Source organism: Ictidomys tridecemlineatus, chromosome 14, assembly GCF_052094955.1.
Source record: "Ictidomys tridecemlineatus isolate mIctTri1 chromosome 14, mIctTri1.hap1, whole genome shotgun sequence".
Lineage (NCBI taxonomy): Eukaryota > Metazoa > Chordata > Mammalia > Rodentia > Sciuridae > Ictidomys > Ictidomys tridecemlineatus.
The window spans coordinates 54,849,314-54,921,402 of NC_135490.1; the positions used below are offsets into that span (position 1 = coordinate 54,849,314).

Consider the following 72,089-nt stretch of genomic DNA (forward strand, 5'->3'; position numbering starts at 1 on the left):
ATGTAGAAATGCAGCTGAATTTATTGCCTCCAACTCTTCCCTTTATCATAGGAATAAAGGAGGAAAAGTAGGTGTTGGCACAGGAGTTGAGGTGAGAAGTTAAATGTCTCTTCTGGAATTATGTCTTTTCTCTGTGCAACAGCAGCTGAAGATGTCTGCTGGATGAGAGGGAGGAGGAAACGGTTGTCTTGGGGAGAGTGGGAGGCTTAGAAATAAGGCTATGTGGGAAGGGAAGAGCGGGTCGTCATGTGTCATCAGTTATTGGTGACCATACATCTACAAATGCTTATGTGTTCAGTCATGGAATTTTCTCCAGCAGCATGCATTTGCCTGTGTTCAGAGGTGAACCTGCAAGGCAGCTGATGGCATCCAGAAGAACCATGGCCGGACTTCCATGATCCAAAGTCACTGGGAACAGGGAGCTTAGGAAATTGGTAAAAGCATGGGAATTGCTGTGCTTTGGACTCTTAGCAAAATAGGAAGCACAGGGAAGAAAAGAGACTTGCACAATGAGGAGAGGTCAAAGAACTGCACATTCTCATAAATTTAAAAAAAAGAGAGAGAGATAAAAAGAAAATTACTTGTGGGAATAATTGGAAGAATTTTGTCTTCATTTGCTTCCTGTTGCTAATAGAACAAAGGTTTTTTGTGGCCCTCTGTTCTGGTCCAGTGTTGAGGGCTTGCAGTAGGTGATGGCCCTCTTGCTGGCAGAGTTCCAAGGTAGCATAGGGTGTCACATGCCAAGAGATACCGAGTGTACCCGTGTGTGTAGCCCTGGTCTCTCTTGTTCTCATGTGACCACTGGGATTCTATCTGGGCCGTTCCATCCCAAAGACTTCATTTTAGTTTAATCATCTCCCAAAGACTGTACCTCCAAGCACTAGAGCTAAATTAAATTTCCATACCCTTAATTCCTTATGATAAAAATTAAACTTCCACCTGAGTTTTTGGAGGGGACAAATCATATACAACCCAAACTATATCTGAATGAAAGAAGATAGGACAAATGTGGTTATCTGAATTTCATTATCAAGAAATGGAGGGGAATGAGCAAGGTCTAAGAGATAATGCATGAGAACTGAAGACTAGCAGAGAAGAGGAAAGGGAGACACAGGAGACAAGGAGATAAGGAATGGAGACATCAGGGAACTGGAAGAGTCAACTAAATGACCATTTAAATAACCCAAGATGTTAATCTTTTCCTCATGCTCTTCCTCCCTGTTCTGTACTTAGTTGCTCTCTTTATATCAAAGAAGACATTTGGCATTTGTTTTTTAAGGATTGGCTAGCTTGGCTTAGCATAATCTGTTCTAATGGCATCCATTTCCCTGCAAATTCTATGATTTTGTCATTTTTTAGTGCTGTGTAATACTCCATTGTGTATAGATGCCACATTTTTTTTATCTATTCATCTATTGAAGGGCATCTAGGTTGGTTCCACAGTCTAGCTATTGTGAATTGTGCCGCTATGATCATTGATGTGGCAGTATCCCTATAGTACACCCTTTTAAGATCCTCAGGGAAGACCAGTGGGGGAGAGAAAGGGAGAGAGAAGGGAAAGCATATGGAAATGGTAGGAGATTCTCAATGTAACACAAAATTACATATAAGAGGTTGTGAGGGGAAAGGGGTGGGGGACAAGGGAGAGAATTGAACAACAGCAGATGAGGTAGAGAGGAAAGATGGGAGGGGAGGGGAGGGGGGATAGTAGGGGATAGAAAAGGTAGCAGAATCCAACAGTCACTAATATAGCATTATGTAAAAATTTGTGAATGTGTAACTGATGTGATTCTGCAATTTGTATTTGGGGTAAAAATGGAAGTTCATAACTCACTTGAATCAAATGTATGAAAGATAATATGTCATGAGCTTTGTAATGTTTTGAACAACCAATAAAAAAAGAAAAAAAATCTAAATAAAAAAATCCGTTGTATTTTTGCACACTAACATTGAAAAAATGAAATTATAAAAAAATAAATAAATAACCCAAGATAACTAAAAAATAAAGAGATTATAATAACAAGAAGATGCAGGAGATGACTCAGACAAACAATGAAAATTTAAAAACAAATGAAGCAAATAGGGATTTTACAGAAGAAAAAAGAAATGTCTTTCTCAGCATGAAATATAGAAATTATACATATATCTAAGATCTATGACTCAACACTTTCAGGCAGAATATGGTCTGCTTCAGATGGGAGAGAATATTCAAATGGCCTAGACTCTGGTCTTTGCAAATGGCTACAATGACCAGGTACTCAGAATTTAAGACTGAAACTTAGGATGTGACAAGTATATATTTACTTATACAATGTTGCAACAAAGTATTGGAAGTTAGGCTTGACAAAGGAAGTAAGGGGCATATGGTCATCATAACTAGAGTATAACTTGTAGGTCAGTGTGACAATAAGTGGAATATAGGAACAGGATCCCTGAAACATCTGTCTCTTTGCTTTAACTTTTTCCTCTGTGGCAGGATTATTCCATTACCCAGCCACAGCTAGAATAGCTTCAAATAAAAACAAGAAACTTAATAAAGAATTCTTTCTGTATCCGAGCTATACTTTTCAGTTAAACTTTCTAGCAAATGAGGAACATGCATTTGCAAATAATAGTTTACCCATTTCAGTTGCTGTTTCCTTTCATAGGCCAACACTTTTTGCTGCTTACTCTCTGCTGGACACTGAATTATATCCCAAGGATCGATGATGAACAAGCCATGATTCCTGATCCCATAATGCTCACAGTAAAAGAAAGACAAGTAGCAAAAAACAAAACAAAACAAAACAAAAAAACCCCAACCGCGATGTAGTGCAATAATTCCACAGCAGAGTTTTCAACAGTGTTTTAAAAGCACCAGAAAGAAAATGATTTGTTTTGCCTTAAATTATGATTAAGTGTAGTAATAGCTACCATTTATTAGGCCTCCTACCTTCTGCCAGGTGCTGTCTGTACATTTCAGTTGTAGTCATGGCCTCGTTTCATCTTCACAACAGTACGGGTACGTATTTTCATTATTATCAGCACAAGAGTAAATTGAATAGTGTGGACAGTAAATAAGTTACCCAGAGGAAGGTACAGGAAGAGAATGTGAACCCAAGACTGTTTGACCAAAATGACCCGATGAGTTACTATTTTCATGTCTCAAATGTATGATGTTTTATCTTGACTTTATTTGTGAATCCTAAACTAGATTTCATATTCAAAATGGAACGATTACCACTATGTTTCTGAGTCCTTTAGAAACTATGTGAGAATCCACAGTTTCGTTGCTGTTCCTCTAACATGCTTCTAAATCACAATGCTGGTTCTGAAGCCTTTCTTTCCTGAGGCTATGGCAGACATTGCTAATCAATCATGGTGGTAGTTTCCAAAGAGCCCAATGCACCTGGATGCTCTTCCAGCTGGTACTCCAGGTAGGCATGATTGATCGATCACTATCAACAGGAGCACACAACATATTTTCCTTTTCTGTTTTAAAAGATAAAATTCTTTGGTGAATACAAACTTAGAAGCCATATGCAACCTTAAAGGGTCATAAGGTAGAGAAGGCCTGTGATAAATATCTAGATGATGATGCAATGCATAGTAGGTGCTTTTGGGCTTAGTGGACTGTTTATAAATATGTGTTGAGTACTTTTTAAAGAGATAGCTTTTCCTTTCCTTTTTTAAAAATCTTTTTTTGTGGGGTTCTTTTTTCTTTCATTTTTTTTTTTTTTTTTGGAACTGGGGGTTGAACCCGGGCTTTGCGAATGCAAGGCAAACGCTTTGCCACTGATCTACATCCCAGCCCTCCTTTCCTTTTTTTTTTATATAATCTCTTACATCTGTGTTCATAGGCTATGGTTGTCAGTAGCCTCTCTACTTCTCTGTTGGGCATATGAAGACTTCAGCATGCCTTGCTCAGGATGAAGCCGGGGAAGCATTCTGAACAAGCCGCCACACAGGCTCCAAGGTGCCTGCTTCTGAACACTGAGGGATGGCTGAGAGCTGGCTGAGGGTGATGATGTTGGTCAGCTGGAGGGCTTTCACCAGGCCCATAATCTGTCACCCCCTGATGCCTGTCTTCCTCTGCAAAGTGACAGATGATACATGGAGCCATGGTAGTAATGTCAACCTGGGTGTGTTCTAGAATCCCATGCCTGCTGTTCTTATGACAAGCACTTCTTCTATGTACAATTTATTTCTCTCTGTAAAGCTCTGTCTAGACATAACCTTAGTTTCCAGGGATATTCCTTATCTTTGATGTACTCTTTCAAGTTTGAGAAATGAGGCAAAGAGAGGCAACAGGTCTTTCCGAATTAGGATCTCTTTGGAATTCTATGGTCCATTCTGAATACACACCCCTTTTGCAGGGATGGTAGGACCATACCCCACCCTGCCTATGTGAGTTTCTTTCATTACACAAGTTGTTCTTGAAAATGAAATTTCTCTACCCTCTCCCCAACTAAAGGGATTGTATTCTACCCACGTGTAAACTACATTCTACTTCTAGATATATAAAATGATATCTTCCTATAGACCTCTGCTCTCGTTGTCCCCCTTATCTGGCTTTTCCCCCCTTCATCAGAACATTTATTAACTTCTGACTTATTGCATATGGAGCAATGACTTTATCCATTTCACTACAGTAATCTTGGAACCTTGTACCTCCTTATACATATTTGTCCAAGTATGAATAAATGACTGATAGAAAAATAATGCTTCAAAACAAACAAAAAAAAACTTGTCTGGATAGAATAGTAAGGGGAGTCAATCTAGAGTCAGAGTCAGAGTCTAATGATTTGAGTCTTTGTCCTTCTGTACATGCCAGTTTAATGTATGTGTGTGCATGTGTGTGGTGGGGGGGGAGGAGAGGGAGGGAAGGAGGGAGAAGGATAAAGAGACAGAAGGTCTTTCTGAGACTCTGATTCACATTTTAAGCAGGGATCAAAATCTTTACTCTGCCTATTACAGGATTTCCATGAGGAGCATATAATATGAAAATGCCTTTAAAAATCAAAATCGTAAAATACTATACAAATATCAATTATCACACACCATAACATCTCTGTAAACTCAAGGGATAGAAAGGCTGTGTTTCCATGGGCCATGGTGTGGTGAGTCGTTCCTGCGGACTGTGGTCGCCATTACATGATGGCGCTGGCTCCGTTGTGGTCTGTGAAGGACAACTCCATATCAAAGAGAGTTGGCGTGTTCCCAGCTCCTTATCAGAGAAAGTTGGCGTGTCATTTTCTAGCACCCTGTGAGAAGGGTACACGTGGCAGCTTTGCATTGGGGTTCAAGGTGCTTTATTAAGGCTGGGAGGGGCATCCAATTATTATTCCGGGTAGTAAAAGAATCATTAGAAGAATATCAAGGGCCTGAATAAACTGCTGAAAGAAGATTCCTGAGTCACGTCTTCCTTGCGGGCAAGGGGGTCGTGACAAGTGGTGCCGAGACCCGGGAGAAAAGAAACAAAGAAACACCCAGGAACCAGAACTTTCAGCAGTCAGGGAGGCGCGCCGGTAAGTCCCAGGTAAGGTGGGACCCGCTGTTAAAAAGCGGAGGCTCCTCTATACATAAAGAGGGAGCATTAAAAGGTACCTGCTCCTCTGTAAAAAGAGAGGGCGTTACATCTCATAGCAATTGCACTCTGTATTTTCGTTTTTGTTTTCTGTGTATGTTTGTTTTGTTTTGTGTACTTTCACTTTCGATTTCTGTGTTTTCTTGTGTTGCGTTATGGGTGCTGTGACTTCAAGTCCACTCCTTCTAGCCCTCGATGGCCTTTTACGTTCCAAGGGACTGGAGGTGAAACGCAGTACCTTAGAGAAATTTTTACAGAGGGTAGATACAGCTGCACCGTGGTTTGCATTTTCAGGCAGCCTCACTACACCCAGCTGGGATAAATTAGGCAAAGACCTTGACTTTGCTCGTGAGCAGGGCATGCTAGAGGGCGGGGTGATACCCCTCTGGAAGATGGTCCGTAGTTGTCTTACGGATGGCCGATGCCAAGAAGCGCTTGTTAAAGGGCAGGAGGTTTTAGAACAATTGCATGAGGAAAAATCAGAAACAACAGAGAGCGAAGTGTCTCAGGAAGAGGGGAGTTTGCGGGGCGTGGAGAACGGGAGGAGACTGTATCCAGATCTCAGTGTGCTGCGCACGCCCCCATGCGAAAGTGGGTCAGAGGCAGAAGACGCTGAGGAGGAGGAGATAAGAACGCTGTCTCGGCAGCTAGGGAGTTTAGGTACAGGGAACAGAGATAAGCAAGGGCTCAAGAACGGGTGGCCTCCCGATCCGCCTCCGTATGGCGGGGGTGTTTCAGGACGAAGTTTCCACGCCCAAACAAAGAGGGCTGCCGCTGCTTTCCTCTGTTCCTCAGGGCTGGCATATCATTGCTATTGACATTAAAGACTGTTTCTTTTCTATTCCTTTGCATCCTAAGGACTCACAGCGTTTTGCCTTCACCCTTCCCTCGTGTAATCACGAGGAACCAGATCAAAGGTTTGAGTGGGTTGTTTTACCACAGGGAATGTCTAACAGTCCTACGATTTGCCAGATGTATGTAGGGAAGGCACTCGCACCTCTCAGACAACAATATCCTTCCATCAAGATTATTCATTATATGGATGATGTATTATTGGCAGCCAAATTACAACAGTCAGTTTATGAGGCCTATAAAGACCTGGTAAAGTTGTTAGCTCAGTATGGATTACATATTGCACCTGAAAAGGTTCAAACAGGGGATTCTATTCAGTATTTGGGAGCGACGATTGGATATAACATATTAAAACCACAAAAAGTTACTATAAGAACTCAAGATCTCCAAACTTTAAATGATTTTCAAAAACTGTTGGGAGATATTAATTGGATAAGAGGTTATTTACATATTCCTAATATCGTGCTCCAGCCTTTGTATGCTATTCTTAAGGGTGATCCAGATCTTACTTCCCCTCGTACCCTCACTAAAGAGGCCAGAGCGGCCCTTATAAAAGTAGAAGAAGCTATACAACATGCTACTCTATGCAGGCTCCAGAGTGATAAACCTTTCCAGTTATGTGTGCTTGCCACTATGCGGCAGCCTACTGGAGTACTGTGGCAAGATGGGCCTTTACTATGGATCCACCCACATGTATCCCCAGGAAAATCTTTAGAATACTATCCTGATGCTGTTGCAGCGTTAGCACTTAGAGGGATTCAACAGAGCATTCAATTTTTTGGACAAGCACCTTCTTCTCTTATCATACCCTATTCTAAAGTTCAACTTAATGTTTTGTGTGCTACTCTGGACAACTGGGCCATTCTATGTTGCTCGTTTCAAGGGGATATTGATAATCATTACCCTTCTCATCCATTACTCCATTTTGTTAAAGAGCATCCTATCATTTTCCCTAAAGTAACTTCACCCACTCCAATTCCGGGGGCTGTTAACATTTTTACTGATGGCTCTAAGTCTGGAATGGGAGCTTATGTGATTAATGACTCTCCCCCTGTCCAGCATCAATTTGCTCCTGGAAATCCACAATGGGTAGAACTACAAATTGTCATTGAAGTTTTTAAACAGTGTTCTTTTCCTTTCAATCTCATTTCGGACTCCATCTATGTGGTGCAGGCGCTCAAAATTCTGGAGGCTGTAGGAGCTATTAGTGACACCCATGCTGTGTCTGCTTACTTTAATCAGCTTCAACAGCTTATCCGTAGCCGTACTGCCCCTTTCTATCCAATGCACATTCGGGCTCACACCTCTCTTCCTGGCCCGTTATCACAGGGTAATGCCTGTGCTGACTCAGCAACTAGAAGCCAGTTGGTATGCTTGGCCTCCTCCTTAGAAGAAGCTAAATTGTTTCACCACAACTTTCATGTCAATGCTATGACGCTGCGTAGACGTTTTTCCATCTCCAGAGCAGATGCTCGTCAGAGAGTATTACAATGTCCCCATTGTGTCACATTTCTTCATCCTCCTACTTATGGTGTAAACCCACGAGGATTGAAGCCATTGGTCGTCTGGCAAATGGACGTAACTCACGTGCCTGACTTTGGTAACCTCAAATATGTACATGTTTCTATTGACACATACTCTGGAATTATTCATGCTTCTGCTTTATCGGGAGAAAAGGCACGTAATGTTATTACTCATTGCTTAGAGGCATGGGCAGCATGGGGTGCACCTGCATCCCTTAAGACTGATAATGGACCTGCTTATACTGGCAGACAGTTTACATCTTTTTGTTCTACCATGGGAGTACAACTTGCTCATGGGTTGCCTTACAATCCTCAAGGGCAAGGCATTGTTAAACGTGCCCACCGCACCTTAAAAGAAACCTTAGAAAAACAAAAAGGGGGAATAGGAGTTGACCACACTCCTAAAGAACGCCTGTCCTTAGCTCTTTTTACCATTAATTTTTTGAATTTGGATATTCATGGCCGCTCTGCGGCCGATAGACATGTGTCCCCTCAGCCCTCTGTGACTGGCTATGTTAAGTGGAAGGATGTTCTTACGGGCCAATGGAACGGCCCTGACCCCGTGCTGACATGGGCGCGAGGATCTGTATGTGTTTTTCCCCAGGATCGCACGGAGCCGCTGTGGATCCCTGAACGCCTGACAAGAAGAGTCTCGAGATCTACTAACCAGCAGCAGGAGGTGCCACAACAGTCCCATGATGAGGAGCTTCATTCTGATGAGTGCTCTGGCTCTGATGCTGGTGCCAACGGTACAGATGGCACCAATGCAGTGGTGGGCAGTGGCACGGGCATGGCCAATGCCAATGCCAGTTCATAGTAATTCTAGTGTCCTCCCCACTCTTTTTTCTACCTCATGTGAGATGTCTGCTCCTTGTACCTCTCCTAGAGGGGACATGGAAAATATTTTTAATCAATCTCAAGTTAATCTCACAGGAGTTTTTTGTTTCAGTCTTGGGAACACTAATTGTATTAGCCTTAAGACCAAAAATTTGACTAACTGGGAGGACCCATTGCGGTCCAGTCGAGTCTCAGGGAGTATTCTCAGTGCTGTATTGAGCCAAGTAGTTTCAGGGAAGCAATCAGGCTCAGGGACCCCCGCAACTAGCTCTGTTTTAAACATAACTACTTTAGCTATTATCTCCGAGGTATTAATCCCAATGCCTCCTTCTTCTAATAGTACTTGCTATGCCACTCATTTCAAGGCCTCTCCTTACTGTACCCCTAATTTTGGTTTTCCCCCGACATTTACGCCTTGTCAGGATCATTCTTGGGAGAAACATCAAGTTGCTAAAGGTTTCTCCTTTCCCCCCCTCTGAAGAGATATGTTTATAACTTTAACAACAATGCCAACTCCTCTACAGGAACAGGTTGGTCCTGGTTTCAATGGCTCATTTCCAATGAGAAGGGGGCTTCAGCCGATATTTCCGCATTGGCTCAATTACTAGGAGCCAAAAGTTGGCTGGCTAATGTTTCTGGCACTACTAAGGAGAGTGAACGAGGTAATAGGCTTACATCTGTTTCGTTCAACTCTCTGTTACATTATGCCACATTGCCTCCTGCAATGGTCTGTATCCAATCCCCGTTCCTGTTCCTTTTAGCTAATCACACCTCGTCGGGGATGCTGGATTGTTCTCATACTACCTGTTTCTTATCTGAGTGTTGGAATGGTTCTTGGACTGTAGCAGTAATTATGAAAATTCCAACTTTTGTCCCAATACCAGTCACTGCGGATCCAGATAAATTTCCTATTGTAGAGCTACTTAGAGTCCGCAGAGATTTTGGAATCACAGCAGCTATAGTGACAGCCGTGGCGGCATCTGCTGCTGCAGCAGTTACGGCCGGAGTAGCCATGGCCAGTCAAGTACAAACTGCTGCCACCATTAATCAAGTTGTTCAACAAACGTCCACTATACTTGAATCACAAAATGCGATTAATCAACATATTTTGTCAGGGATTTTAGCTACCAACCAGAGAATAGATTTTCTTCAAGCTCAGGTAGAAGAATTGGCTGACCTAGTACTTTTAGGCTGCATTGACCAACGTGCACATTTATGTATAACCTCTGTCAGATTTAATGATTCCAGGAATGCTTCCCACATCATTGGTGGATATCTGGCCGGGAATTGGTCCATGGAAGCGGAAGACATGATCCAGTCTCAACTAACCCAGATAGCTGTCTTGAATAGTACCCGTGTCGATCCCGTGACTCTGGGTCAATTCACCAATTGGATATCTTCTGCTTTTTCCTTTTTTAAAGAGTGGGTGGGAGTAGGCATTTTTGGTGCACTCTGTTGTTTTGGTATGTTCCTCTGTTTGTGGTTTCTCTGTCGCCTTAAGGCTCGTAGTGCTCAAGATAAGGCTATGATCATACAAGCTCTTGCTGCTTTAGAAACTGGCAACTCGCCACAGGTTTGGCTTGCGCATCTTAAGCACTAAACTTTTGACATGGTCATTGCACCCCAAGTTATTATAACATTGCACTGGGATTGGCATGTCTTTCCTCGTTATTCTCTTAGTGTCAGAAAGCCCTTGCACTCTGCCGGTCTTGCTACCATTGCACGCAGATGGGTTTCTACACTAGTGCCTTTGACATGGTCGTTGCACCCCAAGTTATTATAACATTGCACTGGGTACGACATGTCCTTCTTTTGTCTTTCTCTTAGTGCTGGAAAGCCCTTGCACTCTGCGGGTCTTGTTGCCATTGCACGCAGAAGGGTTTCCACACTGGTCTTTATCTATCACTTTAAAGTCCGTGCCTTTCTTTCAGGGTGCTGCCAACTTGTTTGTAGTTGTACCTCTGCATGGCCACAGTTCAACCTCAGCTATTCCCTCTTACTCACCATCGTCACGATACAGGATGCGAGGCAAGGCACTGCACTTGAGTGATCCATTGAGAAGAGGGACCTCAAGGGGAGCATGTCCTATTGCATGCGGGTTTGACGTGTCTCCGCCCCGCCCCACGAAAAAAGGCGTCGGCTGATATGGTGTCAGGTCTGGGGAAGGCGCCCCCTGGGGCTGGCCCATACTATGCAGCCACTTTTGCACAGTGGGATAGGACCTCTACTCTCGCCTGTATTGTCTTAGTGAAACAAAAAGGGGGAGCTGTGGTGAGCCGTTCCTGCGGACTGTGGTCGCCATTACATGATGGCGCTGGCTCCGTTGTGGTCTGTGAAGGACAACTCCATATCAAAGAGAGTTGGCGTGTTCCCAGCTCCTTATCAGAGAAAGTTGGCGTGTCATTTTCTAGCACCCTGTGAGAAGGGTACACGTGGCAGCTTTGCATTGGGGTTCAAGGTGCTTTATTAAGGCTGGGAGGGGCATCCAATTATTATTCCGGGTAGTAAAAGAATCATTAGAAGAATATCAAGGGCCTGAATAAACTGCTGAAAGAAGATTCCTGAGTCGCGTCTTCCTTGCGGGCAAGGGGGTCGTGACACCATGGGTGTGCAGAACTTACAGGAGGATGATATTGAGGTCCTGGTTGCTGTGTGGTCCCTCAGAAATGTCTTTTCTCTAGTTTCTTTTAGCTTCCCTCCCTTCCTCTCTCCTTTATTTTCTCCTTCTTCTTTTCTTTCTTTTTTCCATTCCCACTATTATACATTGATTTTTTTCAAACAAACATTGCATAACTAAAAATAAGGAGTTTATCTGTGCTATGTCTATTATAAACTTAAATTATTAATGTGACTTGGGGATTTGTTTATTTTTAAAGTTCATTGAAGGGGCATGAAATTGATCCATTACTAAGTCATTCCATTTCTAGTCAAAACGTGAGTTTAAAGTAACTTCAAGGAATCACCATGGCTTTAGGTAGAGCCATAGTTGTCTTATGCCACAGAAGTGGTGGGAGAACTGGTTCATGCCTAGATTCAATGTGTCTCTAGCCCACACTGGTGGGAGTAATTCATAACTCTCCATTGTCCTAAAGATACAGGATCAATGTATTATATTCTTATTGTTCTAATTAGTTCTAAATGACATAGAATGCACTTTGATACATTACACATAAATGGAGTATAATTTCTCATTCTTCTGATTATATATGATGTAGAATTACACAAATCATGTAGTCATATATGTACATAGACTAATAATGTCTGATTCATTCTACTATCCTTGATACCCCTGTCCCCACTTCTTTCCTTTCACTCCCCTCTACCTAATCTAAAGTAACTCTATTCTTCCCTAGCTACCTCCCCTTATTGTGAATTAGCATTCATATACCAGAGAAAACATTTGGCCTGTGGTTATTTGGGATTGGCTTATTTCGCTTAGCATGATATTCTCCAGCTCCATCCATACCTGCAAATGCTGTGATTTTATTCTTCTTTAAGGATAAGTAATATTCCATTGTGTATATATAACACATTTTATTTATCCCTTCATCTGTTGAAGAGCACCTAGAATGGTTTCATGCTCTTAACACATATAGGTAGAGGCTGTACCTGGACACTCTTATGTTCTTGGAGAAAGAGTAATGTTTTAGGGTTAGATAGAGCTGCTTTGACTCCTAGTCTGGCCCCTGTTAGTTATGAATCTATCAGCAATTAAATATTCTCTGACAAAAGAATATCTATGCCATAAATAATTGTTAGACCAGATGTAAAGTGAGCATAGATTAGAGCCCATGAACAACCATCTGGCGTTAGGACACCATTGTGAATATCATACATACAAGATCCTGTCCTTGTAAGTCCTAATTTGTACCCTATGACCTTCTTAGACTCCCTCTTTTCTCAATTTCTGTCACTTCTGTCTTGATAGTTTCTATATCTAATATTGGAAACATAGTAGCCATGGCCATGTTATTCTCAAGATACCTCAAATGTACAGGATCATTATCATTTCTGAACATCCAGTTCATAAACATGAGACACTCATTCTAATCCATTCTAATAAGCTAAAATAATTGCAGGATATAGAATAATCCTAGAGTTCTCTCTCCAGGGACTTTCTGAAGTAAAGAACATACACTGGTCATATGAAAATTGACCTTGGATTGCAATAAACAGCACTTTTAGTTTTATTATGTTTCTTATTATATTTACCAAACAACAACAACAACAACAAAAAGCCCATCAGAAACATCATTGATTCTATGTCTGTGTATTTAGAGTTTAAATTAGGGGATGGAAGATATGGGCTAAAAATTTCTTTCAACACAGAAGGTTGGCTGAAATTGTGGATATTCTGAAAGTCTTTCTACATGAGGATTTATACACAGACTTGGAGCTGATTAAATCAGTAGATGCAATTGAAAGAATATAGGAAATTTTATTTAAATATTAAAGGCTAATCTGTGGAAAAAGAAACAAATTTACTCTACATTGATCCGGAAGGAAGAACTAGAATTAATGGCCTAGAGTTTCAACAAATAAGTTTTCTTCATCAGTGTAAGGACAACCTTCCTAATCATTAGAATTGGGTACTGGGCAACTTCCCTGAGCTACTTCCCACCTCCTTGATTAATTGGGATTTTTTTCCCTAGATATTCCAGGCTCTGTTTCAGCTGTGTCCCCTGCCAAAGTCATTAATACCAAGTTTCTTTTCCTTCCGTTCTACTCTTCGTGGACATGAATTGAAACATTCTGTATAGAACATAATGACAATTTAATTAGTTGGCTTCTGTTAATAATGGGCCAGTATTTTAAATATTGAGATGATTTTTTATTTGAAGGTAGATTTTTCCCCATGTTAGAATAGTCTTTAATCCTTTCCCCAAAGCCTTTTTAAATCAACATAATTTTGAACTTATCTTACCTAATAGCTGTATAATATACCTCAGGGAAAAAAAAGGTCTGAAAATGTGGCCTACCTTTGCTCAGATGACCTTGAGCAGAACATTGCCCCTTTCTTGTTTTGGGTATCTTCATTTTCTAAAATTAATCATTTGGAATGGATGATCTCTAGGGTTTCTCCCAGCTCTAATTTTCTGTGATTCTATTAATCAACTTTCCCCACAGTGGAGTAGGCAAACTCTTAATTATCCAATGGAACTTTGATGGATTCTGTGTAAATAGTTGTAATTCTTTCTTTGTGTTTTATTCACTTAGACACCATCTTAAATAATCAGCTGTGTAATTTAGAGTTGTGTCCTCAGCCTACTTAGTGTTTACATGTAGGTCTAAAAGAGTAAAAAAAAAAAAAGAGGATTTCATTCACTAAAATGAGCTTCATTCACAGTGCTGGACTTGGTAACCAATGGAAAAATGTCTTCAGGGTATTATTTGGTGGAAAGCAAGAGTGATTATTTTCTAGGTACACATAATGACATTTTTCCCTTCTATGAAATTGATAATTTCATCTCTCTCCTCAAAATTCAAATGCAGATCAAAGATGGAAAATTTGGGGTGGAGAAGAGTTAAAAATATATATATATATATATATACATACACACACACACACACACACACACACACACATACACACACACAATAAAAACTTACACTAGTTAAAAAGAAGGCTTTTGCTAAAAATTATAGACTATTCTAACAAGGGGAAAATCTATTTGGAAATAAAAATCATTTGTATCCAGTTGCTTGCAAGACTGAGGCAGGAGGATTTCAAGTTCAAAGCAAACTACAGCAATGGTGAGGTGCTAAGTCACTCAGTGAGACCCTGTCTCCAAATAAAATACAAAATAAGGCTGGGGATGTGGCTCAATGGTGAGTGCCCCTGCATTAATTCCTGGTACTACTACTACTACTACTACTACTACTACTACTACTACTATTAAGAATAATAATAATAATAATAATAATAATAATAATAATAATAATAATTTGTATATTTAATATAAAATATTTATGTATATTTTATATACTACATAGTATTTCCTTGTGCTTTATTCATTTAGTCTCTCTTTTATATAATCAGTTGCACAATTTAGAATTATGTAGAATATATAATTGCATATAGAGCAGGCATATATATATAGTGTGTATATATATTATAGTATGTATGTGTATATATATTATAGTACATACATGTATATACAATAAACATAAATTTATTTGTGTTATATAAACATATGAACATAAATTTATATATATATACACAAAAAATGCTTAGTATAACATTTATTGGAGTATAATTCATATACTATAAAATTTGATCATTTAAGTACATAATCATGGTTTTTGGTGTATTTCACAGTTTTACAACAAACATCACATTCAGTTTTAGAACATTTTAATCACTCCAAAAGGAAACTCCACATTCACCCACTTTCTCATTCTACCCCATCTGTCCCTGTCCTGGGCAACCACTAATGATTTGTAACTGTAGATCCCTGTTCTGGATCTTTTGTATAAATAAAATTAAACAACATGTGGTCTTTTGTGATTGATTTTTTTCACTTACTATAATGTTTTTAAGATTTTTCTATGTTGTAGATTTTATTAGGACTTTGTTCTTTTTATTGGTGAATAATGTTTAATGGTATGAATTCATTAATTCAGCAACTCAGCAATGTTTTATTAATTGTTCAATTGATGGATGTGTGGGTTGTTTCCATCTTTTGGCTACTAAGAATCACATTGAGGCAGGTGCAATGTCGCAGTTCTGTGATCACAGGAGCTGGGAGGCTGAGGCAGGATAAAATTTAAAAAATAGGGTTGGGGATATGGCTCAGTGGTCAAGTGCCCCTGACTTCAATCCCTGGTTCCCCTCCAAAAAAAAATCATGTTGATAGGAATATTCATGTACAAGTTTTGGTATAGAGGTATGTTTTGACTTCTCTTACATATGAAAGTGGAATTTCTTGGTTAAATGGAAGCTTTATATCTAAATTTTTGAGGAATTGTTAATCACTTTTCCTAAGTGTCTGTACCATTTCACATTTCCACCAGCAACTGGTGAGAGTTTTAATTTATCTACATATAAGCCAAATGTCTTTTTGATAATAACCATCTCTGGACATGAAGTTATATCTTATGGTGATTTTGATTTGAATATATGATTTGGTTTATATTTTCTCTCATTCTTTGAATTGTATTCACTTTCTTGATGGTTTCCTTTGAAGTAAAAGAAAAAGATTGAGTTTGAAGCAGTCCAATTTGTTTATTGTTTAAATTTTTTGTTGTGATTTGGTTATGTTTCTAAGAATCTATTGCTAAATTAAATGTCATGAGGACTTACCCCTGTGCTTTATCCTAAAGTTATATAGCTTTAGCTCTTTTACTTAGAACTTTGATCTATTTTGAGTTAACTCTTTTATACAATGTGAGGTAGGGGTGTAAGATCCTTCTTTTCCGTGTGCATATGCAGTTGACCCAGTGCCATTTATTGAAGTTACTATTCATTTCACATTAAACACACTTAACATAATAAAATGTTGAAAATCAATTGAGCACAGATAATCTGGATTTATTTTAGAATTATAGTTCTAATCTATTGAACTATATGTCAATATTATTGCCAGAAATACATTTTCTTGTTTATTATTACCTTTCAGTAGCTTTTGGAATTAAAAACTCTGAGTTCTTCATATTATCTTCTTAAAAAAGAGTTTTTGTTGTTGTTGTTGTTAAACTGAGGGCTTGAGTTTCCACATAAATTTGGGGGTCAGCTTCTGAATTCTACAGAGAAGTCAACTGGGGTTCTTTTAGATATTATGTTCAAAGTAGAGATCAATTCTAGAAATATTGCTATCTTACCAATATTATGTCTTTTGATTCATGAACAATAATGCCACTATATTTATTGAGCTATTTTAAATATCTTCCAAAATTTTTTGCATTTCTCAGAGTATATATTTTGTGACATTTATCCTTTGAAATTTAATTCTTTTGGATGCTATTTTAAATGTAATTGTTTTCTTAATTTAATTTTTAGATTTTTTATTGAGAGTATATAGAATATGAATTTGGGTTTATTGATATTGTATCCTTCTATGTTATTGAATGCCTTTATGACTTTCGTTAATTCCTTAGAATATGAATATATATATATATATATATATATATACATACACAATATATCATGTATATATGTATGTGTATATATACAGATATACATACACAACTACACAACCATGTATATATATATGGAATATATATATATATATATATATATATATATATGCACACACACACACAAAATGTGGATGTATAGATTCCTTTTCATTTTTTAATGACAAAGAATTCTTTAAATATATTTATTACATTTCTTTATATATATGTTGGTGTGTATACATATATATGCCTTTTTTCACATATATTTATTATACTTCTTTATGTGTATATATGTATGTATATTATATTTCTTTCCAAATATATATATACACACACACACACATTATCTGTGAATAGAGAGAATAAGATCTCTGTTTTTAATTTGGATGTCTAATATTTCTTCTTATTTCATTTGTCTGGTTGGAACTCCAAATACAGTATTGGAAAAAAATGGTACGAATGAGCATCTTATCCTTGTTACTAATCTTAAAGAAAAGTATTTGGCTTTTGCCATTGAACAAGGTGTTAGTTATGGAATTCAAGGGCATTTCATACTTTTATTATGAAAGTCTGTTAAAGTTTTTAAATTTTTCTTTCTAAATCTATGGAGATAATGATACATTATTAATATTTTATTCTATTACTATGTTATATTTTATTGACTTTGGATGTTAAACTATCTTTGTATTTCATGCACATAAACACAGTGTAATGACCCTTGTCATAGGTGATTGGGTTTGGTTTTCTAGTGTTTTCTTGACCGTGTTTTTCTGTGCATCTACATTTTTTTTGCAGTATGTTTGTCTGATTTTGGTATCAGTGCAATACTGATGTTAGAAACAATTGAGAAGGACACTCTCATGTGTTTTAAGAAAAGTTTGTAAGGAATTGATATTAATTCTTTTAAAAATATTTGCCAGAATTTATTAGAGCAACAATCTAGGCCTGGGTTTGTCTTTCTAAGTAGTTTTTGATTACTCTTTTAAGCTTGTCACTTTTTGTAGGTCTACTCAGATTTTCTACTTCTTCTTGACATAGTTTCAGTAGTTTGTGTCTTTTTAGGATTCAATTCATTTTATCTCAGTTGTTTAATTTGTTGGCATACAATTGTTCACAGTATTCTCTTATAACACTTCATTTCTATAAATTTGGCAATAATGTCCCCTTTTTATTTCAAATATTAGTAATTTGAGTCTTTCCTCTCTGTCTCAATATCCGTTGTACTTGTTCCTAAAATTGATTTGATGTTTTCAGAGGGTAAACTTTTGGATTCACAGATTTTATCCATTGCTTTTCTATTCTCTATTTCTGCTCTTACCTTTATTGTTTTCTTTCTTCTTGCTATAATACTCATTTGCTTTTATTTTCCTAGTATCCTCAAGGTGGAAGATTAGGTTATTGAATTGTATCCTTTTTAAATATGTAGTTGTTTACAGTTGTAAATTTTCTTCTCAATGCTATATCCAATAAATTTGTGTGTGTTATGTTTTTGTTTCACTCATCTACAGTATTTTCTAATTTCCTTCACGATTTAATCTTTTACCAATTGGTTATTTCAGAGTATGTTGTTTAATATACTTGTGAATTTCCTCAATTTCTTTGTTACTTCAGCTTGAAAAACTTCCTTTAATATGTGTTGTGAAGCTGGTCCACTAGCAGCAAATTATCTCAGATTTTTCTTTACCTGAGTATATCTTTATTTTTACTGTATTTATGAAATAAATATTCCCAGTTTATGCATGTTGCTCTATAGTGTGGTGTCCTGCATTTCTCTGAAGGAATTTTTTTTTCTGCTTCTTTAATCAAGTTCATTAACTTTTCCAACTATTCAGATACACTTTTGTGCCTTTTCATTTTAGATATAGTACTTTTTAAAAACTGGAATTTCCATTTCATTATTTAAGATATGACTTATATTTCCTTTTGTTATTTCTTGCTTGATGAAACTTTGCTCTCATACTTTCTTTTACTTCTTTAATCACAGTTTTTTCTAGTTCTCTTTAGGCCATTTTCTGTTAAATCTGACAGCTACTCACTCAGTTCATGTTACCTACTGTGTAGTTTTTTTTTCCTATGGACAAGTCAAACTTCTGTGTTTTTTTTTTTTTGCATGTTTCAAATTCTTTTTGTTGGAAACTGAATATTTTAGCTAGTATTTTTTGAAAACTCTGGATTCTGAGTTCTGATCCCTCTTTGGGCTTTTTATTATTATTTACTAGAATGTTTTTTAGATTATCTTCCTGCAGTCTATTTCCCCAGCAATGAGTCATTATAAATGTTGATATAGAGTTATTCCAGAATAGATGCTTAGTGGAATTATGGAAGCAGAGTGCATAGAGCTTGCTCTCAATTTTGTAGGAGGAAGCAAATATATTTCTGCTCATGTGTGCATATTCTCTTTCTGAAAAAAAGACCCAAGAAACTAGTTAAGTGGTTGCTTCTGGGAAGGAGGCTTGGGAACTAGGGGGCTATTGGGGAAACTCACTTTTTTCACATATATTTTCCTCTTGCCATATATATATATATATATATATATATATATATATATATATATATATAATTCTTTGTAAATATACAAACGTAGAACAACTAAGATTATTTTTCATCAGAAAAAGAATTTTAGAGATTTTTTCATAGTGAATTCCTGAGCATGTAGTTTAAATAGAAATCAAGTAACTTTATCTAGAAAGTTTGTTTCAATTACAGGTAAAGCTTAATAAACATTGATATATCAAAACAGTTTATCCCAAATTTATTTGGCTCTTTTCAAAATCAAATTGGTCTTTGACTACTGTTTCTTCTGGTTAATTCATTAACAAAATCATAAAGCCTAACAAAATTGTCTAATTTTCCTCCAAATCTGGAGGAAATGCACAGATTCATTCATTGTTTCCTTCCCTGCTGTTATCAGCCTTCAGGGATGGTTGTCAACCCTGAACATGGTTCATTTCCATAGCCCCAGGTCTCCTTTTACATGGCTTCTCCTGGCTCAATGACAGTTCCAAGATCTTTACAGGGTGAATTTTTTTTCTCTGTAACTGCAGGCGACCAGTAAAACTGTGAACTCCTCAAGCTTCATTATCTGTGCTCCTTTTCCTCAAAAGGAGTTCATGCCTTTTCCTTTCTGAGTTTGGTTCTTCTCTGATCAGGTTCCCAGCAGCAAGATTAACCTGTCATTAAAACATATAATTGTAATTCAGTTTTTTTCCTCATTCTTAAATGGATGCTGAACTTAGCTCCAAACCCCCTTGCCAGAAAGCAGTGGAAAAGCCCTTGGCAACAGAAAGCTGATTATTTGCAAAAGTGGGATTCCTAATTGGAAAATGTGATGGAATGAAAATAGTGAGTCCTTAGTAATCTCCTTCTAAAATGATAATGTGTTCCACTTAATGAATATTAATGTGTCATATTCATGAGCCTGGAGAATTTGAACCTGTGAGATAAGAATTTGTTCTACCTATGAACAAGCATACTCACTCATTCACACTTTCCCCATTCACATAGACAAGCCTGCCATTCTTGATGGCACACCTCTAGAAGATAGCAATTAGTGTGCATGCAGACACCTAATTGGCTGTGAATTTTTTTATGATTTTTTTCTGTTCCTGGTAATACTTACATGCTTTTATACTCTTTACTCTGTTCCCTTCTAAATCCAAACAGCAAATGATGATGTATTTTACCTCTTCTTTAATTTCACTGCCCATAGGGAATGTGCAACCTCTGAGGGGTGACCATAGTTAAAAGGACTGATGGTGTTTTTAAAAAGCACAAAGAAATCTATACACCCAAATTTGTGTTGTGCATATCAAGACTTTACCCAAGGCTCTACACTTATTGCAATGATGTAGTTATTACTTAAAATATATTTGAAACTTTTCTTTGAAACCAGGTCAATGTTCCCAGGAAACAGGGAAATAAAAGCCTGGATTATGATTAGTTTGGTGAAGCCAAACATGATTTGTTTCTTTAAGATACAGTCTTTGCATAATAATTGGGGCTAGATCTCATCAGGCCTGTTCTTAAGATAATTCTACTTTTCAAAAATTTGGGCTTTGAAGAAAAGTATCAGTTACAGTGGAAGACCTGTACACATAGAATTTATTTTCCCACCAGTTGAGCACATATAAATGAATACTTATAAGATTAAAAAAAATGACAAGGGCTGGGATTATGGCTCAGCGGTAGAGCTCACCTAGTATGCATGAGGCACTGGGTGTGATCCTCAGCACCACATAAAAATAAAATAAATGTATTGTATCCACCTATAACTATAACAAAATAAATATTTTTTAGAAAGTGACAAGAAATACATTTTGTGGTGGGGAAAAATTACATTTGTGCCCTACCATATTCTAGGTAGGATGAAATCAAATAGTTTTGGGATATCTTTGTTCTCTTTTGTTTGGAGTTCAAAGCCAACCTTTGTATAATGGCTTCTTATCCTCACTGCTGAAATGTTGGCTCTGTGTAAGAAATGAGAAAACGTGGTGGAAGGGAGAAGTTTCTGGAAACATGGAAGAAACTGGAGGTGGCCTAATGGGATAGATCTTCAGAAAGATATGAAACCCAGAAACAAGTCCAGAGAAGAATTTGAGAAAGAAGAGACAAATCTGAGGGGTGAATTATTTAAAAGTAAAATTCTGAGTGGTGTTATAAATATGTCTCTACTGTGTCTCTTATGAAAGCCTCAGTGAAAACTCAATTTTATTTTATGTAAATGAAGGTAAGAGAGAAGGGCTATTCTGAGAGTGTATAGGAAGGACTCCATCCCAGGACAGGGATCTGTTCTACTTGAGTGGAGCTCACAGTAGTGTAGGAACAGATGGGGGTACTTCTTTCTCCAATCTCCAGCACCTCCCCTGAAGCTCCTCACAGCTTGTTACCAGCCAAGTGAATTTCTTCTTTTCCTACCAATGCTGATGAAGAAACTTTGGGGAAATCTCATTACCATGACTCCAACCAAATCTAAGAGAACCATGTCTGACAAATCTACTGTGGGTAAAATCAGCTTTATAGCCAATAAGGATTAGATAAAACCATAAGAGTGCAATTCAATACATGCATGTCAAAAATAAATAAAAGTTATAAAGAATATCTGTTCCACCAAACAGGGCAAATTTTCATTATTCTGAGTCTGCTCAGGTAAGTAAATATCCATCTGAATGGTTATATTGAGTTATTTGGAGGAAGTTACTGCTGGACATTGGGGGACTGAAACAGGCTACAATGTTTCAAACCAATCATCCTACATCTGAAAATAAACATCTTTTGAACTTGCATCTTTTTTTTGCTTCATGCTTCCCTTGGATCACACAGCAGCATGGGTCGGGGTTAAGCGCCCAAACACTGAAGTTGGAAGGCTGAGTTGGAAGCTCAACTCTACCATGTAGGACCCAAGGCAGAATTACATAACTTCTCTATATCTCCTCTGCAGATGCAGATTACAATCATACTTACCTGACAGAGCCATCATGAGGATTCAATGAATTGATTAAGTAAAAGACTTAGCCCAGTTCCTGGCGCATAAGAAGAGCAGTGTCCATATGAGCCCTCCTTATATCACTTTTAGAAGATTGACAGGATGTCTGTGTCCCCTCTGGGACACAGTCAATGGTTAACAGTATTTTGGGTGGGGCTGGTGTCCTGTTCGCTCACAAAGAGGTTGGTGTGTGAAGAGATCTCTCTTGGCACTGGAGGTCTGGTGCAATGATTTCTACCACACCACTCCCTTCTCTCTAGTTAGACAGGATCAGGAAGAACACTGGACCCTGACTCTAAAGCTTGGCAAATACTGAACTTTGATTCTGATATTTGGTTCTTTCAGAGTTACTCATTCACAAATATTATGGTACATCTTTTGGAAACCAGGAATAGGATCTGTGACTTTAATAAGAAAAACTTTTAGCACTTAAAAGAGAGATACCTGAAATTGATATGACTCAAGGAAATTAACAATTTCATAATGCAAGTGTCAATAATTTATATGACTATAGTCTTAATTCTTCTACTTTTACTATGATAAATAACAATGTAGTTGATGAATGATTATGACTGACACTCAGGGCCATCAGTGTTTTTAACCTATTTGGGAAGGAGAAAGAAAATGAACTAAGACATATATACAAACACAACAGAGAAATGGTAGTAAAATCAAGTTAGGAAAATATCAGTGTTATACATTTTTGATTCTTTCTTTACATATTTTCTTTATAAATATACCCATAGGCATAGTTTTTACAAAAACAAATAAAATAAACTTAGTATACATAATAAACTTAGTGGAATCTTTTATTCTCTTACTCACTTGTTCTCTTCCTGCAGTTTAGTCAATAAAATCCTCCACCTGTATGCTCCCCTATCGCTTGTTAAAAATATAATGTGTACACTTCCATAGTTTTCTGCATGATTATGTCATAATCACAGATACAGAGTTTTTGTCTTTTCTCACTTTAAAAAATATAGGTTATTTTGAGCTCAGTTTTTGCATTTTCAAAGAATGTATCAATAAAGCCAAGTCAATTGGACTAACTCTAATTCATCTTTTTTAAAAAATGCTATAAAAATTGTACAACGTGGATGCACCATAATCAACTATTCTCCTTCAGAAAGATATTCATTTATAGGATTTGGCCATTTTTATTCTTTTCCTAGATTACCCCCCAAAAAATGTTTGTATCTGTTTTATTTTATTTGTTTATTTTTATGTGGTGCTGAGGATCGAACCCATTTTTTGCCATAATGTAGTGACAGCTTGCTGCTTAAATTTTTATTTCCTGACTATTAATGAGTTTGTACATCTTTTCTAATTTTTTGGGTTTGGGGTTTACTGTCTGCTAAAATTCTTATGAATTCCCATGTTGCTTAACCCTAGTGTCATTTATAGGAGGATCTTAGCTTTGGGGCTCTAAATCTAATATTTGTCTATTTACTTAATGATATGATTTGTCATTCAAAACTATCAATTTTTTGGAGGAGTTACTAGGGATTAAACTCAATAGCACTCAACCACTGAGCCACATCCCCAGCCCTATTTTCTATTTTATTTAAAGACAGGGTCTCACTGAGTTGCTTAGCACCTTGCTTTTGCTGAGGCTGGATTTGAACTTGCAATCTTCCTGCATCAGCCTCCCAAACTACTGAGATTAAAGGAGTGTGCCACCAAGCCCAGCTCAATTTTTAACAAAGTTGCTATGGTTTGAATGTTAATGCTCCTCCAAAATTCATATTTTTAATTCTTATCTCCCATCTGTTGGTATTAAGAGCTGAGAACTTTGAGAAGTGGCTAACCCACAAAGCCACAGCCTTCATACATGGGATTAGTGCCCTAATAAAAGTTGCATGAGGAAGCTTGTTTGCCTTTTCAGCCACATGAGGACACAGCAAGAAGGTGCCATCCATGGGAATGAGACCACACCAGACACTGCATGTGCTGGGACCTTGAACTTGGATTTCTCAGCCTCCAGAACCATGAACATAAATCACCCAGTCTCACGTATTTTTTTTAAAATATTTTGTTTGCTTATTCTTTCCTTGGATCATGCAGCTTCATGGGTTAGTGGTTAAGTGCTCAGATACTGAAGTTGGAAGGCTGAATTGGAAGCTCAGCCCTACAATATAGGAACCCAAGGCAGGGTGACATAACTTGTCTGTGTCTGTTCGACAAGTGGAGATTAAAATCATGCTTACCTGACAGTAGTATAAGACAGTAGTCAAATGCAACTATCTTTTCTTTTATAGCTTTGAAGTTTCTAGCCTGTGTCAGAAGGCTTTTCCTGCCCCTGGATTGTAAAAATTGTCCTCAAGATAACCTCTAAGTGCTCTATTACTTCATTTTCCACATTTAAGTCTTAAATCTACTTGGAAAGCGTTTCATATATTATATAAGTCAAGGTCCAATTTATTTTATTCCAAATGGGTAACCAATGCTCTAATACCATTTATTAAAAATATGTTCTGTTCCAACTGAGCTAAGATTTTGATATGAACTTCGATGTATTCCTAGATTTTCTATTGTCTTCTTTTAATGTCATTATTTCTTCTGGCCAATGTTATGTTGATTTATTTACTGTAGTTTTATAATCATCTGAGTCATGCCCATGGCCAGTAACAGCTCTCCTTTCTATTTCTTTTCTTCTTTTTAATTTTTGACTAGTATCTCAAGCTTATTTTTTCCATATAAACTTTAAGAATCAGTTTTTATGATCATAAGAAAGGCTCTTGACATTTAACTGAAATGTTATTCTATTTATTAATTTAGGGAGATTTTATATTTTGTGACCTTATGTCTTCTACCCAAAGAGATGGCATGTCTTCCATTTTTTTACATATTATAATAAGATTTATATAATTTATCATGCTCATATAATGTTATTTTAACAATTTATTTCTAAAGTCTTTTACAATTTATTTTTTCTATTAGTGTGGGATATTTTCTTCCTATTTCTATGAATAGTTGGCTATTCCTAAGTTATAAGTCCTATTGTAAATTTAATTTTTTTAAGCAAGAATATACAATCTTTAAAAATCAATATTTGCATCCAGGCGTGGTGGCATACCTCAGTGAAAACACAGCAGATAAGAAAACTGAGGCAGGAGAATCACAAATTCAAAGTCATCTTCAGCAACTTAGTGAGGCCCTATGCAACTCAGAAAGACCCAATCTCAAAATAAAATAAAATAAAATTAAAAAGTCTGAGGATGTGGTCATTGAATGGTCATTAAGTGCCCCTGGGTTCAATCCCTGGTACCAAAAATCAAAAATGAAAACAAAAACAATTTTTTCTCTTTTTTAGAATTATGTATTAGAGTCTTTTTATTTGTTAGTACCTCTAAGCTAATGTTAAATTATAATAGTAATCAAGAAAATTTCTGCCTCATTTTTTACTTTAAATATTAAATATCACCCACTTAATGAATATTTTCTCCTTTGTTTAGTAGTTTATTTTCACCTTTAATTCTACTTAAGATTTCCAAAAAGTTCAGCATTTTGCAAATGCTTTATTCTTTATTTTCTTGAAATCGTGTATTGTACAAATACATTTCTTGATATTCACTACCTTGATTTTCCTGGAATAAAAATTCTGTGATTATAATGTATTATTATTTTAATAACTTTGAAGAATCAATTTTCTAATATTGCAATTGTACTAAGAACATACAATGCTTTTCTTTGCTATAGCATATTTGTTATATTTTAGTATTAAAATGTACACATAAATGGATGGATAAATGTCCATCTTTTTATCTCTGAATTTTTTGAATAACACAGAAATACCAATTATTTAAAGATTAGTTTAACTCAGTTGGAAACCCACCTAATCCTAGTACCTTTGTTTTCTTTTCATTGATAACTAGACATTCAAATTTTATACTTATTGGTTCAATTTTGGCAACTGATGTTGCTAGGAAATCATCAGTTTGTTCAGGATTTCAAATTTATTGCCAGAGTTGCATGCTTGATGGAATGTTAATGAAAAATATAGAAAAAATATAACTTAATTTATAATGTTATGTAGTGTAAATAAGCATAGTCATGTATTGGATGATATAAATGAAAAAAAAATTGATTTAGGACACATTGTTGAGTATTTTTTCCCATGGGATTCTGATATTTTCAAATGATATCATAAAGTTTATTAAAAAGAGAAGACATTGTAGTACAGTAGTTAAAGTAAGTTCTGAATTTGAGCAGACAGGGTCTCAAATGATGGATATTCCAGGTGTTCGTTGTATTAGGTGAGCAATTTACTGAAAGTCTTCTAATCTCAGTTTTCTTATTGTAAAATGGGAACAGTAAAGGTGCCTTCTTGGTGCAGGGCCAGAGCTCAGCACAGTCTGATAACATTATTAACAACAACTTATTGTTAGCTATTATCATCAGAAAAGCAGACTCTTGGAGAACCTGCTTCTGCAGTTTGATTTTTATTGCAATTGATACCACTTAGGCCTCCATTGATTCTCACCTGCCCTAAGGGATGAGAAGACCAAATTGTTGCTTTGTTGATGTTAAACTTACAGGATTTTACTGGTCAAGAGTTCAGTCTAATGCAAGTTGATATGTAGATAGCAGAAAGTCTTTCCAACAAAGGTGTCAGATTGGCAAAGAGCAATATGAAAATGAAGAATAATGGGCTCATAGAGGAAAAGCTGAAGGAAATTAGGAAGAGGTAGAAGAGTCTCATTGATGATATGCAAACCATTTTAGGTTTTCAGGATTTAAATCCTGTTTCCACCACCTACTGGCAGATGTTTGAGACTCAGTGTACTCTCCTTTAAGATGGGCTACTGGTGGGAGCAATGGCGCATGCCTGTAATCCCAACAGCTCCAGAAGCTGTGGCAGGAGGATTGCAAGTTCAAAGCCAGTCTCAGCAAAAATGAGGTACTCAACAACTCAGTGAGACCCTGTCTTTAAATAAAGGACAAAATAGGACTGGGGATGTGGCTCAGTGGTCTAGTGCCCCTGAGTTCAATCCCTAATACCGGGGACAAGAGATGGAGCTACTAATACCATTTGCCTCATAAATTTATCTTGAGAATTAGACCATGCAAAGTGATTGAGTATGGTAGTGGATACCAAATAACTTCTTACATTAAGAGGAAGTAATGCAAATCAATGAAGACTATCAGCAGGGCTCTTGACACCTGCCTATAACACACCTACTCAGGAGACTGAGGCAGGAGGATTACAAATTGTGGCCAACTTGGGCAACTTAGCAAGATCCTCAATAGCTTAACAAGAACCTGTCTCCAAAAAAGAAAGAAAGAAAGAAAAAGAAAGAAAGAAAGGAAGAAAGAAAGAGAAAGAAAAAGAAAGAAAGAAAGAAAGAAAGAAAGAAAGAAAGAAAGAAAGAAAGAAAGAAAGAAAGAAAGAAAGAAAGAAAGAAAGAAAGAAAGAAAGAAAGAAATAGAAAGATGTGGGGATATAATTCAGTGGTAAAGTGCCCCTGATTTAATTCCCAGTACCAAAAAGAAGGAGAAAAATGAAGACTGTCAGGTAAAACAGGGAAGATGGAACCTAAGTTCCAGGATGAACTCATAGCAGTTTCTTAAATCTTTAGGGAAGATAACGGAATAGGGAATCCTAAGTGGTATGATTGTAAAGAGAGAGATAATGGAAAAAATAGTATGTCACTATTTTTACTTACCTTTACTAAAACTCATAACTGGATCTGGAAGAAGCTCATGTGGGTCAGGGTCATGCTACTCAAAACTCAATTGAATTTTCTGGATGCTAATGTTATGACAATGCAGGTAATAAGAAGTGACTATCAGTGTGCAGATGTGCATTTAGAAATGACCCTGTCCAGGGAAATGTATCTGCAACAAGAGGATGTGAAAGGAAGCAGAGCTGATAAGAATAGCTATTGGGGAAAACAAACAAACAGAACCAGGGTGAGAGACAGAGAGAGAGAGAGAGAGAGAGAGAGAGAGAGAGAGAGAAGAGGATGAGTGACATATATTATGAATGTCGGAAAGTTTGTATTAGGACTTTTTCTCTATTACTTTTTAAGCATTATTTATTCTTGAAGTTGTTATTTTTTTTGTTGTCTTTTAATCAGTTTTTTTCCTTATGGTCATGATCATTATAGGAAAAGAAAGGGGGTTTTAAGGGAAAAGTCTAGAGTGGCTATACAATGGGGGTTCTTTCTTTGAATGCAAAGAAAATAATTTTGATGGATCACTGAAGAAAACTTATTCCAGTGTCATTAGTGAGTTGTGTCATTAAGGTAGACCAAACATGTTTATGTCTTTCCATGATGTCAAAATTTGTTGAATAACAATAATTCAAAGGCCAGAACATTTTCCTCAGTGGCAGTTCCCTGAATACTCCTAGGTCAACACGTTAATCAAAAGTTAGACAATCACAGGTTCCAATCAATTATTCTCACATTTGAAATTCTCAAATCACACATCACACTTTTTGCAAATATATATATATATATATATATATATATATATATATATATATATAGAGAGAGAGAGAGAGAGAGAGAGAGAGAGAGGGTATATATAAGAGGATACCATAGGCTGGCCAGGCAGATAAGTGAGAGGAAGAGATGACAAAGGCAAAAAGAGGCAAGGAGAAATAAATGCAACCATGAATGCTGAAATTCTGTGTATTTGGGATTTGCTCAATTTACCTGCTACTTGTACCCCAATATTCCTCTTAAAGCTATAAAACAGCCTGATCACTTTAAATGAACAGCTGAACTTGCTGCACCCAGCCAGAACAGGAGGTCAGAGAAGGAAATTCATCAGTGAAAAGCAAGGCAAGAGCCTTGGGGGCATTTGTCCTGCTTTCTTGAATGGGAGACAGAAAGATATTAATGACAACAAAGCCAAGTAGTTCATCATCAGAGCCATGTTTTTAACCTGGATGATGTCTCAGCATCTCTAATCAAAAGGAGGGTTGTATCAGGGGAGAATAAAAGAGAATGGGGAAAAGGTTCAGAAGGATGATCCTGGAAATGCAAATTAAAACAAAGAGAGATCATTTATCAACTACCAAATTGGCAACAATTTAAAAAGAATTATAAGACCTTGTGTTACCTGGATAAATGGAGAATGGGACCCCAACTGACACATTATTGGTAGGAATATTCATCAGCACACCCTTTTTGGACTCAAATTTGGCAATTTACACAGGAAGCCTTAAAAATGTGCAAACTTTCAAAGCCACTGTTTTAGTTAGAATTAATTCAACTGTATGTGATTAAAAAAAAAAACTTCTAAAATGACTTAGAAAAAATAAAGAGAATTTTTCCTTCTTTTTGGAGTGGGCAGTGCAGGACCCTATGGAGATGCTGTAGACCCACCTTCTATCTTAATTGTTCAATTCACCCCAGTAAAAAGTCTCAGGTCTTGGTAGGTCATGGCACATACCTGTAATTCCAGCTGTTATGGAGGCTGAAGCAGGAGGATTGCAAGTTCAAGGTCAGCCTGAGCAAATTGGTGAGAACCCTTCTCAAAATAAAAATTTGAAAAGTAAAGGTCAGGGAATGTAGCTCAGAGGCAGAGTGCCCCTGGGTTCATTCCCTAATATCAAACAAACAAAGAATTCTCAGGTTTTTGGTGGCGTTTTTGGCTCTAACCATCAGAAAGCACTCTGTCAGAAAAAGGCAGCAAGCAGACTTCACCTAGTAACACTTTTTAGACATACACTTTATTATGGAAACTTTGGTGGAGTCCGTGTATTTTGCGGCAGAACTTGGATTTCCCCCAGAACGTGTTTGTACAGGGCCGGTGTGAGTTCGGGAATAAAGAATTGCTGTTTGAATCTACAAAGCTGTTGAGTGGCTCGTGATCTTGTGCCCAGCCAGACTGCGGCAATCTGAACACATTCTGGGATGGAGATGTAAATCATTCCATTCTATCTTTATTTGCTCACTGGCACCCTGGCTGACTTTCTGCTTTCCTGAAGGAATTCTGTTAGGACTTTCCAGTAATATATTGAATGCCCCAAATGTCATTTAAAATTTGGGGATGTCAAAGGGGTACATCAAGTGGGCCTCATTTCTCAAAAACTTGGCTCCACCTTACTACAAATATGCCTGTCTCCACTGAGGACTTTTCTGGTAATACAGGCTACCAGAATGTTCTCCTAAGAATCCCTAGGACACCTTGGTAAATTCAAAGTAAGGGATTTGGGCATTAAAGGCAGTTTCTCTCAGAGACCTTGGTACAGTGTAAGGAACTCAAGAAATAGTTGATGAAGAAAAGAATGTTACCTCTAGTATTGCCAGGCAGATAACCTGCCTGCCTGAAAATAAATATATAGTTTTTAATATAGCAATATTTTTCTTAAGCAAAATATTAAAGAGTGTTTCAGAAAATAAGTAGGATGTGGGTATGACATAAAATACAGAGATTACTTTGATGTAGGGGATTTCATAGGATAAATGTCCTATCTTGGGACAAATATTCAGAGTTAATAAAGAATATTAAGAGGACAGTTTATAGTGTGATATATGTGAACATGGAGGTAAATCGGGTTTTTTTTTTGTTTGTTTCTGTTTTTTGCCTAAGGATCCTAAGAGCTAAAATTTTTATGGCCCTGAACTTCTGTTGAACTATAGTAGGTTGAATTATTCCTGCACCAAATATCAAGTCCTAAGCTCTGGAATTTTTATATTTTAACCTTATTTGGAAAAAAAAGGGTCATTTGCAGATGGACTAAATTTTGAGATGAAAAGATTACCTTGGATTACCTGGGTGGACTCTAATACTGTCGCAAGAGTCCTTATCAAATAGAGGCAGAGTGAGATTCCATGCAGACCTACCAACAAGAAGCCAAACAGAAGAAGAGGCAGTGGTCTGATGATAGAGGCAAAGATTGGAATGATGAGCTCCCAAGCCAAGATGTGCTGGGAGTCACCAGAGGTGGAAGAAGCGAAGCAGGACACCAGGGACTTGGGGACTATAGTCTGTGACATGTTGATTTATGACGTCTGGATTTCAGAACTGTAAGGAAATAACTTTCAGTGATTTTAAGCAAAGAAGTTTGTGGTAGTTTGTTTTAGGGCAGTTCTGACAAATGAATACAGTGATTAAAATAACCCTTACATTGGAGAACATCCTCAGTGTGATTGGCTATGATGAAGTACTTCTAAACAGTGTGCTTGTAATTTGATGAGAGGTAAAATCAGTATTGAAGAGCAGGTCTGCAGAGGTGGTAGGTCAGCAGAACAGAGGTAAGAGCACTTGCTATCATAAGGCCACAGAGAAGGAGAGGGATGGGGGAGCAAGTGAGGGGAGGGGATCCTCTCTAGGTGCCTGTCTCTCTTTCAGTCAACATATTCCACTGAACTACCCAGATGAGATGGTTTTCTGGTTACTGTCCTAGGTGGGAACCTGGGCCATAGTCTGTGGCGTTATTTCTCCAAATTCTGCATTACTCTTCAAAATCATATGGAATATGGTAAACAGGATTTATGGTATAGTTTATCAACATGGAGACCATTACAAAGGAAGTTTCTAGACTAAGTTTGCTAGACCTGAACAACAGTTCTTTTTAAAGGAATGGATTATATTACTGGTTTGGAAATAAAACAACAACAACAACAAAAAAAAAAACCCTCTGCTGCTTCAAAACTCAAAAGAGACCACCTCCAAAAGCATTCTTTTCTCAAAATTCTCTGGTAGATGCCAGACTTGGTAAATTTACATTTGACAGACAAATATGAAACTTTTTTATTTTACACAAAGGCAACATTATAATCTAGCTGTCAGGCCTTAGCTCAAGTGAGGTACTGAGATGTGGGCCAGATGAAGATAATTCAGGGAATCCAGCTGCAGCAAGAGTCTCAGGGAGCCCTCCCTCAGTTAGCTGAAATCTCAAACGCTTATTACAAAAGCAAGAGAAATTTGATAATCACCTGGCAGTGGTGACCAGATTTATTCTTGCAAGAATAAGAAAAAGATTGACATACTCTTCAAATGATCAAAAGAGAAATGCAAGGGCTTTCTTTTCAGACATTAAAGTCACACTGAGTTTGGTCACATAGTGTGTGAGGCTCAGCAAAGTCACTTGTTAAAATATATAAAATGAAGTTGGGAAAGAAAAGGAGAGATTGGAAAGAATGAGGTATTTATTTACCTCATTGAAAAGGACCAATGAAACTGATCTCCTTTGTTAAAGGAGGAAAAGAGGACATTGCCAGGTATTTAAAATGTGTGGACAGGGCATTATTTCTAGAACACACCTAGGGGGTAGTTTCCATGAGAGGTTTCAAAGAAACAAAATTCCATCATGTCAGTTATCACAATATCAGTTTAAACAAATAGGTATTGATGTTTCTGTTACAAAAGTGATGCAGTTCATACCAAAACAAAATAAACCAGAGTTGAAATTAAGGTACATGACATGGTCGGTGACATTCCCATGGAAAACTAATCCCTGGAGTCAGCCTTGGTTAACAGCTCAACGCACAAAATCATAAAAGACAGCCTGGAAATTTTGTAGATATCCTCTAATCCGATTACCTTGGTTTAGAGAACAATGAAATACAAATAAGGCTATGGAGTTGCTGAAACTTGTGCAGGTACTGAAAAGATTCTGGTTTGCTCTCATGTCACCTACAGACACAGAAACCCTATATTTACATGTTTTTTTTCCCTTTACGTTACCAGGGAAAGTTATCCTAGATTTCATGAACTAAAGTTGAGCATGGAAGACATTTTGAAAAGGAGAGCTGACGAAGGTGGGCAAATAAAGAGGTAGTTTATGACTTAATTATCATCTTGAATGCATTGTAGAAGCCTCCATTCTTAGTTTCAAATTGCAAGTAAACACAATAACAGTATTTACCAGTCTCTGGAAGTTTCTTTATAGGAAACATGTACATATATTTCAGCTCTTTATCTGGGAACTCAAACTTCAGTTCATGAATCATTTGAATAGTTTCTATGTGCTTTTCCATGTCTCCTCTGCAATACCTCCAAAGACTACTTATTATGTGTCAAATAATATCAAAAAAATTTTAAGTTTCCTTTGAGATATCAAAATTTACTAAATACTGATACTTTTTCCTGTAAAAGAAATCTACAATTTTCTTTCTTGATTTCTAGACTTTACAATTTTATGTACTCTTTGCCTTCTTTAGGGGAGAAGGCTGCAATACTATGTTCTTAGTTTTTTTTTTGTTGTTTTTTTTTTGCTTCCTTCTGCATCATAATGCCTATTGGTCATTTGCAGACTAATTCTGTAATCATCCAGTTAAAAGAGCTCTGGAAAGTGGACTTTCAGGTTTCTCGCCTTTGAAGCACACAAAAATATGAGAGGGAAAGTAATGATATCAGTTTGAACTGAAATCTCAACTGGTCCTAATTTTGTCAACTCAGAATCCACCTATATTCTTCCGTGCTTCAAAAACCACCACCAGACTTCATCTTCCACAGGATATGATAACTCTGCCTTATATAGCCATCCAGTTTACCCTCTCCACAGAGGGGTGGATACAAAATTCTGTCAACCACTGCATCTGTTTCTGAGTGATATTCATTCTTCTTCTGGACTTGGTTCCAATCTCCATTAATATTGTGAAACCTTTAGGCTGAGTTATAAGTCTGATGTTACTATTATGAATCATTATGCCAAAGATATAATAATTCAAGGCTGAATTATAAGGCCAATATTACTATTATGCATCAGTTAGTATGCAAATCCTTTGCCCATTTCCTTGATAGTATAAAGAAGTCAAAGTGACTAGGTAAGTTCCATGGACTCATTGTTAGGTCTTCTAATGGATGCATTTATTTCTCAGAAATTCAGTCCTCTCAACCTGCAGAGCCAAAAGGGGGAAAACAGGATGCAAAGCTTTGTGACTGGCCCTTAAGGATAGCAGGAGAGAAGAACCATGTCCATTCCAACCTCTTGGTTCCCTGATGCATATATTCTGGCTATGGGAAAAGGTAGTATCATGCTTGTTGCTGGTTCAGAAAATACACCAAATCTTGTAGGACAGTACATCCCTAATGAGGTATTATTAATACTTAGCCAGTACTATAACTCTTTAATAGGATATTTCACTGCTGTCTCAAGCAAGCCAACCTGAGGTGATGTGGTATGGGCTAAGAGGTTCCATGGGTGTGAACCTCTCCCTCATTTCTTGCTGGTAAATATGTTCTTTGGCCAGAAGCTGAGTTGTGTAGGTATCATTATAGAGAACCATAGTAACTGTTAGCCTATGGTTCATAGTTATTGAAAAAGCAGAGCACTCAGGGAAGGCAATTTATATCTACTCTGTTTGTTCTGGTGAAGGATGTTCCTTCTTCCAACATGGAAATAGTCAACATGGCGGGTAGATCCCAGTGGGAATGGAGCCACAAAGAGTAACTATCAAGCACCACTGATGGCATGTTATATGTTTAACAACAGTGACAGCTGGAATAGTCTTGTTGAAGGGAAAACTATCCTTTATGACCACATGTTTATCTTCTATACCTGATGCCTTGATTGTCTTGTGTATGAGCCCATTGTTCAAGCTGAAGTGACTGGAGAAAGGTTGACTGATGGTCACAGAAAGGGTTGTCATCTCCACTTTGCTACTGAAAAAAAGGCTTTGCAGTTGGGTACTAACTTAGAACACAAATATTTTCAGACTTTTGCCATTTCCAGAAGTTTATTGCTTCTTATTCAGAACTTATTATCCATGCCTCAGTTTTTGTTACTTTCAAAATTCTGAGAAATGGGAAAATCATTATCCACTGTCCATTTTGTAGGTCTTTTAAGGAAAAGAAAAGAAAATGAACATGGTTCTGACTACTAGGAAGATTTCCTTTCTTGCCCTATTTAAGGGTCATTACATTGTGGAACTGAAATTTCAGAAGGTAGTACAAGTTTATTGGTAGATATATCTGTAAATCAGCATTGACTTCTTTTACCTCTGTCACTTGATCATGGACACCTCCTGAGGTCCAAAGTCAGCTTAGCTAGCACTGTTGCTTATAATTCCTTTGAATTTTGGAGTCAGTTCAAATTCTCCCCAAAGTCCTATATTCTACCTGTCTAATGAGATAGGGACCTGTTACCAGACCTATATGAGCTTTATCTCCTTCAAGCTAATTATTCACCATCTTACTGAGTGTATAATAGATCCAAGTAGAGCATAAAGACAACTTGGATGTTTCTTATGGCAATTGTGACATTTTTCTCACAAGTTCCTTAAATAGTATAAAATTAAACACACAAAAAGGAGAAAATACGACTTTAGGAGTGTTTTTGCCTACTATTTTGGGGGATTGAGTGAGAGTTTGATAATCATTCCATTTGACAGCTTTGGATTATTTTTATGGATTATGTCCCAGATGGATATTAGTGTATTGGTAGGGCATAGTCACATAAATGGTAAAGTTTTTTAAAAATAAACAGCTAGTAGATTGGATCCAACTGTTTCCTTAAAATGGCAGGTTATGTTTATGATTGGTGTTTTTAATACAGCTTCACAGCAGAGCAGGTTAATATAATTTGGCCACCTGCTAAAAACATCAATTTTAATCAATCACATATATCTTTGTCACTATACCTTATCACTGGTTAATGTTTGAGAATTTCAAGTAAATTCATGATAAAAATTAAGAAGCCATCTGGGATTGGAAGTGTTCCCTAAATGGTTTACAAGTCATCAATTTTAAATGCTGCAAACATGGAAAGGATACACATGTAAGTGCACATTCATTTTGGCCCTATTTGCAATGCTGTTTGTGAGGACATTTTATCATAAATGATACAGAAAATTTACCTACTTAATACAGCCTCTAAATCACCACAGCCAGAAATATATTTGAGATATGCTGGTATAGATCTGTGTGTTTAGATAATGAATCTAAACTGCTGCTCTAACCAGGACTACTCAGTGATTATGAGACAAACTCTGTAGCTTTTCCCTTAGCATAAAATTATTGCAGAAACCAAAATCTGATTTCTGATATTTATTTTGAGTAAAACTGCTTTAATAATATGCCTCTAATTCATAGGTGATTTGGAAAGAAAATTTATTTTTGCTGCCTACTCAAGTTAGCAATCCAAATCAGAGTAACAGTTTCCTAAACTGTTTAGGAAAGACACACTCAAATAATTTGCACAAAGAGTGTATTATAGTCTGGATCTGTGGAAGAAATCATCTTGAATATCTAAATTAACAGTAATTTTGGCATGTAACCCATCAATCTGCTTAGTTTGATGACATGGCTTATTTTAGTTTTTCTTTTCCCCTGCTTATTTTGGATTTGTTGACTTATTCATTACTAGTGGTAGGGAATGTAGGGGTTGGGTTTTATCTTCTCTTTTGATTCTCCCTTTTGTACTTCTTTTATGGTTCATTTTAACATGCAACCTGTGGGGGTTTCTCTTGGAAATTACCAGAACTCCTTCAGCTAGAAACATATTTTATTAGATTTATAACTTATCCTTTACTATTATTCAAAATCAGAGGTTTTGAAAAAGACTGGATCCAAAATAAAAAAGGTAAAATGTAAAAATGAAGAAAAATATTTTTAACAAAGATTCAGAAGTGTAAACAAAAGAATCATTCTTACCACTTATAAAAAATCCATTTAAAAGTCATTAGGGGATATAGTTTTAATTTTCTGCAGCCATATTGAAAATATATGGAGTCTTTAAATATACATTTCTAAAGGTGTACATTGACATAACACCTTTATTTCATTTGTTTATTTTTATGTGATGCTGAGGATCAAACCCAGTGCCGCACATGTGCTAGGCAAGCACTCTACCACTGAGCTAAAACCCCAGCCCATGGAATATGGAATCTTTATAGAGATTGACTTTGAGCATATAAATACACCAAGTCATATACATAACCCATCTTGTGCAACCTTTCTTTCATTTATAATTAATATGCTTTTAATATTTTAAGTGTATCTTTGGGTTATCATTTCATATTGAGACATAGAAGGCTTTAACACATTCATATACAGATATAATAGGCTGGGGACTTACTTATCCATCATCTGATGTAAAAACCTGTGAGGTCACAGGGTTCAAATCTAGGTGGTAATTTATCATCAATATATCACATTATTTTTTTCTGTAATTTTTGTGAACAAATTTGATGCCTGATATAGTAATTATGAATAAATATCTGTTTAGAAAATAGGGAGGAAATAATCTACTCCTCCTTGAAGTAGGTAATGATTTCAAAGAGAAAATTGTATTTATATTGATCTGTAATATTAGAAGATGGGATTTATTAGACACCTTATATGATTGTGGATAGTCCCCAGTGGCCATCTGTGGACTGCAAAGCCAGAAGACCCAGTAGCTTCCAGGCCAAGAAGCTGGAGTCTCAGAACAAGAGGAATGAATGATGCAGCCTCAGTTTGAGACTGAAGACTTGGAACCTCCTTGGAAAGTCACTAGGGCAAGTCTGCATTCAAAGGCTGAAGAATCTGGAATCTGATGTCCATCCATGGACCACAGCAGCAGCAACACACAACAAATGCTCCCTATTTTGTTTCCTCCTCTTCTGCTTTTTGTTCCATCCAGGCTCCCAGCCCACTGAATAGTGCCATACACTGTGGGTGAGCCTTTGCACTGAGCTTGCTGATCCCCTTGACAATCTTCTCTAGATTCATCCTCAGATAAGCACCCAAAACTGTGCTCTACCAATCTTTAGGCATCTCTCAATTGAGTCAAGTTGACAACCAAGATTAACCATCATCCAGGCTTTGATGGATGTGTCAAACTGAAAGGCAAGGTGAGGCATGCTGAGTATGAGAATAAAGAGTTTATTCAGGCCTACATAAGGATGATCATCCAAGGAGACAACCATCTAATCATCCTAGAATTTGTGCTTCTGAAATGACATCTGAGGGGTCTGAAGCTTTATAGCTAACAAAATAAAAACAAAGGAAGTTACAACAACTCCCTTGCTATAATATGCCATGGAAGTCAAGAAAACACAAGACATAGAGTGTTAACCGGTTACTTATTCATTCCAGGTAAGAGTAACAATAATAAGGTAAAGGCTTTTACCAAAGTTATTTATTATTCTTATGGAATCATGGGATCACAGAAAATTGCTATATTCCAGGTCACAGTGACCAATGGGACTGCAGTCTCACACTTCACATTTCCCCAGGCTCAAGAATTTTGTGACCTCATTTTAGTTGTGTGTGGGTGTTATGTGTGTGTATGTCTATGGGAGAGAGAGAGAGACTGAGAGAGAGAGAGAGAGAGAGAGAGAGAGAGAGAGAGAGAGAGAGAGAGAGACATTTTAAATGTTTTCTCAAATGCTTAGGAATATATCACACATATTAGAAATTAAGAGCATTCCAACAGAAAGAATAGTATTGAAGAGTATTGTCAATTAAGAAAAGGCCTAGAAGTTGAACTCCATAGGATTGGGAAAGTAAACAAGGCACTTAAAGCTAGTTAAGGTCAGGATAAGAAGGAGATTATTGCTATTATAAAAATGTATTGTGATGGTTATCATTCCAGGAGCATCTTAGTTTTCTGTAGGATGCTCAGCCATTTCCCCACTGGGCCAAACCAGAACCCAAGACCGTGTTTCTGGACATGCTCCTGGAATCTGCAGAAGAGCTCTGCTGCTCTCAAATGGCACTTTTGCGGCATAGTGCCACACACCATGGAGAAGAGATGGAGGTGCAGGCCCTCAGCATAAGCCTAGAAGGCTCTGTGAGGACAGGATGGGATTGGATGAAAATGTGAAGTTGGCAGAGAGGTTCTCAGAACCTCCAGACCCTACATGGGTATGCTTCACCCCTTCAGCGACAGCTTACCTTCCCTGGGGGTGGTTCCTCGTCTGTTTCAACGTGTGCTCTGGAACTGGTCGGTTTCAGTGTGGTCGACTTAGCCACTTGCTGGTTGACCATGAATGCCTGCATCAGCAAGTGCCTCTCAACTGCCCAGTATGTGCCTAGTACTCTACTACATACTGGGATAAATGGGGCACTAAGACAGTCCTTAACCTCAAGGACTTCAGAGTTTAGAAAGAGAAGCAATACAGACCGCATTAATACTGTACTAAGGATAAGTTGGGGAGCAGTGGGAAGCATCTTTAAGAACTCAGCCTTAACCTCAAGTGGGAGGGTAGGGATCTACATATGTGCCGCTGGCCATATGTCTGTATATATCGCAGCTCTTCACACAAGTCTCACTCTAGGGAGGACCCAAATAAAGCTGTGTGGAGTGACTCGCATGCTCTCTGCACCCAAGCTCTAAGCCTCAGTGATTCTAGAAGGTTGTTGCCAACTTGCCAGATGTGAGAGTCTGATTCTAAAAAGTATTCAATAGAACTGAAATGCATTGGAAACCAGGACTGCCATTGTCCTCGTGGCCTGTTTCAAGAGCTGACTTTTATTCTTCCCTCTGTTGGCCCGATCAGCTCATGCTTGCAACCTGGTCCCCAGGCCCACTGACTGATGGCAAATATTTCAGATCTGGAACAGCTCATTGGTGGGAGCCAGGAAGAATAATAACAGCTCCTGACAGTCTTTCATGGTTTTCCCTAAATGTACCTTCCTGTACCAAAAAAAAAAAAAGTTTAATAAAAATATGGATTAAAGTGGAGACTGGGAGCAGGAAATCAATGGCAGTCTTGCGGCTGTTAGTGTAATACTGATACCTGTGCTGCTTGCTTGCTCACTGGGGAGGGGAGAGAGGCGAGTTCAGAGGCCTGGGGAGAGAGGGAGCACAGCATACTGGGAAGGAGTGTTATGCCTGAGACAGGAGGGATGGGCTCAACCACATGTCAAGGCTGCCAGGGAACCAGTCTGGGCTCTCATTGCTCAGTGCCCAACCAACCTGCTGGTCTCCCAGCCTGCTCTGCCCCCATTCACCCCCAGAGCTGAAAAAGATTGTACCTTGCTTCCTTCCCTGAAGACTCCAATTTACCTCCCATCCCAGGGGGAGGCAAGGGACCTGAGTCAGGGAATGATGAGTCCTCTGTTTGCAGGGGATGGAGAATCTCCTTGACTGATTAGTGTTATTGATAGTATGGTCTATGCCTTTGCTTTATTATTATATGTAAATCAAAAGTTTTGCATGCAAAGCAAGAACATACTAGTTTTTTTTTACTTGCTGCTGAATTATCACTATATTTAAGTTAAAAAATAAGTTGGTTTTAAATACATGGAATATCAGCTCAGCAGCATAAAGCATGTTAATTACATGGGATTTTTTTTTCTATTCCTTAAAGCAGCCCCTCAAATTCCTCTAATGAAGCTTGTTTTGCTACCTTTCTGTGCATTTGATTGCTGAATAATTTGAAAGCAGATATAAAAAGTCATCTTTAAAAGTTTTCTACAATTCAGACTTTATATCCCTCAGACCAGGCACCTCCACCACTACTCTGTTTGCATATGACTCTGTTTGCATATGTAGTGGCTTTTCAAAAGCTATTGTTTAGATGACAGGCCTTTTGCTCCTGGGCTCCCCCAGGGCAGAAACCCATTACTATCCTTGCGAACTGCAGCTAAGTCTCTGGCCAAGCGGGCAGGCACAGAAGGTACCAACTGCCCAGTGTGAGATGATAAATATGGATTAGATCTATGCAAGCCGCAGGATCAATTATGGGAACATGCGGCTAAATCAGCTTCTAGCCATCAGAGTGTTGTGTTTCTGCTGGAAATTTTGAGTCTACCTGGGTTTCTCAGGAGAGTGTGTGTATGTGGTGGTGGTGGGGACACAGTTATAGGAGTTCAGCCATCTCTTTTCCAGGAGATATGAGCTGAGAGTTCTAGAACAGGCTCTGCTTTGAACTAGTTTTGTAGCTTTGCAAAAATCATTCCTTCCTCTTCCTGTGAGTCTCTTTATCCCATCTATGAAATGAATAGGTTTGGGAAGGAGATTTTTTTTTCACTGGAGCCCCATCCCTGAAGAATATGACTCCAAAGGCCTGGGGTGGGGCCTGGGTCTTTTTATAGAGGTCCCAGGTGGCTCTGATGTGGGCCTCCTCCCACCCTGAAGGCCCCTCCAGGCTCTCACTCTTCAGGCTGCTCAGTGCCCAACCTCCTCATCTCCCAGCCTGCTCTGACCCCAGCCACCCCCAGAGCTGAAAGTGCTCTACCTCACCTCCTTCCCCGAGGACCCTAACTCACCCTAGCCCTCAGGTGGGTGCCCTGGACTGAGCGCTGCTGGATTCCAGAGTGACGTCATTTATATCCATCCCCGCACTTCCCAACCATCCATCCACCGCTGTTTTGCACATTGACCTGAGTTCTCCTTTAGGTCCAAAGAGGATGGGAACAAAGTTTCTTGATCTAACGAATAGCAAACATGGGCGTCACTTGCACCATGCCCAAGGAGCCAGGTGAGGGTCCCCTGTCTAGGCTGAAGACACGTTTTGTCATTACCTGCTCAACAAGTCCACTCCACTTCTTCCCTATCTGCTCCCACTCTTTCCTCCTTTCTCCTTCCTCTAGCACCCAGGAAACTCCTATGGGAAGAAGCTTGAAGCGAAGGGGTTGGAGTCAAGCCAATGAGCGCCCCAATTCTGAGTGGGTTTATCACCGGGCTCTGTCTGACTGAGGTGCTGTCTACCTCCAGCCCACTTTCTTCAGACCCTGCCACCTGCCTGCTGCAGACTATGCATCACACTGGCTTCCTCTTCTTCTTGGCTGCAAAGCTAGACTACATTTCCCAGAACCATCTGCTGTCAGCTAGGTCATGTGACAGTTCTGGCAGAGGGCTGTAGCCTATTTCTAGATCTGGCCATAAAAGCCCCCAAGTGACCCTCTACTCTTCTTCAGTGTTTGCTGACATTGATCTGGAAGCCACCAGACAGACCCTTTATCAGCCTGGGTCCCTGAGCATTTCTTCATTCCCTTTACCTTTAATAATGCTAATTAGACTTTATGCAGAGTGGGGAGTACACTTTTACTGAGTTAAATCACCAATATTTGGGAATTTATCTTTTATAACAGCTATCATTGCTTTAATATCTAACCCATATAGACAGTCAGGCCAGACCTTTATCCCAAGGGAAGGATCTAGAATCCAGTTCTGGTTTCTCCTTATTTAGATGCAATACTTGAAGTTAACCAGGACCCATATCTATGGTTAGACATATGAATGGACCAACCCCTCACTTTTCAATGCATTTCTTTTCTTTCTTGTCCATTTCTCCCTGAATCTGCTTTGCTGAGTGCTGAACCAGGCCAGCTCAGTCCCTGGCAGAACCTGTGGGCCATACCCACTGAGTACCTCTTTCCAGGATTCGCAACCACTGCCCCCTATGCAGACTCACCTAAAGTTAATTGTGCCTTTGTGTTAGGATCATGCTCCTTCCATGCAGTGCTTAGTCACAGGAGCCACTATTGGGAGTCCTAATCAGGCTCATCAGCCATGGGAGGGAGGAGAGAGAGGTGACTGGCACCTCTCCCCTTCAGATGCTTGCATCCTGGGACAATCCATACAAGCAACCCACACCCCTATTCCTACCCATCACCACCTGCTGCTGCTAGCTTGATAAACTCCAGAAGCACACTGGCCAGGCCCCCTGTGAAATTGTGTTGTCCTCGTTGCCATGATGACCAGTCACAGTGAATGATGACAACAGTAACTTCATTCCTGCTGGGAGGGCAGAGAAAAGCAGGCACATGGAGGAAGACAGACAGCTAGGGGTGAGGAAATGCCAGGCCAGGAGGAGGGCTGATGAGGGATATTTTGAAAGTCATGCTCACACTTCATGTCCTTCGTCTCCTCTGTGCAAAACTAAAAAAAAAAAAAAAAAGTCCCTGGAATGAACTCAGACCTTCCTCTTAGAGCTCCATTGAGGATTCTAAAGTGAGCTTTGGAGGAAAAATGCAGATGAAAAGTGCAGAATAGAAGTATAGAGCAGGAAGCATTGAATTTTTATTTAACCATTGTTTCCTTAAGGCTGGATTAGCCCCACTGGTAGGCTATAGCAGTGAGACAAAAGGGATCCCACACCTGGACGAAGGGATCCCCACCTGGACAGAGGGACCCCCACCTCAAAGGATCTGAGTCAGGAGATGCTCATCTGTCTGCAATCAGTGAGCAGCCAGTAGGAGGTATAAGAGGTGAGATCAGAGAGGTCTTTGGTGGGAGACACAGCTCACACAGGATTCTGTAGTGTGGGAGCTCGGGGACCATTCGAGCTGTCTCCCTCAGAAAGAAGCCAGCGTCTGACTTACCCAGGAGCAGGATTTCTCTGGCCCCTGTGCAGAAACCAGATAACAGCAAGGGAGAAGCAGGGAGATGCAGGAGCCCTAAGGAGAGATGCTGGGGCTGGGACAGGGTGGTGGCATTGAAGAACTGGTGAGATTCTGACATAGTTCAAAGGAGGAATCCACCAGGAGGGACAGAGGAGAATAAGAGGTTGTATGAAGATTTTCAGCCTGAGAAGCTACAGAAAGGATCAAAATGAGGGAAGAGCAGGGAGTCTGAGCCATTTTTCTGAAAGAGTGGTAGAAGATCAGGAAGGAGACAATGAGGGGCCAGCACCTTCTCCACCCAGAGCACAGGCAAGGCCTGCTCCCCAGGCTCCGAGCCTCCTGGGTACAGAACACCTGTCTTCCCTTCACCGGTGACTCCTTCGAGTGTTGCTGGGGGGAGAGCCCTGGATCTGGAGCCATGCTGGCCTGTGTCCAACCCTGTGCTTTACACATCCCACCACATGGCCTCGGCCAACTGTCTGTCGCTCTCCCAGCATGTTTCCACACCTATGCTAGAGCTCCTCCACATGAGCCAGCTGTCATCCAGGGATGTGGACCCTGGGCCTCAGCAGCTCTGGCTAGAGACCTTGGAACCCTGTTATTCTGGTGAGTGCTCAGAATAAGGCAGCCTCACACTGACTTGGAGACATGTCCGCTCCAGTCTCTACCTTGTCAGCCTCACTCACCAGCCTCCGGGGGTGCCCTGCCCAGCTGGTTGTGGACTGCCTATGTGTCAGGTCATGTGTGTTGAGTAAGGAGGTCCCAGAGGTGTCTAGAGAATGGCCCTTCCCTTCATTTGTTTCCCAGACAGGCAAGCTTGCCCCTTGCAAGCACAACATCCTCTAATTCTGGACCTACCCCACTCATGATGGTGTTTCACTCATATTTCCAATTTTTTAAAATGTGTCCAAAAGTGAATTTATATTCACGATCTTCTTGACCCCCTCCCATAATTAGAGCAGATGTCAGGACTCCCATTTGGAAACTGTCTGGTTTCAGTTTTTTCCTCTATGAAGAGTTGAACTGAGCCAGGTATGGTGGCACATGCCTGTAATTCCAGCTACTGAGAAGGCTGAGGCAGGAGGATTTCAAGTTCTAGGTTAGACTTAGCCACTTAGCAAGACTGTATATCAAAATAAAAAATAAAAATGGCTGGGGATATAGCTTAGTGGTAGAGCACACCCCTGGGTTTAATCCCCACTACAGAGACAGAGAAAGAGAAAGAGAGAGAGGGGATTGGTGATTGCTGTCAGTTCTGAGTTTCTGTGACTCTAACACACACACACACACACACACACACACACACACACACACACACACAGACACACACACCGTGGAGCAGATGGTCACATGTACATACGCTGGCATGACTGTGGATTTTGTGATATGCACAAATATAGTCCAAATGGTGGTGTGTATTTCCAGCCAAACACACCCTTGCACACCCTGTAGATAGTCTTGGCCTTTCTGACAAAGCTCCAGAGAGGGGTGGAACTAGATAGTTTTCAAAATTGCTGACGTGTTCTGAATTTCATTCTTCCTTGTCCTATGGGCACCAAGGTCTCTCACAGCTTAGCACAGGTGTACATCCAACCCTGAAATTCCAGGGTCTGTAACAGACACTGAGGATATAAGAAATAAAAGATGCAAAGTCTATGAGCCAGCTAGAAAGGAAAAAAAGAGAACACATGACCAATACCAAGTAGAAACTAATGTGTGCACTTGCGAGTGGAAACTACTCAGGGAGAAGAAGCAAGTCCACCTGAAGATGTGCTGTTCTATTGCATTCACATCCACTTTCCACATTCTCTTGTCCCACGGACCCTCTGATGTCCCATCTGTGGCATAACTGGAGAAAAATGGACTTCAGGTGAGACAGACCTGGTTTTCAATTTTACCTTAAAAAAAAAAAAAAACAACTTGTGGTCTTAGGCAAGTCACTTAATTCCTCCAGGCCCGAGCTCAGTAACCACTTAAACAGAGATAATTAAGTCTGCATTATTTTAAGAGGGTTGTAGAAGCAAATGGGATAGAGTGAACATAAATGTGCTTTGTAAATTGGCAAGCACTGAATGCAAAAGAAGGTTGTTAGTGATAGTATAGTGAATGTACTCTTGCTCATCACAGGTGAGGCTGGCCAGCTCTGGGTTTCTCTCACTTTCTGCCTGAGCCAGTCCTTCTCAAAATCCACACATGTCCCGGTATGAGTTGGGGATTGGCCTGAGATTAAAGCCCGCCAGAGAAGGCTCTGGAAATAGGCAACTGGTGAATACTGAGGTTAAGACCATGTCCTCCTTCCAAATGGGAGCAGGGAGAGGTGTCAGAATATGAAAGAATGTCTGATAGCTAGTGGCAGCTTGGAAGCCAGACACGAGAAGAGATCGTGCAAATCACATGGGAAATGCGACCTGGGGTTTCTCAAGATGTCTTGCATCTAAGGCAAAACCCGGAGCTTCTTCATGGGACAAAGCCCAGAGACAGGACTTCTAGGGCTTGGCTGGGCTGGGGTGGGAATGAGGGTTAACAATAGCAGGAGCTTACTACTAGGAAAGTAAGCTCCAGAGCTCCTTGACTGGGGTCATCAGAAGACATAGATACAAGGTTTTCTGAGGCCATGGTGATTTGTGCCTTGAAAATACTGAGAAATCATAAATCTTCTGAGAAATGAAGAGTGCCAGCAGATGTAGTGATTAGGGAGGTGTAGGGGAGAGAGCTCGGACCAGGAGTCAAGAATCCTGGACTCGTTCTGTCTCATTCTATTGACCTTTCAAAAAATCACTCCTGGCCCTTGAGTTCTCCCTTCTATAAACAAGTTATGAAAAAGCCAACACTTATGGTGTACCTAGTGTATGCCTGACTCTGATCTAGCACTTCACATGACCAGCTCATTCTTTTGCTCTTCAAAGGAACCCAATGGAGAGGTGCCATTATTTTCATCACTGTTCCACAAAGGCCCAGAGACAAAACATACCCATGTGGAAAAGCTGAGATCCAGTCCTGGGCTTGCTAGCTCCGGAACCCCACATTAACTAATGCCCTCTACGAACTCTTTTCTCCCCGCTTTATTTATTTATTTTTTTCTGGGCTCCAAATGGAACTCAGGGCCTCACACATTCTGGGCAAGGGCTCTACCCGAGTTCCACCCCCAATCTCTGCTCTTCATCCTGTTTGATAGATCCTGTAATAGATGGTTTCTGAGGCTCTTTACCAAATCACAAGTTATGTTCAAGCTGGAACTTGAAGATAACTTAGCTGGATGTGCTCATGTTTCCAATAAAGAAACCAAGAGAGGCATTCAAGTGCCCAGCAGTGGGCAAGCATCCAGCCCCAATATAGTCGTGGTGTGATTCAAGGTCACAGGAAGGAGGAGAATTCATTTGCCAGCCAGCTGTTCCATCACAACCATGCCACACCCACAATTGCTGCATGAGTCTTGGGTGTTTCTATATTATCCAAAACTCCTGGGACATTTGCATTTACTGGCCATGCAATCTAAGCTGAAGTTCTTGACTTTTAGGGTACCCATATAGATGCCTCCTGGAATCTTGTGAATGGTTCAGCTCATTTTGCAAGTAAAAATAGATGTGCATTTCACTTTCTGGGGGGAAGGGATTATGAACACTCTGAAGCTCTTGCACAAATCTCTAGAGATCTATGAGCTTCAAATTGCGAAACTTCTACTCCAGCTAATGAGAACGCCAGAGAAGAATGGAGTGGAAAGAATTCTGAAGAATCAAGACAAAAAAAAAAGTCAAGTAAAAGTACCAAAGACCTGTGTGTGACAGAGCAATAGGCAAGCAGGACTGGGATCCAGGCATCCACGCTTTCTCCTCTATTTTCTCTTTCAGGTTAGGAAATAGAAGGTATTTGGCCCTTTTGCTTGACCTTCTGTCTCCTGAGACATTCTTCAGAACCTTTTCTACTCCCTTCATCCTACCCTGATTTTCCTCTTTGGTTGGAAGGTCCACACTCTAGTCGGGTCACATCTATATCCCTGTTTTGGTCAGCTTTTCCACTGCTGTGACTAAAGGATCCAACCAGAACACCTGTGGTGGAGGAAGACTTTACTGGAGGGCCCACGGTTTCAGAGGTCTTAGTCCATAGAAGGCCAGCTCCATTCCTCAGGGCTCGAAGTGAACCGGAGCATCATGGCAGAAGAGGGTGGAGAGGGAAGCAGCTCCCATGACGAACAGGAAGCTGGGAGAGAGACTCCATTCGGCAGACACATATATACCCAAGGCCACGACCCAGTTCCCCCTCCTCCAGCCACAACCTAGCACTTCAGTTACACTCAGTTAATCCCTATCAGAGGATTAAATCACGGATTGGGGTAAGGCTCTCACAACCCAATCATTTCTCCTTGGAACCTTCTTGCATTGTCTTACATGTGAGCTTTTGGGGGACACCTCACATCCAAACCATAACAACCCCTCCCTGCTAGAATGGAAGTACCATGAGGACAGGACCTGCTTGCTCTTATCCAGTATGTCCTCCATGCCAGCTCAGTATGGACACATGGCCAGCGTTCAGACAGCATTTGAGGGATGATTGTCTATTGACCGTGCTGGAGTGAGGAAGTAGAAAGTTCTACACATTAGCTCAAGTTGTCCTTGTCCTTGATTTTTCCTTCTGGAGTATAAGGTCAGAGGTAGGTATGACAAATGACCTGGATTAGGTCCCGTTCCCTTGGAACAGACCCAGAGATGGGAATTGTCGTGTGGGTGGCTTATTGCAGGTCTGCTGTCAGACAACACCTGTGGGGATGTGAGGGAAGCAGCCCAGAGCTGGAGGAGAAGCTCCGCAAGGCTCTGGTCCATGCTCAACTTGATAAATAGCACTGCAGATGGTCCCACGTTCAGACAAATGAGTTGTTCTTTTCTCCCCCTATGTCCTTTAAACCATATCATCTAAGACATTTTAAGTGGACCAGCTCCCACTGGGGACAGCAGAGAACGGTTCTCAGGAGACAGATGCAATTGCAGGCTTGAAACTCCCAAATCCCAGAAGCTGGGGACAAAATGCATGGCTCAGAAAGGAGAGCCAGGTTGCTGGGCACGGTGGCCCATGCCTGTAATCCCAGTGGCTCAGGAGACTAAGGTAGGAGGATCATGAGTTCAAAGCCAGCCTCAGCAATTTAGCAAGGCCCTCAGCAACTCAACTAGATTTTGTCACTAAATAAAATATAAAAAGGACTGGAGACATGAATCAGTGGTTAAGTGCCCCTGGGATCAATTCCTGGTACCAAAGAAAAGAAAAAGGAGAGCTGGGTGGTCCCAGACTGTCCAGCACGTACTGTGAATGCCTCACATCAATTGCACCAATCAGTGGGCCCTGCCTAGAGCGTTGCATAGAGAAAAGGGCAGAAGCCAATCCCCTGCTTGGTCAAAAAGCTACCCAGACGGATTAGCCCTGCCTGCTGAGAGAGGATTATTGCCCAGGGGGCATCTCTTTGCCATGCTGAGCCTAAGGGGAACTCATAGCCCTGTTTATTTATGATCAGAGGCCTAGATTGGTTCAGGGATGCTGGGGGCAAGTTTATGTCACAATTTAGAATCTTAGCATATACCAAGTCAGATTCCTGTGTTTCTATTGATTACAGGGAGAAACCAGACAGGTAGACAGTAGTTAAGAGATCATTTTTTCAAATTAAAACATAGGAATTATTGAAAAAAATCTTTGGGGCTGGGGATGTGGCTCAAGCGGTAGCGCACTTGCCTGGCATGTGTGCGGCCCGGGTTCGATCCTCAGCAGCACCACATACCAACAAAGATGTTGTGTCCGCCGAGAACTAAGAAAAAATAAATAAATGTTAAAATTCTCTCTCTCTCTCTCTCTCGCTCTCTCTCTCTCTCTCTCTGTCCCCCTCTCTCTCTCACTCACTCTTTAAAAAAAAAAAAAAAAGAAAAAAATCTTTGATCAATGAGATGAGAAAGTTGAAGTCCAGGGGAAAAAAATTGAATTTCCCAAAGCAATAGACAAACAAGAACTGGAATCCAGGTAGCCCTGTTCACGGGTTCATTGCTATCTCCTTTCCAACACCATAGGCTCCGTGCTCTGCTCAAAGTCAAGGTTTCTCCTGTTCCAGGGGATGTATGACATCATACCTTCAAGAAGAAGCCATAAGCTCACGTCATATATGGCTTTTAGAAAGTATCATTCAATTTAACAGAGACATTCTGGGGACAATGCATTAAACACTGGACTTGGTGGGTGGGGAATAGAATGGGAGGTATTTTTCGGTCCCTTTTGGTGTCCCTGCAATCCTGATCCATAAAACCAAGCTACTGTCTTAGGAAACATCTAAATCAAGTGGGATGGAATGTTATGAAATCAAACAAGATCTGCTTGCTTGAAGTTATATTATGTGGTCAAGGTTGGGGACATAATGATAGAAAGAGCAAAAGGTTAAAGATCCATCTGATATCCAGAAAAGGACCGCTGAGTGATAATATGCACCTCTGTTCCTAATTCTGTCAAGGAGAAAGAGTATGCAAACCTTCTGTCTTTAACAACCAAGTCAAGCAGGAAGGAATGGGGTGTGCTTCATTCTCCGGTTGCCTCTGTACTAAAGACAAGACTGACCTAATCCAGCAGGGCAGTCCCCTTCTCCTCTGCCAATGACTGCTCCAGCCGTGAACAGGTGATCCAGTTCTAGCCAATGAACACAAAGAGATGCCTATCTAGTGTCTTTGGGAAGAAGATTTCCTTCCTGAGTGAGAAGGAAGCCAGAGTTTGCTCCCACCAAGATCCTTCCTGCTTGTGTCCCTGAGTTGTAAAGATAGCCTATAGCAGCCATATTGTCACACAGAGGAGGGCAGAAGAGGAAGACTACAAGTTCATGGTGACATCACTGAGCCACTGAACTGACCCTGGTATCTCCTGTCACATGGTTTCTTGTTAAGTCAGATGCTTAATGTTCATATGGATTAAATCATTGTCAGGTTTATGGTTTACACCCAAAGTCAGCCATATTTCTGTGAAGATTCAGATGGTAAATATCTTCAGTTTTGTGGGCTCTATGATCTCTGTCACAAGTACTCAATTTAGCCAGCTGAAAATAGCCATAGACGATCCATGTAAATGAAAGTGTTATTTACACAAATAGGCAGCAGACAAGATTTGGTCCATGGGCCATAATTTTCCAACCTCTGGTTTAAGTCATCAGTAGTTCATGTCACAAATATTTATTAAGAGCTTCCTATATGCCATGGCAGCTCTAGGTGCTGGGGTACAGCAGGGATCAAAACAGATCAAGTCTTTGCTTTCCAAAGCTTATCTGCTGCTCAGGGAGGCATGAAATACACAAATGAATAAAGAAGGTAATTACAGATTGTCATAAATGCTGGGTGGAAGTACCCTGTTGTGATGGGGAGTTTGGAGGTTAGGCAGAGTGTTGATGGCGGAGCCGGTAGAGATGGGCTCATGAGAAAAAGTGCTTTTGACAAGGTGACATTTGAGACCTAAAAATGAGAAGGAACTTGTTATATAAGAAACAGGAAGATCTTAGAATTGAAAATGCAAAGGCTTAAGGGCAGGAGTGCCTTTGGCTTATTTGGGGACCCAAAGGGAGAGAAGCAAGGCAGGGATCAAATCATGTGGGATCCTGGATCCTGGGAAGAAATATGAACTTCATGCTACGATGTTGCAGGGTTCTACATAGGAGGATGGCATAGTGATGATTTTTTTAAAATAGATTTCCTTTTTTCTTTCTTCTTTTCTTTCTTCCTGCCGGGGATTGAACCCAAGGATACTTTACCACTGAGCCATATCCCCAGCCTGTTTATTTTATTTTTTTATTTTGAGATGGGGTCTCCCTAAATTGCTTAGGGCCTCACTAAGTTGCTGAGGTTGGCCTCCAACTTGCAATCCTACTGCCTTGGCCTCCCATGTCACTGGGTTATAGGTGTGCACCATGGTCCCCTAATGATTTATATTTTAAAAACACCAATATGGCTGTTCGTTCATATGGATTAAATCATGGTCAGGTTTATGGTTTACACCCAAAGTCAGCAATATTTCTGTGAAGATTCAAATAGTAAATATCTTCAATTATGAAATAGGGTGGGGCGAGAGTCAACAGCAGTGACAGGAGAGATGCTATTGCAACACCCCAAGAATTTTATTAGGAGTTTCTTAAGTCAGCCAAGTTATGGTGACAGTGGGTCTCCATTGGATGGTAGACACGAGCTAAGAGAGGAAAACCTGGGAACAAGAAGAGCCAGAAAAAAGACTGCAGACAGACAGGCAGGCTTCTCTGTGAGGATGCTCATGAGGCCATAGTCTAATAAGGTCTAGGAACAGTATTGCCTGGTGCCAGGAGTCAAGAGCTGTGGTGGGCACTCTCTGCCCTACCCCTAGCACACCTGCTTCTCCTGAGTCGAGGAAAGGGTGACCCAGCTTAGTGATGGCTGCAGGCCACCTCAGGCAGGGGTGGTGAGCCATACGCTGACCATTGTGCCATCCAGCTTCCCTCTTACCAAGTCTCACTCCATAGCACCCAACCAAAAAAGGGCATTAGCAGGGGTCGAGGGAGCAGCCCTGGCTGGATGGTGTATGTATCCCTCACTTTGTTCTACAGAGGATTTGAGATAGCTTTTGAGAAACACAGGTAACAAAATAGAAAGGTATAAATTAAATATATCGAGACTAAGGAAAATATAAATCAGATAAAAGATCAAGACCAGAGGGCAACAGAGGAAAAACTAAAATGTGGGTTACATTACATCCTGCCAGCTGCCACCACAGAAAAAGGATGATCCTGAGTCCTATGATCTTATTTGTATTCCCTCCAGCTTACACAGCTTCCCATACATAACCAACCTTTGGGGCGCCACATGGTAACCCCAGGCCTGGTGGAGGTGGCCATGATGAGGGCACCACCATCTTCACCCACCTCAGTCAGTGGTGATCACAAGAACAATGTCTCCTCCATTCTGGGAGGTGGGGGCGGGAAAAGGGCAGCTGATTTTCACAATTTTCTACTCAATTGCTTTGTTCTCGTCTCAGTTTAGCTTAATGATTTCCCAATCAGATCTGAATCTTTTCCCATTAGTAAAATCAAAATGCTAATGAGCAGGGCAAGTGCAACCCAGACCTGCCATGGCATTCTAGATTGATGAGGGGGAAGGCAGTTCAGTTCCTGGTGCCAGAGGTCCCGGAAGTGGGTCAGGGCTGGAGTGAAGCTAACAAGGGTGCACCTGGATGAAATTCAGCCAGCGGTGGCCAGACTGGCTTTGGCTCCGATCCAAAGCTACATGTCCCTGAACCCAGACTAGGGAGCTCAGTGCACGGCTCAGGCTCTGGTCACTTTGGGCAAGTCACCTCTCTTCTCAGCGCCCCCTCAACACAGTAAAGGCAGCTAGATTATCAGGGAGGGTTAGCCCCCAGGCTGGAGGAAGGCAGTCTGCAGTCCCCAAAGGGGAGAGATAACTGTCATGGCAACACAGCCACAAAATTTTTCTTCATCGGCAATTACCTCCCTATACCCATCTCTCTGCCCATCCTTCTCTGACCATTGCCCTCCTTCTTCCATCATCCTGTGGGCCCTCCTTGAGCCTCTGCCCTGCTTTTGTCTTTGGGCCTTTGGGAGGGGTCTCTCTGGGGTCACTCTGACCAAGCAGTCTCTCCTCTCTGGCTCGGGGCTCTCAAAATCCTTCTGTTGTGCACCGTCTCCCCAAGCAGGACAGGCCGCTCCCTATGAGACCTGCCACCCTACAGCCCACCATCTCCAGGCCAAGACCTGGTTTTCATGCACCATCTGCAGGTCTCTGAGGATCCACAGGGTCCAGCCGGCTGTGCTCAGCCAGCAGCTCTGGCTGGCTGATCCAGGTACAGCACCTGCCTCACCTGTTCACGGCCCACCTTCCTCCCTTGAACCTGATGGATTGACAGGCACGTCACAAGAAACAGCCTGGGGTCCTGAGGAAGGGAGAGCAACTCCTCCCAGTTTTCCCAGTTAGGATTAAAAGTCCCAGATTCTGGAAACTTCTTCCCTCCTGGATAAACTGGGATGGCTGGTTCTGCTGCACAAGAACTAGATTTAGAAAATAAGATACAGCTCCAGGTCCCAGCTGGGTTGTGTACTACCTGTAACCACGGGCAACACACATCTTCCTCTCTGTAGACTTAGGGCTGCCAGCCCTTCCCGCCTACTTCTCAGGGCTGTTCTAAGGGTCACATCAGATAATGGATGTGAAAGCACCTAGTGAACTCTAAAGCATCAGACAGACGTAAGGGGGCTTTATTACCCAGTGTTTATGACCCAGAGGCCAGAGTATTAGCAATTTCAATTAATCAAATAAATGGAGAAGTAAATTGGTTTTATAGAAACAGATTCCCACACCTCACCTCGGGTTCAGGGCTGGGGCACAGCAAAGGAAAAAGTCCAAATTCTCATAGCTCTGACTGGGCTAAACCCAAACCAGAGCTTACCCAAGCCCACCAACGGCTCCGGAAGCCCAAAATATGCCCAACTGGTAATAACAGCCTAATCTCCAAGTCAGGGTCTCATCCACATCTTTTCTCAGCCACAGAGAAATCCCAAGCAGTGGATTCTGAGTTGCCCGTGATGTAGCTGGGGTGAAACTGGACACGTGAGCTGAACATCATTGATGGGGGCTTCATGGGGTGCATGAGTTGCAATTAGAATACAGGTACTGTGGAGCTCAGGGCTTCCAAACCCCTCAGGCATGTTCTCTCAGACTATAAGTGAGTCCTCTGTCCTGCAGTGTCTGTTATAGAGCTTGTCCTCCGCCACTGATGTAACACATGACCTCAACAGGACAGGCACTGTCTTGGAGTTCGAATCCTGATGCTTAGAGCTGAATGAGGACTTGGCTATGAGAAGCGGGATACCTTCTTCCCTCCTGGAAGGAAGGGCATGGCTGGGGTGTAGAAGAAGCTCAGTGTGATCGAGAGCTAGCATGGTGCCCACTCTAAAGGCACTTGGCTTGTTGGTGCCCACATAGAAGCAGTCGTAATAGAAGGCCTTCTAAGTCCACAGCAAGAAACCAGGCTATCCGTGCCCATGTGGACTTGGGCAGGCTAAGTGCCAATCTCATCAATAATTTGTGAGCGAGGTCTACTGTGAACAATTTGTAATGCAAATCATCTGTCCCTGTATAATTAAGAACAGACAGGATGCAGCGCCAGTTTATGAGTTTATGGAATGAGGCACTGAATCCAGTGAAGAAAAACAACAATAGCAAAACAAAACTATAAGCCCCCTCTCCCCAAGGCTTGGCTAATCCAGGAGATGGTCAGAAAAGAATCTTTGTCTCAGACCAAGCCACGGGCAGACTGCATCTTCAGAATCAGCCTTTGTGGAAGTTACTGGATTCCCCATCCTCTTTCCACATGGGAGTGGGGTGAAAGCCAGCCAACCCCCAGCCCCACGCCTCTCTCTCTCATTCCCAGTACTGGTGGTGTAATTTGCTGAAGACTTTCACTTTGAAAAGCCAGCCGTAGTGAGAACTCTAGGGATTTGTCTCCATTAAAATAACAGCGCCTTTTTTTTTAACATCAGAGAAGTTTTAAAAGTGTAAAATATTCTTAAAGTTCATCTCCTTATTTTGTAAAGGGGGAAACAGAAGCCTGGGGTGTGTCTGAGGGGGATGGAGCATGGAGACCAGTCAAGCACGTTGTTAGAGAAACGAAGATTGAAGTGCATTCTGATTCTAGATGTGAACTCTTGGCAAGTAGCTACTGAATAATTACTGTGGGCAAGCCACTCTTCTAAGAGCTTAACATGGATTCCTTATTTCACCCTTATAAAAAACTTAGAAGGTCGTTGTTATTAGTAACTTCATTTTGCAGATGGCAGAACAAAGGCATGGAGAGGTTAAGTAACTTGGCTGGGGTCACACATTAGGCAGACTAAACTGAGACTAGACCTCAGGCTCTGGATGCCATGCTCTTCAACAAACACTTCTGGGCTGGCCTGCCTCTCAGCTGAGCAGGTTCTGGAACCTTCTGGTGCTTGAAAAGTTACTCATTCATGGCCTGACTCTGTCTTTTTTGCTCATTCTTTTAAAGTGTATTCATTGATGCATTCACTTATTTATTGAGCATTTACTACATATGCAATTCTCGGGGCTCCCAATAAGCAACACCCAGCTTCTGCAGTCATAATCCTCTCCTAAGTGGTGATTTTTTATTTTTTCAGAATATGGTCATTTTTTATGACTGCTGTTAAGAAATCACTGCAAACTCCGGGGCTTAAAACTACACCCATTTATGAACTCACAGTTCCAGAGGTCAGAGTACAAGCTGTCTTGACGGGGCTCTTTATTGAGAGTCTCACGGAGTAAAGTCAAGGAGTCAGCTGGCCCTGGTTCTTTTCTGAAGTCTTTAGGAAAAAATCCATTTCAGGGATCATGGAGATTGTTGGCAGGTTTCTGTTCTATGTGGCTAGAGGACAGAGGGTCTCAGCGGTCATTCTCAGCTTCAAGAGGCTGCCCTCCTTCCTTGGCCCAGAGCCCCATCTTTAATACCAAGAGCAGAGAGTCCTTGTGCTCTGAGTCTCTGCCTTCACCTCAGTCCTCTTCTGCTTTTAAAGACACCTGGAATCATACAGAAGCCATGCAGGTCATCTGGGACAGTCTCCCTATTTTAAGGTCAACTGATCGGTAACCTAAATTATCTGTAAAGTCCGATATGGGGTGAATGTAACATATTTATGGGCATGAATCTCATCCTATTTGAGGGCCTTAGAGTGTGGTTGTAGAAATGAGGGCATCATTAGATTCTACTAACCATATACATTAAATGGATGGTACCTAGGTGACCTTTATGCAGATGACACTCTCTCTGGTTTGTAACTCAGAGTCCCCTAAGCCATATTGGAGTTCCTTTTTGTACCCTGAGGAGCAGCTAGCAGAAGACACTATTATCAACTTAAGGAGTATTATCTGAGAAGAAACAAGAGTTCAAAGCTAACTGGAGAAGCTCCTGGGTACCCCAGGATCACCAGAGGAAATAGTGCCGAACTGGGATTACTCAATGGATTTCACTCAATGGTTTCACTCAAATAGTTTCACTCCCAATCTGAGCTTGACCTCGAGGGTCAGGGAGCCATTAGGACCCTCGACCTCACTTTGCTAATGCAACCCATCCTTGGTGTAACAGACCTACTGTCCAATTTGCCTGCTCTGGACCCTGGCCCCTCTGTGTCCACCAGGAGCATCATTTTCATTCTTCTATGACATGGATGAGATCTGTGGAGCTGTTTCTGCTCAGATCTGCAACTCTCGCTTTCCCTCCCTATGTGCACGTACCTCTCTCCTGACCATGGTCCAAGCTCTGCTCTGATGGAACCCCAAGCCTGAAGCCACAGCAGTGCTGCACTCCTGACTCTGAGCCTTACCTGCCAACTGCACTCTTGCTGCTTGCCCCACCCACTTGGTTGGATTCTGCTGGGATTAATACTAATCTATACAGAGGCTGAGTTCTCTGTGTCAGTTTAAATACTGTCACGTGGGCTGGTGGTCAAGTTATCACCTGTGCACACTGACCTCAGGGTTCAGGCTAGAACTTTATAGGCTTCTGAGGGTGGAATGATACATCCCCCATAGCCCTGGATATATCTCTCTTCTCTACCTCCTACTCCAGAGCTATGCAGCTGAGGTCCCAGCATGCCCTGGGCCAAACACCCAAGTCACCTGTATCCTGCAACCATCTCTAAGGTCATCCTAGGACTAGGGGAGGATGAAGAAGAAGCTAGAGAATCCTGATCTCACCTGTCTCCTCTCTGCTGTGACATGCACAGCATGGTTTACTGTGGTTCCTGTTTCAGGTCACAGGCCCAGTGCTAGCTCCACTCCTTTAATTACCAAGTGCTAAACTATTTGAATTCTGATGTCCTTTTAGCTCTGACCACTGGCAACCTTGGCATAATGCAAAGTTGGCACCTACCAAACAGGACTGCCCTGTGAAGTCTCTAGTGCCATCACAGAAAGGCCATACGGGGAAGTTGAGGTAGTGAAGTTGTACTGGTATGGAAGAGGAGGGAGGATTGAGGTAAATGAAAGAAGGGACCAATCTAGTAATATCGACTGAACCCAAACTGTGTCTGAAAATGAGTAAAGGCTGCCCCCCAAAACCTGTCTGAATTTTTCTTTGGTGTCCCTTAGGCACTGTGTCTATGACCTTCATCCTTCTGTTAGTCCCATTTTCCCTCTCATCCATTTCCCTTTGTCCAAAGTCTTCATTCAAACTCAAGGTATAAATTACTAATATTGTAAGTGAGTCTTTAAAGTAAAGCAACAGGCCTGGTGCAGTGGCGCACTCCTGTAATCCCAGCTACTTGGGAGGCTGAGACAAGAGGATCACGGGTTTAAAGCCAGCCTCAGCAATTTAGCGAAGCCCTAAGCAGCTTATAAAGACCCTGCCTCAAAATAAAATGTAAAAAGGCCTGGGTTTGTGGCTCAGTGGTTAAGCACCTCTGAGTTCAATCTCTGGTACCAAAAAAATTTTTTTATAAAAAATAAAGTGTGGGGCTAGGATTGTGGCTCAGTGGTGGAGCGCTGGCCTAGAATGTGTGAGGCACTGGGTTTGATCCTCAATATCACATAAAAATAAATGAATAAAATAAAGGTATGGTGTCCATCTACAACTAAAAAAATTTTAAAAATAAAATAAAGTAACAGAGTGAGAAGAAAGTTTAGAGATTATATAGACATAAAAATTGAGCTTGACAGAATTTAAGGGTTAGTTTGAGTCCCTGCCAGGTTCAAAAACCTTGCAGGACTAAACCACATGTATCCACTGTGCTGTCACTGGCTGGTGATAATCTGTCAATGGGGAACAAAGCTAGGAGCATTTGGAACTTCTCACCACACCTGACTCAGAGCACACAGCTCAACCAGGCTGGAAAAGGTTCAGATATAAAGTGAGTGCAGGGGCCTCTGCATTGCCAGCAGAGTGGGTTCCCGAGGTCCCCTGTAAGCCAGCTGTTTAGGAGGCAGAATATATGTTCCTGCAGAAATTCAGCACCGTGCAGCCAGCCCAGTCCTGAGTGTTCTCTGTGTGAGGCTGTGAGTGGATGCTGGCAGCCCAGGTCAGAGCCTGTTCAGGCTGGATGCCGGGCGGGGTGGGGGGGCTTAAAAATGCATTCATCTTACACCCCAGGGACCAGAGGCACACCCATGGCTGCTCCTGCAGACCATTCTCCTCTCCCCTGTGGATATCTCCTGGGATTGGGGCCAGAACCACAGGAGTAGTAGTGGAGAGGGGCTGGTGCTGGAGAGGCTGGGGCATGATGTGCAGATGGAGCAGGGTCTCTGCCCTGCTGCTAGCTTGTAGGTGGGCATCTCTCAGTTCAGGCCCTAGTTCCTAGATGGGGAACAGGGGCATTGACAAGAGTACATTGTAGGGAACTGGTTCTCCACTGCTGGTTTCTCACACTGCACCCAGATTCACGGTGCACTCAGATTTCTGGGTTCAGGGCCACCACCCTGAAATGTGTGATTTACTGATGCGGGGAGATGCCCAAGAAAAACCGATGCACAGCCAGTGTGGGTAGTGAATTCCAGGGCACGAGTGAGCTAGGCCCTGCTGTCTCTAGGGCACAGGAGGATCTCTTGGCAACATTTGGATCCCGTCTCTTGTGGGCCCGCTCCCCATGCCTCCTCCATGCCCTCCCTCTCCTCAATTCCCCTGCAGAAAGAGCAAAGCTGTTACTCAATAGGAAATGCTTCTGTTTCCTCCAGGTGCACAGTGATTCAAGGGCTGCACTTAGACCTGGGGCCAAAGAGGGGAGCGCAGAAAGCTCTTGAAACCTCAGACTTCTCTTAACTAAAACGCAGCTCACTTTGCTCCATTGCATCACTGAGAGGAGACTTCCCTTGGGCGATGTGTATAAAACACACAGGGCTCAGTGTTCACTGTCATTCTCTCCAGCCCTATCACCTGGGTACCAGGTGGGTGGTGGAAAGGAAAAGCAAAGGGTAGAAGGTAAATGTAGCAGCTCCAAAAGTCCACAAGGAAGGCACAGAATCATTCCAAGGATAATGATTAATAGAATCTAGTGCATACTAACTTCCGGGCACTTATCACCTGAGCATATTACACGTATCATCTCATGTAACCCCTCGATGCTCTGGAATAGGTGCTATTGTCACCCTTGATTGGTGGAGCAGGAAACAGAAGCCCAGAGGAGTTCTATAGCTTCCCCAGGACTCAACTGGGGGCACTGGTGTGGTCCCAGCTCAGGTCTTCCAGACCCAAGAAAAAGTGTCCCTTCCTTTCTCATCAGGCTCCAGAATGGAGTTTACAGAAAGGACTGGGGTACACACCCATCCCCTGCTACTCCATGCCACCACTGCTGGGACCCAGAGCCCTGAGATGAGTTGAGTTGTCACTAAGCATTCACTTGACCCTCACAAGTACCCAGTGAGTTGGTAGCACCACCATTCTCATCTGCTAGTTGAGGAATTGGAGGCACCAGGAGACCAGGTCAGTCACCCAAAGCCACACGGTTAGAGAGGCACAGAGCAGGATGGGGAGCCAGGTGGTCATCACCGCAACCTGCACTCCATAGGCTATCTTGATTTTCCTGCCATAGGTTCAGAAAGCTTGGGGAAGGAAGATGTGACCCTTGTTCAGGACAGAGTGAGGAGCCTGGTCTGTGCCCAATGCTGTGTGAGGGGCTCAGTGTAGCCCATCTCCATGTGAGATCTGTATTTCAACAGCTTGCTTCATGTGTTAGTCAGCTTTTTGTTGCTGTGACAAATAACTTCAAGGAGGGAAAGCTTATTTGGGCTCAAACAGTTTTGGAGGTTTCAGCCCATGGTAGGCCAACTGCATTGCTCCTGGCCCAAGATAAGGCAGAGCATCATGGTGGACAGGCATGGTGGAGGAAAGCTGCTCAGCTCAAGGAAGCGAGGAAGCAGAGAGAGAGAGAGAGGGGGGAAGGGGCTGGGGCAAGAAACACCCCTTCTGGGGCACAACCTCACTGACCTACTTCTTCTGACCATGACCCACTGTCTACAGTGTCCACCACCTCCCAATAGTCCATTCAGCTACTCATGGATTAATGCACCAATGGAGTCGGAGCCTTCATGATCTAGTCACTTCCTAAAAGCCCCGCCTGTGAATGTTGCTGCATTGAGAACCCAGATTTCAACCCAGGAGACTGTGGGGGACATTCCACATCCAAAATGTAGTACCTGGGGTCATACAGCTTTGACATGCTAGAACCAGGATTTGGACTGGGTTCTGTCTGAAGTCGATGGTCTTTTTCCATTTGCCAAAGTCACACACAAGGCACAGAAGAACAGTGTGATCCAGCTGTGGCCCTGCAGGCACCACAGTCTGGGCAGAAGGAAAACCTGAAAGCCTGAGGCGGGAGGGCTCAGGCAGCTCAGTCTAGTCTGGGTGGGCTTCTTGGAAGAGGAGACAGAGAAGGCAAATGTGGGGGCACATGGATGGTTTGGTTCTGACTAGGAACTGTGTCCAAAATTCTTGCATTGGATTGATATAAATAAATAATGATATTCCTCAGGAAAGTTGGAATGGAACCACCCTTTGACCATTCTCACAGCTATCCCACTCCTCGGGGTTTATACCCAAAGGACTTAAAATCAGCATACTACAGTGATGCAGCCACATCGATGTTTATAAAAGCTTAATTCATAATTAACCGAACTGGAACCAACCTAGGTGTTCTTTAGCAGATGAATGGATAAAGAAAATGTGGGTATATATTCACAATGATTATTACTCAGCCTCAAAGAAGAATAAATTATGGCATTTGCAGGTAAATGAATGGAACTGGAGAATACCGTGCTAAGTGAAATAAGCCAACCCCCCAAAACCAAAGGCTGAATATTTTCTCTGATATGTGAATGCTAATTCACAGTAAGGCAGGGGCTAGGGAAAAATAGAGGTACTTTGTATTAGACAGAGGGGAGCAAAGGGAGGGAAGGGGGTATAGGGTAGGAAGGATACTAGAATGAACCAGACATTATTACCCTATGTGCACATAGGATTACACCGTGTGTGAATCTACATCATGTACAACCAGAAGAATGAGAAGGTATGCTCCATTTCTGTATGATGTGTCAAAGTGCCTTCTACTGCCATGTATAACTAATTAGAACTAACTAAGTAAATAAATAAATAATACATTATTTTAACAACTGATTACTGGTGCACTTCGCATGCAGGCCCTCTCTGAGTCTGTACCACCATCAGCTGTGGCGGCCCCTGCTCTCTTGGCATACATGTTTGAAGAGTCCCTTGCCTCTTGGCCTTTCCTCTTGGAAGCAGAAGAGGGCTGCTCTCTGACAGCCTGCCCAGAGCTCTGAGTCCACAGCAACTTGATTCCCTCCTTTCAGGTCCAATATTCATGGAGAGGAAAGTAAGGCAGGCATGATCCCTGGGACCTCGTGGGCTAAAATGTATCTTTGTAGAGTTTTTGCAGCTAGCCCTGCCCAGCTGCCAAGTGCTATCTTCACTGGATGTGCAATGCTCTTGGGAGCAAAGGACAAGTCCTAGCTGGGCTTCACTACCACTTTGAAGTGCTGAAATCATTCAAGCTAGGAGTGAATCACAGAGCGGCTTTCTTCACCTTTTCCCCTAAGGGAGGTTGCTGACTGATGGAACTCCTCTTCCTGGGTGCAAGTATTTATACCTCAAGGTGGTGAAATATTGTTTCTTTACATTATAATCAGTATTTCTCAGAGCTTTCTCATCCAGACTAACTGGTCTCCTCTTTGTGGAAATAGAGGATATTCTATGGAGCTTTCTCTGTGTGTCAAGTGCTTTATATAGATCGTCTTGCTAATTCTTCCTAAAGCCCTGAGAGTTTAGTACAACATGCACTTCCATCCTCAGCTGGGGAAAACAGGGCTGGGGAGGGACAGAGATATGTCACACACTTGGTAACAGCAGAGATAACTGCCTTACTCTGTTGGTAGAAGGGGCCAGAACATTTGAGATCTCAAGCCCAGCCTCTTTGTCTTCCTATGAGAAAACTGGCATCTCAATTTAACATGAAGGGCAGGACTTGATCACAGAGCCAGCTGGACTAAGACCCATACTCCTTAGTACTGATGCCATATTTCTTCCTCTCTGCTGATGCAGCCAGGCAGCCCTGATCTGTACCTGGCTGCCACTGTTTGTTGGCTGAGTGGCCTTGGGAAAATGAGCAGAGTGTTTCCTTATCTGTTTGATAGAGGTATTAAGGTGTGCTTTCTACAAAGATCTGTAGATTTGGCAGCAAAGATAGGGAGAGAGTACCCCAATTATCATCTTGGACACAGTAAATATACATTCTCTCTTCCTCTCTTCAAACAAACTACAGAGGACCCACATTTACTGAAATATTTGACTATTTTTGTCAGAATATATATAATCGATGTAACTAAGCCTGGATTAATATGCATGACAATTAAGGTTTTTCTGTAAGTCAGGTTGATTTCACTCCCCAGGGGATATCTGGCAGAAATTTTTGCTTGGGTGAGAATGGGGGATTTGCTGCTGGCATCTAGTGCATGAGGACAGGGATGCTGCTAAAGACACTGCACTCACAGGACAGCCCTCCACCCTACAAGGAGTTATGCAGCCCAAAAGGTCAATAGTGAAGCTTAAAAAAACCCTGCTGTAAGTCAATAAGAAAAAGATCAACAATTCAATAGAAAAATAGACAAAGGATATGGAGAACTGAGATAAAGAAGTGGAATCAAAAATGGTCAATAAGCATGAAGTACACCCTGCTGCACTGGCCGAGAAGGGGGATGCAAAATAGAGCAAGAAAACACATTGTTTTCCAGAATCCAATAAATAAGGATTTAAAACTCTGAGAGCAGCATGTGCTGGTTGGGTGGCAGAGCAATGAGAATTTGGATGCTGGCAAGGACAACCACTCTGAAGAGCAATTTAGCCATATTTAGTTAAATCAAAGATATATATAGACAAATAGAGCAAATCTACCCCTGAGAAATCCTTCTCCAGGCTCAGAAAGAGACAGGAGAAAGAAAATTAAGGGTAGCACACCAGTAGGGAGAGATTAGAAACAAACTAACTGTCCATCAAAAGGGAAGTGTGTGATTAAATAAAGAAATGAATAAGCCACAGGTGTCAATGTGGTTCCATAACAAAACTTGATGTTGAGGAAACAAAGTTCCAAAGGATCAAGTTACAATGGCTCCTGAAGATAGTGTTTACAGAGGTGAAGATTTAAACCAGGCCAACGAAACTGTTGACAGAGTTTGTGTTTTGCTCTCACCAGAAGAATAATATCTAGCGCAAGAACTAGAAGCATAATATCTAGCACAGGAATGTCCACTTCAGGATGGTGGTTATCTACGAAGCAGGAAAATAGTAGGGAATATCATTTAGAGTGGTCACACGGGGCTTCTGCTGTATTTCTAGCGTCTCATTTTCTTAATATTTATTTTATTAGTCTCTATTTTGTTTGCATATTTTATGTAAATATAATAAAATGGCACAAAACTCAGCAGGTTCCTCTAAATGGTTTAGTAGCCCCATTGAACCCAGGTTGGAGAAGAGGATCTGAGTAAGATGTCTTCAGGGAAGAACCTACTGTGCATCTGACTCAATCCTTGTAGGAATGTGACTCATCTATGCAAATCTGTACCAGGAAGTCCATGTGTCACCCTTGTGATGAGGCCCAACACTAAAATATGTGTTTTGAAGGACCTCAGTTCTGGACCTTGAGAATATTAGTCAGTCTCTCTCTCTCTCTCTCTCTCTCTCTCTCTCTCTCTCTCTCTCTCTCTCTCTCTGGAAGAGAGAACAGTCAAGGTCCTGGGCCATTCCATGTCACCTTCCAGGTCTGACAGGCAGGTGTTTGTAATAGTCTCTGGGTGCAGAGGTGACAGGTGGAGTGAGCACTTCATGGGGCATCCGCAGTGTGGTAGGTGAAGGAAGGAGGGGACAGGGAATGGGGTTACCCCAGACATGACAGCTGTGTACTTCCTGCTCAGCCAGACCATGGAACAGGGGGAAGCCCAGGGCAGGTACTGCAGACAGTGCCCACTTTTACCTGCTGACCCCATCAGGGAGGCCTGGGGTTCTCTTTGGGAGTGCTCCCGGATGGTGTTCTCTGGCACTGACTCAGCTGTGATTCAGGTGAGCAGCTGGACCTGGTGTAAGAAGATTCAACTTGTAGATAAGCCTGAGATTCATAGTCGTGGATCATCACTTGGACCTGGAGGCAGGAGCTCACCACTCTCAGTTTGAGAACTGAACCTATGGCCAGAGGTTAGGATGTGGTAGAGGCACTGGGCTCATGGGATTCCTCATTACATTTGGGGGGAGCAGGTGTGGCCAAGTTTCCAAAGGCCAATCAAGCTCAGCCAGGACACTGGAATGGAGACACAGACAGGTGGGGCTGTGGACATCACTGCTAGTTTTCTGGAAACCTATCAGCTGTCCCAAGAAGGTGTAAACCCCTACCCTCAAGTGAATGTCTCTTTGTTGAGAAAGTAAGAGATGTGTCCGAGTGATCACATAGATTCTCTCAGAGGCCTTCTGCTCACTGAGATGTAGAGGTGAGGGGTTCCACAAACCTCCTGGGTGAAGAAGCCACATGCAATGGGGGAAGGCATGTACCTTCCAGCCAAAATCCTACTAATACATATGAATGGAAGCTCCATCCCTCCCTTAGCATCTAGAGTAAACTGTGCTCAATGTGGTCAGCAGACTAGTGTTGACTGAACACTGGATTGTCTGACTTAGGAAAAGGAACAGAGAGCAGTCCCCTTGCAAGAGAAAAGCCCAGAACTCTCTCCCACATGAAGTCTCCTATAACCAGGGATGTCACCTCAACAAAGAGCTGAACAAAACCAGGGATGTCTTGAAGGATTACTGGTAAACCCCTTCCTTGATGACTGGTCATCAGGGGTGAGCTTCCCCCCCACTCTTTGTGTCCACCAAGCACGCATCTGAATGGCTGGTATGAATTTATTTGAAGGAATTTAGTTGAATCAGACAGTATCCTCTTATCTTTCCAGATGTTCAAGCTTTGTCTTGCCAAGGAAGTTATACACTTCCAAGGACTAGAGCTCTCTCAGGACACATAAGAGTCTCTTAGAAACCTTCACAAATGGGTATAAAGAGGATCTCTGTTGCCTCCAAAGCGTTCTACACTATGTGTGATAAATGCCTGAATTATCCTCAAATAACAGGTGTAATCACCATAAATGGGCATCTTCTACCAACAGGAGATGAGAGAGGGGCTATAAACAGTTTGAGGTCTAATCAGAGTCATTATGAATATTTCATTCACTCAGAAAATATTTACTGAGCACATACTCTGTTCTAATATACCTCTAGGTGGTAGTAATAGTGGGGGAGGGGGGAACAGAACAAAAACGAAGCTCTTATGGTACTGGAAGACATACAATATATAGGCAGACAAAAAACAATAGGTAGGTTTTAGATATAACTGCTCTAAAAAGTATGCAATGAAATGGTCTAGAGAGAGGCTGGGTTCAGGCACAGGTCCTGCTCGCACAGAGAGTGTGCTGTGGTTGGGATGCCCTACATGAGCAAAAGGATGGAACTAGTCAGGGTGTTACATATCATCTCCAGAACTGAACTGGGGCATGATCTGTAGTGGTGCACTGGCCAAGGGAGATCAGTGTGGAACAATATAGACAAGGTGGGTAGATTGAAAATCTGGAATCAATATTTTAGAGCTCCTTCCATCAAAAGATGAACTCTATTCTCCATTCCTTGATCCCAGGCTGGCCTTGACCAAGAGAATGTGGTAGGGAGATATGGGAGAGTTCCTCCCCAGGCCATACAACTTCTATTTTACACTCCTGGAAACCTGAGATGCTCACACTCTGTAGAAGCCCCCTCTCACCTCATGAAGATGAGAGACAATGTGAAATGAGAGTCCAGGCCAAGCCTAACATTCCAGCTGAGGCTCCAGGCACATGGGTGAGACATTCAGGATAGACTGACTCTTCTAAATGAGCTTAGGGGAGACCAGCAGTTGGGACACGTAGCTGACCCACAGGATCATGAGAAGTAGCAAGTTTAAAAATGGCTAGGCAGCCATAGGTAACCAGAGATAGGTGGTAACACTCAAAGACACACGGGGTGGTAGTGGCAGGGTTGTCTGAGACCAGCCAGTTCATGGAAAATACTCATCAGATTTGGGGTGAGACAGATTCCATTCAAATGCTTGTGCTCAGAAGAGTGACACAGAGTCAAAGCTATGTTGTCTTGTTGGTGAGCCCACCCTGTACCTATCTCTAAGTACTGGGGGTCTGAAATAGTGGATTCAGGTCAGGGGCTCACAGTTGCCTATGGTTCAGATCTAGAACTGTGAGCACCAGCCTTGAAGTGCCAAGTCTCCCTCCTAATTCCTTTCCTAGAGTCCCAAGGAGATCAAGGCTAAGTGGGACAGAATCAAGGAAAAGGACTTTAGCAAGAATTAAGAGTGGGATTATTGGGGAAGAAGGAATATATTTATAAAGACAAATACAAGGACACAAAAGTCCAGTATCCAAAGTGTGGGTCAGATGCTAAAAGCTTTAGGAGTTCAGAGAAAGGATGGATCACTCAGGACACAAGCAGCTAGTGCAGAAACAAAGTGGAAAGTCACTCAAGGGTGTGAAGACATAAATGAATGAACAGCTGGACAGCAACAAGCAAGAAGTGGACAAGAGTGACATGGAGGGCACTTAGGAACAGAGAAGAGAGCCAGGAAAGACCCAACTTGCCCTCTTTATTTGACAAAGGAAGGGCTTGAATGTATATGACGAAGAAATAAAGGCTAATGGTGAAGGTTAAGATAAATAACTTTGCTTCTAGCTATGGCCCATGAGAGCCACTCAGGGGTTTTGAGCAAGGAAATGGCATTTACTTTAAAAAATAGAGATATGCATAAATGAATGAATGCTTACTTGCATAGATGGTGGAAAATGGTTGGGTGGATGGATGGATGGATGGATATGTAGCAATGAATACAATAGATATGTACTTTAAAGAAAATGATCTGAATGAAGGGATAGATGGATAAATGAACAAATCAGGGAATATATGCATGATTCATGGATAATGGAGGATGAATGGGTTGACAGATGAATGGTCAGATATGTACCAAAGAATACCCATAGTCATGTACTTTAAAGGAAATGATCTGAATCAATCAATGAACATATCAGTGGATGCATGCATGGACAGATGCATGGATGGATGGATGAATGGATGAATGAATTCATGGCAGAAATATAAGCCCAAGGAAGTCAATTTAGTCTGCTGGTGAGCAGCTTTGACACATCTGTTCTTGCTGCTGCTTCCCTCCACTGCCTCACTGTGTATGAGCCCATCCCATCAGCTCAGTATTTCCAGCTCATCTGAATGCTGGTGAAATGGTTAAGATGATGGTGTCATCAGTATGACAGGGCTCAATAATCACAGACCCAAGATCCAGGTCTTGTAATCTTTCCAATCAAGCCCAGATGTCTGGAGCTTCGAGTTCCTGAAAGAAGATCAAAATGACACGGGATGAGGCTGCAAGACATGTCACACTTCTACATGCCTCATAGGACCAACCTCTAGGGGTTTGGCCAAGGAGCTTCTCAATCACCTTGCCTTATTATCACAGCATTGTACACAGTTCCAGGCACACAATAGATGTTTCATGAAAGTTTGATGAATTGAGATGACATTTTCTGAAGCTCCCTATATAGGAAAATCCAACAAACTGCATGATTGACAGCATACCCACATCCCATCCTTAAGTAAGTCCTTGTTAGGGAGATAGACAGAGTGAGTTGAACAATCCATAACCTGACCTTCAAGGGAAGACATAAATAAAACCTCATCAATTTTCAGGGAAATAAATTTCATGAAATGAGGCTGCCATCTGCCTTTTGTGATATAAATCAAGCTCCTATTGGCTCATTTATGCCTACAGGCTGAGGTCCATATTCCTTAGCAAAATATGCATAGTCCCCCACCTCAAGCTTTTAAAATATCCATATGCTCATTCATTTATTAATTGTTAATTTATGTAAAGGGACATATCAGGCATTGGAATGCTGTGATAAATGAAATTTCTATCCCTGAAAGAAAATATTTTCTACTGGAGAGACAGATTATTTACACATGTAATATACATTTTATGTATTTTTACAGATTAACAGCTAAGAAAGTGGACATATCCATATGGTTTTAACATGAGGGGCGAAGGGACAAGCAATTAATTCTGCCTGAAGGTCAGGGTCATTTCACATTTAAGGTGATTCTGGAAGTTTCAGTGGAAGTTTCCCGGGCCAACATGAAGAACAAGGACACTTCAGGTGAAGAACGGTCTTAGTTAAGACCCTTGGTTTCAAGTTATGGAAGTTAAGTGAAATAGGGAATTTAATAGCCAGAGACCTGCCATGTCATTCAGAGGTTGACTGCACAAGTCCAATGAGAGGTTATAGAAAAATGCTTTGTAAGCTACAAAGTGAAGGCAAAGACAAGGGTTTATTATAGAGTGCTCAGTAGCTGAGTGGTGATTGATTGGCCAATTTGCCACAACCCAGTGGGAACGGATAATACCCCAAGAACCAAGACATGGTAAGGTAATAGAATACCTATTGAGGAGAGTGCTTAACTTGGAAGCCTTCCTGGTATTCATTTGGGGGTATGTTTTACCTCCCAATGAAAGAATTGATGGAAGGGATGGGAAAGGGAGAAGGTCAGCTTGACTTGTGATTAAAGGCCAATGGTCATTGCCTTTCAAAAAGGCATCAAAAACTAAAAATAAGCAGGACACAGTGGCACATATGGATAATCTTAAATACTTGAGAGTCCGAGTCAGGCGGATCACAAGTTTGACACCAACCTGAGCAACTTAGCAAGAACTTTCTCAAAAAAAAAATTTTTTAATTAAAAAAAATACGAAGGTCTGGGGATGTAGCTCCTTAGCATGCAGGGGATCCTGGGTTCAATCTCCAGTTCCACAAAAGAAAAAAATGGCTTAGTGGTAACCAAGCAAGCTCATGAAAGGAAGGACATCCAGGTGCCATATGCAATTTTTCAGGAATAAGGACGTTGTTAAAATCAAAGTATTAATCAATAATGGACTAAGTGCACTCCATTTGTGAGACCTTGCGCTATGTAGGAGAGAGAGTTGGAAAAAATGTGTGGGTCCACCCCTCAGGGAGTCTGAGTTCAGTAGCAAAATCTTGCCATATGACTAATCAGAGCTGTGTCCAAACCCAGCTATGGACCTCCACCCTCAAAATCACTCCTCCAGTTGTTTCTATCTGGATAAATGGTGCCTCCATCTACGAAATTGTTCAGGACCCAATCTGAAATTCAATATCTTCTTTTTTTTCTTTTTTTTATTGGTTATTCAAAACATTACAAAGATTGCAGAATCACATCGGTTACACATCCACATTTTTACATAATGCCATATTAGTAACTGTTGTATTCTGCTACCTTTTCTATCCTCTACTATCCCCCCTCCCCTCCCTCCCATCTTCTCTCTCTACCCCATCTACTGTAATTCATTTATCTCCTTGTTTTTTCCCATTCCCCTCACAATCTCTTATATGTGATTTTGTATAACAATGAGGGTCCCCTTCCATTTCCATGCAATTTCCCTTTTCTCTCCCTTTCCCTCCCACCTCATAACTCTGTTTAATGTTAATCTTTTCCTCTTGCTCTTCCTCCCTGCTCTGTTCTTAATTGCTCTCATTATATCAAAGAAGACGTTTGGCATTTGTTTTTTAGGGATTGGCTAGATTCACTTAGCATAATCTGCTCTAATTCCATCCATTTCCCTGCAAATTCCATGATTTTGTCATTTCTTAGTGCTGGTAGTATTCCATTGTGTATAAATGTCACATTTTTTTTATCCATTTATCTATTGAGGGGCATCGGGGTTGGTTCCACAGTCTAGTTATTGTGAATTGTGCTGCTATGAACATCGATGTGGCAGTATCCCTGTAGTACGCTCTTTTAAGGTTTTCAGGGAATAGTCCGAGAAGGGCAATAGCTGGGTCAAATGGTGGTTCCATTCCCAACTTTCCTAGAAATCTCCATACTGCTTTCCATATTGGCCGCACCAATTTGCAGTCTCTCTTCTTTTCATCGTCCCTTCTCAGGACCACCTTATCAACAAGTGCTGTGGGCTCTACCTCCACAGGAGGGGCCCAGGCTGCCACTCCCCACCCCTCACCAGCCGCTGCCCTGCCTGGAATGCCGTTTCTATCTTACCCTCCCACCATCCAGCAGCTATATTAACCTTTCAAAAATGCAAATCAGATCATGACACCCGCTCCTCTCAAAGCCACCCTTCACCAAAACACACACACACACACACACACACACACACACACACACACACACACTTAGAACAAATCCAGATTCTTTTCAGTGGCCCACCAATGCTGCAGTCTGGCTGGGCACAAATCACTGAGCTGCCACAAAGCACTTGTATGTTCAAACAGGAAACTTTATTGCCTGAACCCCAACAGCACTCCACGCACACTCCCCGGGAACTCTCCTGAACACCACCCATGTGGCCCCTCTATGGCACCACACCAACCGGAACTCCCTCTACCGGAACTTCACCAACCAACAAGAACTCCCCAGGAAATCCCCACAAGAACTCCAAAGTAGCGGGCGCCTGAGGCAGACAGCAGGGATCTATATAGAATTGAATCAATCTAACATCATCTTAATGGCTTGCCTCTCAGCCATTACTTCTGGCAAAATGCCAGGGGCCATTCCGACTTGTGTGTGGCTCTCAACACACCAAGGCTACAATCTCTCTTTAATTTTACCCCTGACCATGACTCTGGCCATTTTCTGACCATTACTCTCAGCCCCGCTCACTGCATCCTGGTCACGCTTGCTTCCTTTCCTACCAGAATGTGTTCCTACACCAGAACTCTGCCCTTCCCTCTGTTAGATCTAAATATAGTGTGGGAATTACTCTTCTCGCAGGACTTCGAAGGGTAATTCCCACACTATATTCAGATCTCTGTTTAGAGACACCTTCCGCAGTAGCCCTTGCTGAATTAGCCATCACTGCCACCATCCCAGCCCTACCAACCACTTCCTCCTTATCTTCTTTTGCTTTCCTGGCAATAACATAGTAACACAGTAGGCACTAAATGAACTCAGTATTTTTTGAAGGAATGTGTAGAAGAGAAAGATTACAAAGGAATAGCAACGGAAAAGACTTGTGGAACTGCTGGGGTTGGGTTCTGGAACATGGAGATGTTCTCACCAGGCAGACAAAAGGCAAGGGCATCTCAAACACAGAGAATAGTGTGAAACAAGGTTGATGCAAAAAAAAAAAAAAAAAACCGAGGCACACAGAGGAGAGTGGGGTGATTCAGTTAGGAGGAATGTGGAAGAGGACATGTGTCTGGCCAGGAAGCCAGTATCTAGTTGCAAGGAGAAACCTCTCAGATAACAGGATGTTATTGCAAGGGGTGATAAAGGGCATCTGAGAGCTTGGGGTTACTAAACTTAGAGGTGAAAGAGCTTCCCAGTGTTCTAGGAAGGGTTTGCAAAGCTTCTTAATTCTGCACGGCTGCAA

The 72,089-nt window shown here is 41.2% G+C and overlaps 1 long non-coding RNA gene across 1 annotated transcript in view; it reads left to right on the top strand.

The window, feature by feature from the left end:
• Nucleotides 1-1,369, top strand: part of LOC120886559 (uncharacterized) — a 6,926-nt gene extending 5,557 nt beyond the window's left edge. Inside the window, exons 2-3 of the long non-coding RNA XR_005729584.2 lie at nt 52-91; nt 320-1,369. This is a non-coding gene — a long non-coding RNA (uncharacterized LOC120886559). The remainder of the gene's footprint in view (nt 1-51; nt 92-319) is intronic.
• The last annotated feature ends 70,720 nt before the right edge of the window (nt 1,370-72,089 follow it).